The following is a 72,089-nucleotide window of genomic DNA, read 5'->3' on the forward strand; positions in this document are numbered from 1 at the left end:
GCATATAGCAAGGCTCGTAGATTTTTAAAAATATTTATAGGGCATACAGCAAGGCTCATGGATTTTTAAAAATATTTCTAGAGCATATAGCAAGGCTCGTGGATTTTTAAAAATATTTCTAGAGCATATAGCAAGGCTCGTGGATTTTTAAAAATATTTATAGGCCTCAAAGCAAGGCTCGTGGATTTTTAAAAATAATTCTAGGGCACATAGCAAGGCTCCTGGATTTTTAAAAATAATTCTAGGGCACATAGCAAGGCTCGTGGATTTTTAAAAATAATTCTAGGGCACATAGCAAGGCTCGTGGATTTTTAAAAATAATTCTAGGGCATATAGCAAGGCTCGTAGATTCTTAAAAATATTTATAGGCCTCAAAGGCTCGTGAATTTTTACAAATATTTATAGGCCTCAAAGGCTCGTGAATTTTTACAAATATTTATAGTCCTCAAAGCAAGGGTCGTGAATTTTTACAAATATTTATAGTCCTCAAAGCAAGGGTCGTGAATTTTTACAAATATTTATAGTCCTCAAAGCAAGGGTCGTGAATTTTTATAAATATTTCTAGGGCATATAGAAAGGCTCGTGGATTTTTAAAAATATTTCTAGGGCACATATCAAGGCTCGTGGATTTTTAAAAATATTTCTAGAGCATATAGCACGGCTCGTGGATTTTTAAAAATATTTATAGGCCTCAAAGCAAGGCTCGTGGATTTTTAAAAATAATTCTAGGGCACATAGCAAGGCTCCTGGATTTTTAAAAATAATTCTAGGGCACATAGCAAGGCTCGTGGATTTTTAAAAATAATTCTAGGGCACATAGCAAGGCTCGTGGATTTTTAAAAATAATTCTAGGGCATATAGCAAGGCTCGTAGATTCTTAAAAATATTTATAGGCCTCAAAGGCTCGTGAATTTTTACAAATATTTATAGGCCTCAAAGGCTCGTGAATTTTTACAAATATTTATAGTCCTCAAAGCAAGGGTCGTGAATTTTTACAAATATTTATAGTCCTCAAAGCAAGGGTCGTGAATTTTTACAAATATTTATAGTCCTCAAAGCAAGGGTCGTGAATTTTTATAAATATTTCTAGGGCATATAGAAAGGCTCGTGGATTTTTAAAAATATTTCTAGGGCACATAGTAAGGCTCGTGGACTTTTAAAAATATTTCTAGGGCACATATCAAGGCTCGTGGATTTTTAAAAATATTTCTAGAGCATATAGCACGGCTCGTGGATTTTTAAAAATATTTCTAGGGCACATAGCAAGGCTTGTGAATTTTTAAAAATAGTTCTAGGGCACATACTAAAGCTCGTGGATTTTTAAGAATATTTCTAGGGCACTTAGAAAGGCTCGTGGATTTTTAAAAATATTTCTAGGGAAAATAGCAAGTTTTGTGGATTTTTAAAAAAATATTTCTAGGGAAAATAGCAAGTTTTGTGGATTTTTAAAAAAATATTTCTAAATAAAAATATCGTGGATTTTTTAAAAATATTTCTAGGGCAAATAGCAAGTTTCGTGGATCAAATTATGGCTAGGAGTCAAATTATGGCTAGTTCGGTCACAAAATGTAGCTAAAATCCCCAAAATACCGAAAATCGGGATGTACCGTAATATGGGAGCTATATCAAAACGTGGGCCGATATACATAGCTCATCATCGAACATGACCTGCCTATGGAAAAAAGACAATTGGGTGCAAAAATATAGCGCTCTAGCTCAAATATTGTGGACGCTAGAGTGATTATAACAGACTGACATGGCTATAAGGACTCATAAGTTTATCCTGATCAAGAATATATATACTTTATAGGGTCGCAAATGTAAAATTCAATACGTTATAAACGAAAAAAAACTAAGTTAATATACCCTCCATTCTATGGTGGAGGTTTCAAGGTTTCTTGGAGCTTTTAGGCCAATATCTCAGGATATTGTACTGTCGTAGAGGAGCCGCAGGGAAAACTTACTTAAAAAAAGAATCAAAACGATGCGAGAGAAGCTCTTCAACTTCACTTTATCCGAATTTTGTGTGGGAGTTACCCGAAGGAGTGGACCGATATATTCCATATTCCAACCTGATACATGATTGGATGAAGTAATACGATGTGCAAAGTTGGCAACAATCAGGAAATCTCTGCGAGAATTTTTTTGCGGATTTGCCATTTTGGTTGGTGTCGTCAAGGTTTCTTGGAGCTTTTAGGCTAATATCTCAGGAAGTATGGCCTTGCGTATGAAACAAATCGTACCGCAGGGATAAGTTACTGAAAAAAAAATTCAAAACGATCAGAGGGGAGCTCTTAAACTTCACTTTATCCGAATTTTGTGTGGGAGGTACCCGAAGGAGTGGACCGATATAGTCCATATTCGAACCCGATCTATATCTGAAATCGATTGCTACCTTCGAGCGTTATCGTTCACACCATTTTGAACTTCTCTCAAATTTTGAACTTTTGTGGGGAGTTGACCGATATGGCCCATCTTTTAACATAAACTAAGTATGGACAAAATATTACGATACCCAAAATTTCGTTTGAATCGGTTGATCCGTTCGATAGTTATCGTGCGAACCAGCCCGCCAGACAGACGGACAGACAGACAGACAAACAGATAGATGGACGGACATGGCTAAATCGACTCCCCTAGAAAAAACAGCCTACTATGAAAAAACGAAAGAAAAGAAAAACAAACCCCTATAAAGTTGACGAACCCCGCAAACGTTTTAAGGACCATGATCTGCGAATATGCACCTGGAATGTTCGCACTCTTTATAGGAAAGGTGCAGTTTACGCATTGGCAGATGTACTTGAAAAGTACAAGGCCGACATTACTGCCATACAGGAAATACGATGGAATGGGAAAGGCGTCACAACAACACCTAAAGGTGACGCACTGTATTATAGCTGCCATGACATAAAGCATGAGTTTGGTTGCGGATTTGTAGGTGGTCGGAGGTTAAAACATCTCGTCTCCAGCTTCACCCCAGTGAATGAAAGACTCGCTGCAATTCGATTAAAAGCAAAATTCTTCAACATCAGCTTTGGCCCAACAGTCGGGAAATTCAGTCTCCACAGTGAAACATCTGACAATGGTATGAGGCTGATAGACTTTACAGCTGCAAGAAACATTGTAGTTAGCAGTAGCAGATTTAAGCATCTCGATATTCATAAGGGCACCTGGCTGTCGAAAGGCACCTGGCTGTCAAGCGTTTTGGATGTACGATCGTTCCGAGGTGCAAACATAGACTCGGACCACTACCTTGTTGCAGCAAAGGTGTGTACCAGATTAAACGTAGCAAACAAAGTGCGAACAGACACAACAAGAAAGTTAGACATCGGTAAGCTGCAATCACAACAGATAGCCACAGCATATTCCACTCAACTGGCCTAACTGCTTAATCAAAGCACTCCTCGTCCCGATAACATATAAGGACAATGGCAAAACATTGCCCCCTCCATGCAAACAGCCGCAAAATCAGTACTTGGATACCAGAGACCTCCACCAAGGAATCCATGGTATGACCAGGAATGTCGTGCTGCTACCGAAGAGAAAAATGCGGCATATAGAGCTACTTTACAATCAGTAGCAGCGCTTAGCGCACGAGAGTGGTATCGGGAGAAAAGGAGAGAGGATAAACGTCGTTTCCGAGAGAGACGATTGGAACCTGAGCAACCTGTGTCCCGTCCATAAGAAAGGAGATAAGACTTTATGCTCCAACTATAGGGGCATAAGACTTCTCCCTATCGCCTACAAGATAGTGTCAGGGATATTGTGCGAACGACTAAAGCCCATGGTCAACGAAAGAATGGGACCATAGCAATGCGGCTTTATACATGGCAAGTCCACCATTGACCAGATATTTACCCTGTGGCAAATCCTGGAGAAGACCCAAGAGATACAGATCGACACCTACCACCTCTTTGTCGATTATAAAGCAGCCTTCGACAGCCCGCTACGTTCAAAGTTATTCCCAGCCATGTCTGACTTTGGTATCCCCGCAAATGACTCTAATTGACACAAGATCTTCAGTTAAAATAGGAAAGAACCTCTCCGAAGAGTTTTGTACCAAAAGAGGTTTCAGGCAAGGAGACAGCCTTTCGTGTGATATTTTTAACATCCTGCTAGAAAAGGTTATACGAGACGCAAACGTGCTTATGCTGATGATATAGACATCGTGGGACGATCAGTAAAAGAAGTAACCGATACCTTTATGAAGGTCGAAGGAAAATCTGCTAAAGTGGGTCTGGCGGTAAACGGCGAGGAGACCAAGTTAATGGTGTCGACGAGCAATGCGTCCATTGAGATCGGACCAACTGTTGAAGTTGGTTCCTATAATTTTGAGGTAGTAAAAGACTTTGTCTACCTCGGCACCTCCGTAAACACAACAAACGACATCAGTTGTGAAATAAAAAGAAGAATTGTATTGGCCAACAGATGCTACTTTGGTTTAAGTAAGCAGTTTAAAAACAAAGCCACATTTCGTCAAACAAAAATAATGCTCTACAAAACACTGATACTACCCGTGCTGATGTATGGCTCCGAAGCCTGGGTACTTGCGCAAGCAGACATGGCAGTGCTTGGTGTGTTTGAGAGAAAAATTCTTCGAAAGATCTACGGACCAATCTGTGTTGACGGTGAATATCGACGTCGCATGAACCACGAGCTGTATCTGCTATACAACGACATCAATATAGTTAAACGTATCGAGATGCAGCGATTGCGTTGGCTAGGTCATATAATAAGAATGAGCGATGATGAACCCGCTAAAAAGGCATATAAATACGGACCGGTGGCGGTGCACGCAGAATTGGCAGGCCAAAGAATAGATAGCGCAAACAAGTTGATGAAGAGATGACAAGGTGCGGTACATAATTGGAGATCTTTTCTTAGTTCGGTCTATGGAACAAATGTTCTGTAATGGGCCAGCTAAGTAAGTCAGTATGTGAAAACGTGGACCTGTATTGACAAATTTCTGCGAGAAAGTTTCGGAGCCCCAAAGAAGACTAAATACCAAGTTTAAGCAATTTTGGTGAGAAAATGTTTGCTAAAGCATTCAAAATATTGAACATCACAAGGTACCGCTCTATGGGGGTGATATTAAAACGTGCACCTCTACCGCCAAATTTCTAGGAGAAAGTTTTATAGCCCCAAGGAAAACTAAATTCCAAATTTCAGCCATTTCGGTAAGATAATAAGTCTAAAACTTTGAATATACCGAACATCGGGAGGTACCGTTCTATGGGTGCTATATCATAACGCGGCCCGATATAGACCACTTTTAATACCTATCATCGTAGGAGTACTAGAAACTTCTGTACCAAATTTTGAAGGTCTATCTTACATATTGCGAGCTGTATCTTGATTTCAGCAGGCAGACGGACATGGTTCTATCGGCTTGAATTTTGATGCTGATCAAGACTCTATGTACATTTTATGGTCTCAGACAAATATTTCGATGTGTTATAAGGAATGACATATATTATTATACCCACTATATTATGGTGGAGGGTATAATTATGATGTTTCAGTTCCAAACATGACCTTCAAAGCAATTAATTGTTACGATTATTATTTCCGCCGTAAATTATTGTCATTTGCTTATCAAATAACCTTTAAGCCGTTAATTCTATCCTTATTTATTGACTGACAATCCACTACACCTCAACTAAATTGAAAATTCAACCGCACAAAAAAAGCCATTATGTCACTTCCGTTTAGCTAACAAAAATTCTGCAGATGCTATAAAACTCATTAACCAATCTTTGGCAATTTTCAGCACACAAACATTGAAGGGAATTTTCCATGGAAAATAATAACATGAAAACAAAAAGAAGCCACACCAAAAAAAAGTGCAACTAAACCCTGAACTTTACTTACCTGTAAAGGGTACCGGATATGGATTCACGGCGATTACGTCCAAATAGTGTGGGTGGTACAGCCGATATAGTTACAACAGAATGTCTTCGTCCGCCACCCGAGGGGCCAGCTTGTGATTGTGATAGTGTGGTTAAGAATTCCACATCGTGTGGACTAAGACCACCAGTTTCACCACCCACATCGGATAAACGCCTCACCTGACTGGCTGTTATTCCCTCGGTTATTTGCAATGATGGCAATGAATGTTTGCGTCTTTGTTGCATGTCTTGCAAAGGACACAGCAGATATGGATTTTTAGGTGATTCTGGATCCGAATCATCGCTGTTTGTCCTTCGTGCGGTTGCAGATGTGCAACAGTCATTGCCACCACCGACGGCACCCAGTAGCTCATCAGCACCATCATCATCTGTGGGATTGGTCTCCTCGACCACAATGAGTGGCTCCTGTGTGCAGATATTGAAAACCGGTGTAAATGATGAACGACGCATTTTTACTGTTGCAATATTATCTTTGTGCTGCTCCTGTGTGGCTATGTGTTAAACGTTAAAGCGTTGGTTGCGTGCGGGGAGACAGAAGATGCCTCAAGTTTCCTCTTTTTTTATTATTGCGTTGTGTTTTTGATGTTTGTTAGTGCGGTTTTTACCTGAAAGATATGAGAAGAGAAAAAGAAAAATTGTTATTCACTGTGAACGGGCAAAAACGAATGTTGTTTTTTCTATAGAGAGTTTTTTAACAAAAGCTTTCACAAAAGTTTGTAATTAAATATTTTCAAGTAACCTCTGCTATATCTTCTTTCTTGCTTTTGTATAAAGAAATGTTGAAGAATATATCACTGTGTGTAATTTTTGAGTCATGTTTTATTAACCATATTCTGATTCCACAGTGTGATAGAACACAAAAAAAGAGAAGACACGTGTCTCGTCATTTTTCCCTATCTCATCAACTTTCGCGGTTATAGGCCTCCAAAGGTTTGAAGCTTTGATGTAAAAAGGGGTCATTTACTCACGAATATATCTTCCAAACCGTTAGGATATTTGAATTTATTTCAGAGGCAAAGTTGTAGCTCATGTATAAAAGAACAAAAATTGTGAACACATATAATCCATCAATATTCATCTGCAAGGCCAAATTTCTTTTAAAATTTTTTTTTCGGGTTTTGGTCTACAGCTATTAAACCGATCAAAAGTGTTTTGCTATTTTTACCATTTAGAACCGTTCATAGACATTTCGTATGTTCCAGAAAGTTGTTTATTGAGGTCTGTGCTACATTATTGTAGTTGGTTGTTTTCTTGAATATTGAACGGTTTAGTATCTGTGGACCAGACCCAGAGAAAACGGGATAAAAATTCCATTTGCTTTGCTATTTAACCTGACCTTTAAGAATCGTCTATACATAGTCCGTATGTTCTAGAAAGATGTTTATTGAGATCTGAGGTACATTTTTGTTGCTTGTTTGCTTCAAATTTGATCGGTTTGATAGATGTAGACCAAAAACCGAGAACATTTTTAAGTGAAATTTGACCTTGGCCATGTTGACCTTGCAGATGAAGTTTGATGGATTATATGTGTTCACAATTTTTGTTCTTTAAGACAACAGTACAACTTTGCCTCTGAAATATATTCAAATTTCCTAACGGTTTGAAAGATATAGTCCGGACTAAATGACCCTTTTTACATCAAAGCCTCAAACCTTTGGAGGCCTATAACCGCGAAAGCTGATGAGATAGGGAAAATAAAACGGCGAGACACGTGTCTTCTCATTTTTGGTGTTCTATCACACCGTGGAGTCAGAATATGGCTAATAAAACATGACTCAAAAAAGTACACACAGTGTAACTCAAAAAATAAATTTGAAAAAAAAATTTATTTCTTAAATTTTCTTTTAAATTTGCTCAATATATTTTATGTTTTTGCTATAATATGCGAACCGCTAAACACATTTGTAAAGTTTTGGTTTCATTTGAATCTTCACGATGATTGGATTACGTACATATTTTTTAAATATTTTTGGGGTGCATATATAGCTTGAAGTTTATTAAAACAAGTTGCAAACTACCAATTTTTTTGATTCTTTCTTATTACTTTACACCTTTTTTCCTAAAGTTATGGCACCTCCGTAATGAGTAGCGTTTTTTAAAGATGTTTTTATTTTTATCAGAATTGAAACCGCCGTAACTTTTGCGCGCAATAACCGAAATTAGTATCTCGATCAGATTTGAGAATAGGAATTTTTTCTCAATCCATAAAGCAAAAATCTTTAACGTAGCTTAAATAAATTTTAATTTTTTTCGATGGAAAACAAAAAAATTTTGTTTTTTCCTTATATACACTTTGGGCACTGGGGGGCATCATGACTAAAACCTTAGGTCAAATTTATGTATATGATCGAATTGGCACTACAAAATACACTAAGAAAATATGCAGCTAACTAGAATTCCACAACACTCTAAAACACTATTTTTTAATGAAAATTAAGCTTTTACCTACTTCTTCAAAATCCACTATAATATTTTGCTATACGTATTAGTTTCGCGATATTTTGAATATATTTACTTGCACTGAAAATATAGGTTGTACTTTTGAAGCTATTCTTAAGAAGATTGCGTTCGAATGAAACAAAAATTAATATATTTTTAAAAAGATCCATGTCATAGCTGTCAGGGTTGCCAGATGTTGTTCCAAAATTTTGACATTCATTTTTTTATTTTTGGCCAATGGGTGGATCCACTGTGCGATTGGGTATCGTAATATTTTGACCAAACTTAGTTTAAATTCGAAGATCGGCCATATCGCTCCACTCCTTCGGTTACGTCTCCCACAAATGTTCAAAATTTGTCTGTAAAATGGTGTGAACGATAACTCTCAAAGGGAGCAAACGATTTGGTCAAAACTTTCACATCGTATTTTTCCTTCCAGATATAGATCAGATTCGAATATGGACTATATCGGTCCACTCCTTCGGGTGCCTCCCACACAAAATTCGGATAAAGTGAAGTTTAAGAGCTCCTCTCGGATCGTTTTGATATTTTTCCAGTAAGTTTTCTTTGCGGCTCCCTTTACGACCGTATAATTTATTTTTTTTTTTTGCAAGTCCATACTTCCTAGAGTATTGGCCTAAAAGCTCCAAGAAACACTGACGGCGCCAACCAAAATGGCAAATCCGCAAGATAATTCTCGCGGGAGTTTGTGATTGGTGCAGACTTTGCACATCGTATTATTTCATCTAGTCATGTATCAGGTTGGAATATAAGCTATATCGGTCTACTGCTTCCGGTACCTCCGGTTCCTCTCGCATCGTTTTGATTCCTTTTTCAGTAGGTTGTTCTAGCGGCCTCATTTACAACGGTGCAAATTTTTTTCGGAGTAAGTTACATACTAAAATGGCTATTGTGCAAAATAACTCTAAAACTTTTTCAAAAATTTCTTCCAAACTTAATTCAATGTAATTTAATATTTCGTGTCTTTTATGAAGTAGTTTGATTACTAAAATGTTTGGTATATTTCAATGATTATGATTCGGCCACATTTGTATATAACCACGAATAAATAAGAATGCCGTTATTTGTATAGTCAAATAAGATTACATTTACATAAAATATAAAATATTAAAAAAATGCCTGTACACAATTTTTCAAGGTCGTGGGAACGGTATTCTAGTATTTATAGTCGTTTCTATCAGTACTGATTTGTCAACACGTGTTAAAGTGCATTTTTTAAGATATTTGTTAGTTTATAAATAAACTAGCTGACCCGGTTCCGCATTGCTGGCCCGTCGTTTTGGATTTCAGTGTAAGGCTTAGTAATCTATCTACAATTTGTCTATCTAATATTGAAACCTCTAGATATTCGAACCGAATTGACGATAAATCGACGTTTTGGTATAACCCTATTGCACTGGTATCTTCAGATGTAAAATAGAAAATTACTTTATTTATAACCTCCCCCATAATATGAAGGGTATAATTAACTTTATGATTCATCGGAATATTCTTCGGAGAACCTATAAAGTATATATTCGTGATCAACATAAAAAATAAGTGAATTTAACGATATCCGTCTATCTGTTGAAATCAAGATACAGCTCGCGATATTGTACATAGGGCTTTTCAATTTGGTACAGAAGTTTCTATTTTTTCTCGTAGCATGTTTGGTATTGAAAATTGGTTATATCAGTCCACATTTTGATATAGCACCGACTGACCGCCCGATTTTCGGAATTTTCAAGGTTTTAGCCGCATTATCCTACCGAAATGACAATACTTTAGTATTTAGACTCCGCATTTTTGCAAAGGATTATCAGCATAGGTCCACGTTTTGATAAAGCTACCCTAAAACGGTACCACCCGAGTGTAGATATTTTTGAGGTTTTAGTCTCATTATCCAAACCGAAATGGCTGCAATTTGGTATTTAGTATTCAGTGTGGGTATAAAACATAGAATATTCGGTACAGGTCCAGGTTTCTAAATATTCTTCATTGAACGGTACCTCTCGATCTTCGGTATTTTCAAGTTTATAGCCACATTATTCATACGAAATGGCCATAAATGGTACTTAGTCTCCCTTGGGGGTACAAACCAATTCTGCAGAGAATTAGTGGCATATATGACGGTACCTCCCGAGTTTCGATAATTTGGAGGTTTTAGTCCATTATCCCACCGAAGTGGCTATGGCAGTTTGGTGTGTTGTCTTCATTGTGGGTATAAAACCTTCCCGCATAGAATATTCGGTAGAAGTTTTTTATGTAGCCTTCATTGAACGATACCTTCCGATTTTCAATATTTTCAAGGTTTTAGCGGCATTGCTCAACAGAAATGGCTATATTTGGTATTAAGTCTTCCTTGGAGGTATCAAATATTTTAGCAGAGAATTGTCGGTATAAACCCATGTTTTTATTCATAAAACGATAATACCGATTTTTTTGGGAATTTTGAATGTTTTAGCCACATTATTCAACCGGAATGGCTTAAACCTGATTTCAATATAATTTATCGTGGTGTGCATAAAAGTTGGGGCGGGTCGAACTTAACGTCGTTTTTACTTCTTGTTAACAGAGAGATGTTTCATTGAAGACGTTATTATTTTGCACTCCTAAACATGAAACCATCTATGATTCATAAAAAATGATTTCAAAATCCTATTGGGTTTATCTAGACTTTGCTGTATTAAAACAAAAAGTGGTCTTGATCGAGTTATTCCAAGCACTGAAGTCAATGTTCATGCCATGTTTGCTGTCTTACTTACTAAATTTGTAAATCTAATCAGTTAGAATAAAGCTTTCAAAAATTGGACGCAATCGCGGTATTCTGCTTCCAAACGCCCATTAATCGCAGAGGCCACAATTGCAATTGTATTAAGTACCAATACGTCTAATAATCTCTGATATTTAGCGATTTGTTAAAACCCAGTGTTGGGGAGGTCCCCCACACCCTCCATTTTCGGTATTCTACCATCTTAAGAACCTACACTCAATTTCATCCAATTCTGTCCAGCCGATTCGGAAGTTTAATTTAGAAAATCATGTCAGTCTTAAAGAACCTTATGTACATTAAGATAGGTTATAGATGCACCGAATTGCTGGCCCATCGCTTTAGTGACCAATGTACATTTTTAAGACGTTCTAGTTATTTAACCATCTTTGAAATTATGTTTTGCTTATTTCTCAATCGATTTTTTGGAATTTCGGTCAAGGGACATTTAACGTTATTTGGGTTGTACTGTATTCCAAAATGTGGGGTTGATCGCGCTTTTACAATTATTGAAGCCGGTGTTTATAGCGTTTTTGTAGTCACGCTTACTTAAATTAAGGATATTACCTATAATTATACATTTTTAAAAAATTGGTCTGACCGCGATATTCCACTTCCGAGATGACCATTCAGGATCAAGACAGTTATTACCATAGTATTGCATTTAATTTTTAAACAATACGTTCAAAATTATCTTTGATTTCACGTTTTCTTAAAAAAATTGTGTGGGAGGTACCCTGGTCACTCCACTGACCAGTATAAAAAATGGCTAAAAACCTATTCTCAGACCTAAAAACTCCACATACAAAAATTCATCGAATTCGGTACAGCCGTTTCGGAGGAGTTTAATTTCGAACATCATGGCAGTCTCGAAGAATTATATATATACTAGCTGACCCGGTCCGCGTTGCTGGCCCGTTTTTAGTTTTCCGTGTAAACATTTATAACCCATCTACATATTTATATATCGACACCTTTTCAGATTCAATTCGAATCATTTTAGTTGTAATTCGAGAATTCCATTTTTAATTCGTAACATTTTATTTGTAATTCGATAATTGCATTTGTAATTCGAAACATTTCAATTATAATTCGAATTATTCCATTTGTAATTCGAATTTATCTATTTGTAATTTGAACTATTATATTTGTAATTCGAATTATTCCATTTGTAATCGACTTATTTTACTTGTAATTCGAACTATTTTATTTGTAATCCGAATTATTCCATTTATTCCTTTTTGTCCATTTGCTTTTTATAAACGGAATAATTCGAATTACAAATGGAACAATTTGAATTACAAATATAATAGTCGAATTACAAATGGAATAATTTGAATTACAAATAGAATAATCGAATTACGAATGAAATGTTGCGATTTTCGAACCGAATTGACGTAACTTTGCATTCCACTTGAAACTTCATAAAATAAAATTTTTAGCGAAACTCTCATGTAATTGTATCTCCAGATTTAAAATAGAAAATTCTTTTAGTTATACCCTCCACCATAAGATGAAGGGTATAACTAACTTTTTGTTTCCCTTTCTAACACTTCGATTTTTTTTTGATCGGAATAAAAATAAGCTGATACAGCCCGCAATATTTAACATTGAACTTTGTAATAAATTTCTCCTAGGATGTTTGGTATTTGAAATGGGTTATACCGGTCCACTTTTGATATAAACCCCATGGAACTGTACCACCCGATTTTCGGTATTCGCCATTAAATGGGATTTAGTCTTCCTTGGGGTATATTCCCATTCTGTATCCAGTTTTTGATAAAGCACCCCATGTTGGGTATTTGCAAGATTTATGCCAAATTATTAAACTGAAATGGCTATAATTTGGTTTGTTGGGGGTGGTAAATACTTCTGCAGGGTATTGTCGCTACAGGTCCTCTTTTTGATAAGGCTCCCATAGAACGATACCTCATGAATTTCTATAGTAAAGAGGTTTTGCCTAATTTTCCCACCGAAATGGTTGTTGTTGGTCTCCGTCGGGGGTCGTAAACATACCTGCAGAGACTTGTCGGTATAAGTCAACGTTCTGATATAGGTACCATAGAACAGTTTGGAGGTTTCCCACCGTCATGGCTACAATTTGGTATTTAGTCCCCACTTTCTGCATTACCAGTAAGATAAATAATAATGGGTTACTTCTTAAAATTTTTAAAAGGAAAAAATACATTGTGATTAGGGGTTCGACTTTAGTCCTTGGCAATATTTGGTTTTCTCCGTCATAATTGTTCGTAAAGAAGACCTGCTCACCTTGGGACCTAGCTGAACCGGGTCCGCGTTGCTGGCCCGTCGCTTTGGATTTCCATGTAAGCATTAGTAGTCTATCAACAATTTATCTATCTAATATTGATACCTCTAGATTCTCGAACCGAATTGACGATATGTCGATGTTTTGTTATAACCCTCATACAATGGTATATCCAGATGTAGAATAGAAAGTTACTTAAATTATAGCTTCCACCATACGATGTTTAAGGGGATAATTAACTTTGTGATTCTGTTTGCAACACATCGGAATATTCGTCGGAGAACCTATAAAGTATGTATAAATTTGTGATCAACATAAAAAATAAGTCGATATAATGTCTATCTGTTGAAATCATGATACAGCTCGCGATATTTAACATAGAACTCTTCAAATTGGTACAGAAGTTTCTATTTATTACTCGTAGCATGTTTGGTATTGAAAAGTTATTATATCAGTCCACATTTTGATATAGCCGCCACACCACTGACCGCCCAATTTGCAGTATTTTCAAGGTTTTAACAGCATTATCTTACCGAAATGACAATAATTTTGTATTTAGTCTCCCTTGGAGGCATAAAATATTTCTGTAATAAATTATCGACATAGCTCCACGTTTTGATAGAGACTCTAAAACGGTACCTCCCGAGTCTCGATATTTTGAAGGTTTTAGTCTCGTAATCCCACAGAAATGGCTACAATTTGGTAATAAGTGTACAGTGTGGGTATAAAATATAGAATATTCAGTACAGGTCCAGGTTTTGTAAATAGTCATCGCTAGATTTCTAACATCGGTATTTGTATGTGTATAGCCACATTATTCATACGAAATGGCTATAATTGGTACTTAGTCTCTCTAGGTGGCATAAAACATTTCGGCAGAGAATTATTGGCATAGGTCCACGTTCTAATACATCTACCATAGGACTGTACCTCCGAGTTTCAATATTTTGGAGTTTTTAGAGTCATTATTCCACCGAAAAGACTACAATTTGGTGTTTAGTCTCCATTATGGGTATAAAACATTACCGGTAGAAGTTGTTATGTGGCCTACATTGAACGGCACCTTCCGGTTATCGGTATTTTCAAGGTTTTAGCGGCATTATTCAACATTATTTGGTACGTAGTCTCCTTTAGAGGTATCAAATATTTTAGCAGAGAATTTTCGGTAAAATCCACGTTTCCATATAGCCCCCATAAAACGATACCTACCGATTTTTGGGGATTTTTTTTTTCAACCGAAATGTCTGAAACCTGATTTCAATATAATTTATGCTGGTGGGTAACGTCGTTTTTACTTGTTGTTAGTGCTGTTTCATTGAGCACGTTATTATTTTACACTTTTAAACATGAAACATCGGTGATTCATAAAAAATGACTTCAAAATGCTAGTTGAATTTATGTAGACTCTGCTGTATTTCAAGCCCTAAAGTTAATGTTCACGGCGAGTTTGCTTAGTTTATTAAATTAGTGAATCTGATCAGAAAGAATAAAGTTTTAAAAAATTGGACGCAATTGCGATATTCTGATTCAAAAAAACCTATTATTGACAGAGGCCACAATTACAATTGTTTTTACTAATACGTCTAATAATCACTGAGTTTCGCGATTTGTTAAAACTTGTTATGGGAGAGGTCTCCCATCCGCTCCATTTTTGAATTTGCACACACGGAAGTCTAATTTAGAACATCATGTCAGTCTTAAAGAATTTATATACATTTAGATAGATCATAGCATAGTTTACCCATCGTTTTAGTGACCATTTCACATTTTTAGACGTTCCAGTTATTTAACCATCTTTGAAATTACGTTTTGCCTGATTTCTCAATCAATTTTTTGGAATTTCGATCACGCAGCATTATACATTATCGAGGTTGTACTGTATTCCAAAATGTTGGGTTGATCGCGCTTTCCCACTTATTGAAGCCAGTGTTTATAGGGTTTGTGTAGTCACGCTTACTAAAATTAAGGATATTATCTATAATAATACATTTTTGAAAAATTGGGCTGACCGCGATATTCCACTTCCGAGAAGACCATTCAGGATCGAGTCAGTATTTAACATAGTTTTGCAAGTAATTTTTAAACAATACGTTCAAAAATATCCTTAATTTCACGTTTTCTTAAAACATTTTGTGGGGGAGGTACCCTGGTCACTCCACTGACCCGTATGAAAAATAGCTAAAAACCTATTCTCAGACCTAAAAACTCCACATACAAAATTTCATCGAATTCGGTCCAGCCGTTTCGGAGGAGTTTAATTTCGAACATCATGGCAGACTCGAAGAATTTTATATATATATATAGATACTAGCTGACCCGGTCCGCGTTGCTGGCCCGTTTTTAGTTTCCGTGTAAATATTTATAACCCATCTACATATTTATATATATACACCTTTCCAAATTCAATTCGAATCATTTTAGTTGTAATTAGAGAATTCCATTTTTAATTCGTAAAATTTTCTTTGTAATTGAAGAATTACATTTGTAATTCGAAACATTTCAATTGTAATTCGAATTTTTCCATTTGTAATTCGAATTATTCCATTTGTAATTCGAATTTTTCTGTTTATAATTTGAATTATTATATTTGTAATTCGAATTATTCCATTTGTAATTCGACTTATTTTACTTGTAATTCGAACTATTTTATTTGTAATCCGAATTATTCAATTTGTTCCTTTCCTTTTTATAAATGGAATAATTTTATAAATGGTACAATTCGAATTACAAATGGAATAATTTGAATTGCAAATAGAATAGTCGAATTACAAACGGAATAATTTGAATTACAAATAGAATAATCAAATTACGAATGAAATGTTGCGATTTTCGAACCGAATTGACTATGCATACTTCTTTTCTTGAAACTTCATAAAATAATTTTTTTAGCAAAACTCTCATGTAATTGTATCTCCAGATTTAAAATAGAAAATTCTTTTAATTATACCCTCCACCATTAGATGAAGAGTATAACTAACTTTTTGTTTCCGTTTGTAACACTTCGATTTTTTTTGATCAGAATAAAAATGAGTTAATGTAGCGATGTTCTTCAGTTGCAATTAAGATACAGCCCGCAATATTTAACATTGAACTTAGTAATGAATTTCTCCTAGGATGTTTGATATTGGAAATGGGCTATACCGGTCCACGTTTTGATATAATCCCATGGAACTGTACCACCCGATTTCCGGTATTCGCCATTAAATAGGATTTAGTCTTCCTTGGGGTATAAGCATTCCCATTCAGTGTCCTGTTTTTGATAAAGCACCGATGTTGGGTATTTTCAAGATTTGAGCCAAATTATTAAACTAAAATGGCTATAACTTGGTTTGTTGGTGTCCGTTGGGGGTCGTAGATACTCCTGCAGAGAATTTTCGCTACAGGTCCACTTTTTGATAAAGCTCCCAAAAACGGTACCTCATGATTTTCTATAGCAAAGAGGTTTTGCCTAATTTTCGCACCGAAATGGTTGTTGTTGGTCTCCGTCGGGGGTCATTAACATACATACCTGCAGAGTCTTGTCGGTATAAGACCACGTTCTGATATAGCTACCATAGAACAGTTTGGAGGTTTCCACCATGGCTACAATTTGGTATTTACTCTTCGTTGTGGGTAGAAGACATTCCCAAATAAAATATTCGGTACATGTTTAAGTTTTTATATAGACTACATAGAAAGGTACCTCCCGATTTTCAGTACATGCAAGGTTTTAGCCGCATTATTCAACCGATATGGCTATATTTGGTATTTAGTCGCCCTTGGAGGTTTGAGCCACATTATCCAACCGAAATGGCTAAAATCTGGATCCAATATAAATTGTGGTGAATGGTAAAAAAGTTCGGCGCGGTAGAACTTAACGCCGTTTTTACTTCTTGTTAACAAAGTGCTGATTCACTGAATACGTTATTATTTTAAGTTTCTTAACATGAAAAAGTGATTCATGAAAAATGAATTTAAAATGCTGGTTGAATTTATCTAGACTTTGCTGTATAAAAAACGCGATCTTGATCGAATTATTCTAAGCACTGAAGTCAACCTTCATGGCATGTTTTCAGTAAGAATAAAGTTTTCAAAAATTGGACGTAATCGCGGCATTATGCTTCCAAAACACCCATTAATGGTAGGGGCCACCATTGCTGATGTATTGAATACTAATATGTCTAATAATCCCTGAGATTTCGCGATTTGTTAAAACGTTCCCCTATTCACTCCATTTTCGGTATTCTCCCACCTTATGAACCTACACACAACATTTCATCAAATTCGGTCCAGCCGATTCGGAAGTTAAATTCAGAACATCATGTCAGTCTTAAAGAACTTCACATACATTTAGATAGATTGTAGATACACCGCATTGTTGGCCCGTCGTTTTAATGACCAATGCTAATTTTTTAGAAGTTCTAGTTATTTAACCATCTTTAAAATTAGGTTTTGCCTGATTTCTCAATGGATTTTTGGAACTTCGGTCAAGCGACATTTAACATTATCAGGGTTGTACTGTATATCAAAATGTGGGGTTGATCGCGCATTCCCACTTATTGAAGCCAGCGTTTATTAGTCACGCCTACTAAAATTAAGTATATTCTGTATAATTATACAATTTTGAAAAATTGGCCTGACCGCGGTATTCACTTCCGAGATGACCATTTAAGATCAAGACAATTATTACCATAGTATTGCAAGCAATTTTTATCCAGTACGTTCAAAAATATCTTTGATTTCACGTTTTCTTAAAAAAAATTGTGGGGAAGGTACCCTGGTCACTCAACTGACCAATATAAAAAATAGCTAAAAACCTATTCTCAGACCTAAAAACTCCACATACAAAATTTTGTGGAATTTGGTCCAGCCGTTTCGGAGGAGTTTAATTTCGAACATCATGGCAGACTCGAAGAATTTTATATATATGGCGAATAACAAAAATGTTTTGCAATCGATGAATCCGAGTTTCACCCTATCAGAATTCGCGAACTGTTAATATATTCTATAAAGTATGACTACAATTCTTTAAAATGAAGTGTTTTAGGAGGGATCCCATAATGTGGACCATTAAAATTAATTTTCGTGGAAGCTGTGTTGGCATCAATGTAGAAAAATGAGTAAAAATGGGTTGAAGCCAACAAGTTTTTTTATGTTCCCATACGATTTTTGGTTTAACCTTACATTTTATAGACATATCCCCAAAGAAAGAATCACAGAATACTCCATGGGCAACAAGATTGTAGTGTATGATTTTTCGATATATCCACTGCATCCACCTAAAATTGATGCTGACATTTTGAAGCCGGAATTTCGGGGTTTTTTGAATTTTTTTAATAATCCGGACGCGCAAGAAGATAATATTCCAAACTCTTAACACGATTATAGAACTCGTGATTTTACGTCGTTTGATGCATATCTCATGAGTGTGCTCCTTACAGCATCCTAGTAATTGGAGTCGAAAGGCCAAAATTTGATGCGTGAATTTTCTTACAAAACCTATTTTTTGCGTGTAAAATTTACAACTGTCATTCCATTTCCTTTGAAACCCGCGTGAATTTAGTTTTTTTACGCGACGGTTCTAATGAAGCCTTCCGCTATAGAGTCCATCTACTAAAACCGCGGATATAGATACATTGAAAATTGGAAAATCAGCAAAAATATATTTTGACAAATCCGCGTACTAAACCGCGATTTTCTTTAAATTTTTTTACATAAATGGAATCCTTTACTTGCGATTATAATATATGCGAAAACGCGTGTCATAAAAGAAAAGAGATACGCGAGCAATATGGGTCTTTCACAAAAAATTGAATATGGAGGCACATCCGCGGTTCTTGAAGAATCTAATTAAAATTGTTATATTTTGACGTATTTTTGATAGGCGCTGATGAAACCGGATGCGCATCAAAATCGTATGCACATTGCGCGACTTTTACCAACTTTAAGGTTTTTTGCAGTGTATGATGCAACTGGCGGCACACAATGGCCCCTGAGTGAAACATCGAAATATGCATAAATTTTGAAAGAGATTGATTCGCTGTATCCAAAAACGGATGCGCATCAACCGACTTTAACTAATTCGCGAATAACGGGCTTTTTAATTTTAATATTAATTGAATGATTGTAATTTCAATATTACTCTTAATTTCCTACACATATAAGTTATCACAGTAATCAGTTAAACTCTCGCGATTGTAAACCATATTTATTGATGAAGTTTTAACAGTATACATTCATTATTCTATGGGATTTTAGCAAAATAGTTGGAGAACTCCCAAATATTTTTTTCGAATTTTTAGAATCAAACCAAAAAAATATTTGCAACAATATTTTCCAACAATAAGTTTTTCTCTTTTGTTGTTGCTATAATACGGAATATATGTACCCAATCTCCATAAATTTGGTATCATATTTTTCTACGCATTGTCTAGATTCCGCATATATTTTTTAATTTATTTTTTGAGGGATTGTACGGATTCTGGGAAAGGATAATTTGGATTTACTTCAAAATTTTTTTATTATTTGTTGATTTTCCGCGAAAATAATAATAAATTTAATAACTTTTTAAACATCCACGAATAGATATGGAATGCTGTTAACGATTTTTTTCCTTTACCTCTATACCAAAAATCGTAGATGTGCTCGCAAAAAAAATTTTTAATTTTTTTCAAATGGAATTGTAAAGGAATTTTGTTATTCGCCATATATAGATATAGATATATAGATGTAAAAGAAGTAAAAAATCGTATTAATTCATATTTTATTTTGAAATGAGTGAATGTTATATTAGATATTATTAAAACTAATAAGGCAGAAGTGATAAATGTTTATAAAAAGTGCGAATTCGTCCTTTTTAAGGTATGTCGACAATAGGAACAAAAAATGACTGTTGTCCCAATAGTCGGCATAGGTATACCGACTATTACAACATGCAGTTTTTTATATGGTTCCTAACGTCGGCCACCAATAAATTTTAATTGATATGTATTTTTTGTCTCGTAGTTGTGCAACTGTGTACAACAAAAGACAACGTTTGTTTGGTCCTGGATAGCAACAATGGGTGTTGAACTTTTTGTTTTTGTGAAAGCAAACATAATCATGACATTTCAAAGAAAAGTTAAAAAAATTTATTATATGTCCTGATTTTTCTTCTATCAGAGCAACGAAGTTAAGGACTAGTCCATTGTTGGGCAAGCCTGGCTATAACAAACCTACTGAAAACTAATATTCTACCATTCTACCATACAAAACATACATTCATAAAAGGCCAGCAATTTGATAATTATTAATCGATAAGTGCTGCATCATTTTAAATGCTCAATTTGAAAATTCACATTTTTGTTTTCCGTTAAAATGTTAGTATAACGGCATTGTAAATGGAATATTTCGTCTGCTCCGTCGGAAAAGGTCGTAAGTCCACTTTTTTTGGAAATCGCGTTTTTGTTACAGGATGATAGTACAAGTCAAAACACGTCGTATGATACAAAGAAAATGGTAGTATGTCGCGTTTTTCTATACGTTTTGCCCTTGTCGGAAAAGGTCGTAAGTCCACAAAACGTACAAATTTGAGTACGAAAAGGTCGTAAGTCCACAGGAAAATGTATACTTTAAAAGAATACTACAGATAATGTAGTTCAGATATAATGTTTAGCGTCATCCATGGTTGGGGTACAACGTAAAGAACTAGCCTACACCTTTGGATGATAATCGGATGATATTAGGCGGAGCCTGTGGACCAAACTTTTGAACAAAAATGTGATAATTTCTATATTGCAATGAAAATTTACATTTTAAATCTATTTTCTCCTATAAGCGAAGTGATTATGAAAGATGGACTTCTGGCCTTTTCATTGATACAAATTGGGATGCTGTATGTGTTCAAATACCTCATATATTGAAAAATTTTTAAAAAAAAAAAATAAAAAAATGTTACTGTTTTTACTGTCGTATATCTTACTTAACTTTATCAACTGGTAATTTGTGGTTTCTCTAGGGACATTTATTCACATAACGAGATTAGTTTGTATTCTGAATTCAATGAAGTAATATCTTCTAACGGACGGGTAAGTGCAATGTTTATATTATTAAATGATTCTAAAATAATTGATTGAAATGTTATTAAACTAAGAAGACATCATGATTTTTGCTAACAAAGAGCAGTATGAATTTGTTATGGAATTAAACGATGGTGTCATGGGTCTAGTTCTCAATGCTTTTCACGGTGATTCTGAAAGCTCTGATGATAAACTTCCTAAACGCAGGAAGACATTAAATGCTGAAGATTCTACATGGTTTGCAGAAAAAACAAAAGATGCAGGGAGTTGGGGCAGAAATACTTGGGAAGACAAAAAAGAACACTATTTGGGATTACAATGTAGCTAAGAAACCACGTACATTAACGGAATTAATCATGAAATTTAATTGAAGGAAAAGGTCATAAGGCCAAAATACAAGGTCGTAAGTACAACATGTCATGTTTTATATTAAATATTAGCCGAATCGGTCCACGTTGCTGGTCCTTGAAACTGTCTAATTATTAGTTGGGATATTCAAGTGACTGTCAATAACAAGTAAGAACGTCGTTAAATTCGGCCAAGCCGAACTTGTTATACCCTCCATCATGAGTTCTATTAAATTTTACTTCAATTAGTTTCCTTTCGTTTATGAAGTAGACTAAATACCAAATTTCAGCAATTTCGGTAAAACAACGTGGCTAACCTTCAAAATACCGAAATTCAGGAGGCACCGTTCTATGGGGCTATATGAAGGCGTGGACCTATATAGACAAATTTATGTGAGAAAGTTTTATACCTCAAACGAAGAATAAATACCAAATTTCAGCCATTTCGGTCGACTATTGTGGCCACAAACTCCAAAATACCGAAAATCGGGAGGTACCGTTCTATGGGGCTATACGAAGGCGTGGGCCTATACCAAAAAATTTCTGGGGGAAAGTTGCATACACCCAACGAAGACAAACTACCAAATTTCAGCCATTTCGGAGGAATATTGAGACCACACCTTCAAAATACCGGAAATCGGGAGGTACCGTTCTATGGGGGCTATATGAAGGCGTCAATACCAAACATCCTAGAAGTAATAGAAACTTCTATACTAAATCACGAAGATCTATCTTAAAAATTGCGAGCTGTATCTTAATTTCAAAAGACGGATAGACGGTCATTGTTATACCGACTTAGAATTTTACTCTGATCAAGAATATTTATAATTTATAGGGTCTCCACCGAATATATCGATATGTTACAAACTGAATGACATATTTAATTATACCCTCCATATTATGGTGGAGGGTATAAAAATCTTCACAAATGTTGGTGTCGCTATGCAATTTTAACATACCGCCAAATAACTGATGACTTGAGACATGCCGACTGTGTCCACCTTCTTATAATGTATCTTATATACCTGATGAAACTGTAGCAATCGATATGTTGCCTTCTAATCTAAAAACTTGCTTTCCAAAAAGACCAAAGCATCGTTATGCATACCATCTGGTATTTCCATTGATTTGTAGCTTATTTAAGAAAGTGGGAGTGGTCGGGTCTTATTGCTAAAATATATACCCAGGATTGGGGAAACGGAATAGTTTGTAAGTGTTATATATAGCACATTTAAAAATAGGGCACAGGTGTAACCCGCCCCCTCCGAAATTCAAAAAAATATAAAGCCTATTTTCACCTCGGTTGTTCCTTGTACATTCTCTGAAATTTTCAAAAAATCGGCTCAGCCGTTTTTTAGTCTTTGCGGAACATACAAACATTCACACAAAAGTTTTGGTCCATTAAACCCGCTAATAATTATCTCATCACCATATTAAATTGCAAGCTTATTCTTTGTCTTAAACACAAGTCATTCATAAAATGTCGCTCCGGTCGGAATATTACTGCGATTTACAGGACAGCTACAAAGTCGCGAAAAAATTGTGGATTTGGTCCATTTCAAACCTTTCGATCATAACCAAAATCTAATGGGGTTACTTCTGGTCGGAACCCGACCTCTCCACAAAATTTCGTGAAGATCGGACCAAAATTGAGGCCTGGATTTTTATTACAATTGTTAATGGATGGATGGACGCACATAGCTAGATCGCTTTATCTCGTTAATATATGAAAAAATGGCAAGGGGAGGGGGTCTACGACGAATACTTCGCGATGTCACACGAATATTGGACAAAACAAACTTATAATACCCTTTCCACATTGTTTTGTAAAGTATAAATATTTTATTTTAAAAACGTCCGTAAATTGTAGGAAAAGGTCGTAAGTCCCTACAAAAATACAAAACTGTACAAGGAAAAGGTCGTAAGTCCAAAGACATCCAATTATCTCCCAAACGCGACGGAATTTTATCAAACAAAGTACAGGTATTGAAGCGGAATAAATAAATGAAGAATTCTGCCTTTACCACCATAATAAAATCTTTAATACAGAAAGCGCTGGAATGTTTTTTCTTCCTCCTGAAAAATTTATTGAGAGGGACTTACGACCTTTTGTATGTCAGCTTAAAGACATCATTTCACCCTACAAAATTGATTTTTGAATTATTAAAAAATTTCAACTCTTTTCGAAGTTATCAATGTTTACATTTTTGTTAAGGGTGCATCATTTTCAGTGACACCCGCTGTATGTAGTTCTTGCAAACGAGAGTTGGATATCGATGCCGAAGATGATACACTGAAGAATGTATAATGTGACTCTTGTCCAAATCGTTTTCATCTCTCATTTACTCAAAGACTGGCATAACTCAAAAAACGTGTTTTCTGAGTAAGCAATTTCTATTTTTTCTACGACCTCTACCTTATATTGTGTCAAATTTTCAGACTGATATCTGTAAAACTTAACGAGTTATAGCTCATTTAATATGAGTATGGCATAAATCACCAACAATGATTGATCTTGCACAGAAATTTAGCACTGATATCTGGCTAGCTCCTAGAAAAATATGAACTAAGTAGTTATTTTATGTTTTCTGTAATAACCTTTTTAAGTTGGGAAGTCAAATTTCCATCTATAACTTAAAACGTGTTTTTCTCGAAACATGATTTTTTGAGATTTGTCACTCTTTGAGTAAATGAGCGATATGGGAAATAAATGAGTGATATGGGGAAATAAAAATTCAATAAATATAAATTTTAAAATTATTAAATGAACGATATGGAGAAATAAATATAAATGTTAAAATGATTAATTTTTTGCTATATATGTAAGGTGTATTAATGTAAATGAATTTGTCAGATTTAAGTTTTATAAATATAAATATATGTATGTAAAGGATTTTAGTTGAAATAAATTCTTATTTTTTAAGTTTCTTCTTTTTTCTGCAACGGTAAATTATTAATAAAAACAAGTTTATAAAATCTGAAACATAACCCTTTAGTGAAGTGTAGAATGACACCAGTTTTAAAATGAAAAACAAGTTAAAGGGCCGACTATTGGTGCACTTACCCTATAGCCCCACATTATGGTACATACAGATTTTAAAGCAAACTCGTGTTTTGTTTGGTTTTTCAGTTTCTGTGGGTATATCTCCGTCAGTACATCTGACTGAAACTTTCTTACTTGTTTGGTATTGTTTTTAGTCGGAGGATAGAAAGAACAACGCTCTTTTAAATAGTGTTGCAATTTTTTTTCTGAAGTGGATGTAACTTGGTATTTTATTATCTCCACACAGAAATCTATCAGTATAAAGTGATTATCATCAGTTAAGATATTCCCAGCAAAAACACTCATTACAAAACCTTAGTAGGTTAGTAGTCGCCACTTTTAGTAACTACTTATTTAAGTGGCCAAAAAATAACTACTCATTTCGAGCGACATGTCCTTGTTAACATAATGGGTTATACTCCTCCAAGGAATTATACTTAACATAGAGAAATAGCTTAGGGATTGTTTACGCTATCTATCAATGTCATATGTAATGAAATTTTGCATCGTTATACAGTCGCTAATGTGTGCAATATTGAGGATTTTTCTTACGCCATTTACTTTTTGCGTCCACACAAGCAAAAATGCAGCGAAATTATGTCTCCACATTGCCTGCTTGGGTAGATATGAAATGTTTTTATTTCGGGTCATATGACATTGATAGCTAGTGTAAACAACCTCTTAGTTATGTTATGTTATAGTTGTAAAAACTCAATTTTTTTATTTTACATCAACAATTTCTAAATGTTATATCATAACACTATTCTGGAATTCATTTGCAGACATGTTATAAAGCAACACGAGCGAGACATGTTTAATGGTGCGCTATCATGTGCAACAAGAATTTATGTGTTGATTGATATCGAAACATGCCACAAATTAGCCACAAACAGTAAATAAATAAAAGGTTAAAGCTTCCGTGTAAATTACAAGCAGTTTATAGTTTAGCGAGTGCGACACAAACGATTGTTACAGAAGTGTGTTAATAATGGTTGTGGATTTTAACAAATTATCACTATGGCAACTAGTGTTGCATGTCGTCTGTTCGGTAGTAGTCCTTATAAATGCCATGATGCCTGCATTCGATAAAGTGATAAACTAAAACATTTCCTTAAAGGTGTTTGAAAATGTTAATGTGAAATCCTCTTTCTTTTTTTTTTTCAAACAGAAAACATGGAATTATGAAATCAAATCAATGGAGACTTATTCAGCCAATGAAAGTTTATTAAAATTTGATTTAACTATTGAACGAGTTTCGCGTGGTGTATATGCCTTTACTGGCGACTTGATTATGACTATTGATGTTAATGAGGAAGATGACTCTTATGTAATGCCATCAACACTGTAATTTTCGCATGATACACAAACTAATTGGTGAAATCAACAAATTTTATTTCAGATAGAGGCTTGTGCGGCTCGCAGCCATAATGGTGTCAGCGATTACCGGATGTTGCCGTTTAAAATGCCTCGTCAACACCTATTTACTGCAATGAATACATTCTACAAGGAGATACTAATGGAGACACTAAGTGAGTGTTCAAATTTGCCTGTGTTTGAGGATAAATTTGAGCCACCTTTGCGAAAGGGAGTCTATACAATTACCAAATGCCAATTTAGTCAAGATGGTTTTCCAAATCATGTGGCTGAGGGTTTTTATAAAATAATGATATTCGGTAATGGCACTGTGGATTGGTCTATTTCGGTTATTGCGCAAGTTGAAACTGCGCATTAAGTTAAGTTGTTTTCCCTATAGATATGTTAATGGGTTTTCAAATATTAAACGATAATTTTTTGTATACCACACCACAGAGGTATGCCTATATTTCATGGGTCTTCAGGCATTACAGGTATTCTATATATTTAAGACCTTTTTTTGGGATTTTATAGGCTGTAGCCCATTGAGAAATAATATTCCATTATATCAAAATGAAATGACGTTCGTACCTGAATCAAAAACTCGACCAATTTCCAACCGACTTGTTTCGCGTTTGTCTTAAAATGTTTATATTTATCTAAGGAAGGTTTTGACATATTTTATTTTTTAGACATCGCGAAAAATACGCGAATTTTCAAAAATATATTTTGAAGAATGTTAATTGTTTCCTCACATTTCGTTGTCGACTTATTTATTTCCGCCTTTTTCAATCTTTTTAGCGAAAAGCGTATATGCACAAACTGTATGTGACATTTTATGTTTTAGTTTTTCCAAGTTCTAAAAAAAATAATTTTATTTACGACAGTCAAATATTTAAAAGAAATTAAAAAAAAGTCAAATTGTCTACGATTATTAGTGGTTTCGAGTTATGCAATTATTTTGGGGTTATTATTTGGGAAAGGGAGTACATTCCGGTGTTAATTTTGTTACCGTAAGTAATGACCCTTTATGTGGTTGTGTTATACATATCGCTCATTTACTCAAAGAGTGACACGTCTCAAAAAATCGAGTTTCGAGAAAAACGCGTTTTAAGTTGGCGATTGAAATTTTACTTCTTTACTTGAAAAGATTATTACACAAAAACTAAAATAACAATTTGGACCATATTTTGCAAACAGCTAGCCAGATATCAGTGCTAAATTTCTGTGCAAGATCAAGCACAATTTGAAGTGTTTTAGTGCTTCATAAACTCCAAAAACGTTTGTGTTGAATTATACGAAACACGTAGTAAATGAGCTGTAACTCGTTGAGTTTTAGAGATATCAGCATGAAAATTTGACACAAGATAAAGTAGAAGACCTAGAAGAAAGCGCGTTTTTTGAGTTATGCCACTCTTTGAGTAAATGAGCGATATATTCTATCTTATTCCAGTACCGCGAGTCAAAAGATTCGAAATTACGCCACTCAATGGTATATGTATAGGTGATAGACAGCGGAATTTTATGCAACCCCCATTTTTGGTCCGATGTGTGTCAAATTTTGGGACTGGGCATATTTTTGGCTTCTGATTAAATTGCAATCAAAACATATGACATATGCAAAATTATGCAAAATGCATAAATTTTTGCATATGCAAAATTGATGCATTTTACATATTTTCTTATGCAACAAATATCTCAATTCAATTTTTCAATTTTTCTGTTTAAAGTTCTTTTCAGACAAGTTAATAAAATAGAGAAATGTGTAACCACAGCCTCAACCTTCACAATGGCCTGAACCTAAACCGAAAATTTTTAGGTGGAAAGTTTTTAACCCCCAAGGAAGACTTAATACCGAATTTCAGCCATTTCGAAGGGATATTGAGGGCACAACTTTCAAAATACCAGAAATCCGGAGGTACCGTTCTATGAGGGCTATATGAAGACGTGGACCTATAGCGATAAGTTTCAGGTGGAAAGTTTTATACCACCAACGAAGACTTAATACCAAATTTCAGCCATTTCGGACGGATATTGAGGGCACAACCTTCAAAATACCAGAAATCCGGAGGTACCGTTCTATGGGGACTATATGAAGACAGGGACCTATACCGACAAATTTCAGGAAAGTTTTATACCCACAACGAAGACAAAATGCCAAATTTCAGTCATTTCGGTGGGATATTGAGGCCACAACCTTCAAAATACCGAAAATCGGGAGGTACCATTCTATGTGGACTATATGAAGACGTGGACCTATAGCGATAAGTTTCAGGTGGAAAGTTTTATACCACCAACGAATCTTAATACCAAATTTCAGCCATTTCGGACGGATATTGAGGGCACAACCTTCAACATACCAGTATAGGAATTCTGTTACTTTTATCGATTCAAAAGTTGTTAAAATTTCTTTTGTTTTTGTAACAACTACAAAACAAACAAATGAAATTGTTGTAAAATAAACAATGAGTAAAGTTGTTAAAAAGTTACAGAATAGGGGGGCAGAAATCCGGAGGTAGCGTTCTATGGGGACTATATGAAGACATGGACCTATACCGATAAATTTCAGGTGGAAAGTTTTATACCCGCAACGAAGACAAAATGCGAAATTTCAGCCATTTCGGAGGGGTATTGAGGCCACAACCTTCAAAATACCAGAAATCGGGCGGATACTGTTCTATGGGGGCTATATGAAGACGTGAACCTTTACCGAGAAATTTCAGGTGGAAAGTTTGATATCCCCACTGAAGACTAAATACCAAATTTTAGTCATTTCGGTGGGATATTGAGGCTACAACTGTCAAAATACCGAAAATCGGGAGTTACCGTTCTATAGGGGCTACATGAAGACGTGGACCTATACTGACAAATTTCAGGTGGAAAGTTTTATACTCCCAACGAAGACTTTATACAAAATGTCAGCCATTTAAGTGTGATGTTGAGGCCACAAACTTAAAAATATTGGAAATCGGGAGGTATCGCTCTATGGAGGCTATATGAAGACGAAGACTTATAGCTCATTTAGACTAGCCATAAATCCTCGACTGGATTTAATAAATCCAGCACAAATCTCATTACATTTAGATATACATTTTGGACGATTTAAATGGCAGTCAGCTGATTTTTGTTCATAGCACAATTACCAAGGTAAATGCATCAGCCCATCTGATCGAATTTGAAACGTCAAAAGAAATTTTTGTAAATTGAATTCGTTTCGAAAAACATATGTGCGTCAAATTAAAAATTTATTGTTCAATAATGAAAATGTTAGCACATTATCCTACTAATGCTAACTAAAGAGCAAATAAAGAATTATTTTATCGCATATTGCCATCTAAAATAAATAAACGAATTATTTTATCGTTTAGACATCATAAAAATTAGTCTTGGTTGATTAAAATTAACTTTGTACATGAAAACAAATTTAATTTTTCCGCCTTGTTTAAAAATTTTTTACATTTTAAATTATTTTTAATGTAGCGATTCACCGATGCATCTACCTTGTTTCTTGTGCCAGCTTGCAACTTTTTGTATTTTCTAGTAGCATGTTGCAAAAAACAGAGTTGTATACGAGGATTTATGCCAGATTTAAAACAAATCCACTCAATAGGAGGATTTATTTTTGTATGGGAAATCTGGTAGATTTTGGCTAGATTTAGCAAATAAAACCTGATAATGGGCTAAATCCGGCTAATGAAGTCATATCTAAATGGGCTATTAGTACCACATTTCAGCCATTTCGGTGGCTGATCCTTGTATACATTTTTGCATATGGTTTTGCACATGCTCATGTTATGCAAATATGTAAAAATATGTCAAAATATGCACGATATTCAAAATATGTAAAAATTTATGGGCTTAATTCGTTTTATTTTATGATAAAACGAGTTTCTGGCTGATCAGATTTTCTCTACGATCATCCTAACCATATATGCATTTGCGTAGGATTCCGCTACCTACTTATAAGGATAGGAAATTAAGAGCAATATTGAAATTACAATCATTAAAAAATATGAAAATTAAAAAGCTATATTTCGATGATTCACACTGAGGCTATTGTGTGCTGTTAGCAGCGTACGTAAAAATATTTTAATTAACATTTCCAATCGTTTAGTTTCGTATTTTTTATAGGAACAATACAAAACGAAACATAACCCACACCGACGAAGTTCGCTGTTTAGTTTCGTTTTGTTTACATTCGTGAGTGCGAACAAAACGAAAAGCGAAAAGTACTCAACTCCACAAGAGCAGATAGAAAACTAAATAGTACTAAACACATGTGAATAAATCAAAAGCGTTTGGTCCCAGCAAACCAAATGTCTGATGTCCGACACGTCTGAACAATTTCGGAAGCAAAGTCTTTCAGATTTCGTTCCGATTTCTAAACGATTTTTCGGAGAGGAAATAGTTTAGATTTTGTACCGATTTCGTTCGGATTTCGGAACGAAATTTCCTTTCCGAATTTCCCAAGGATTTTCTTCAGATTTCGTTACGAAATCGATCCGATGTCGCTCCGACATTTCGTTCCGAAATTATGTCAACCACGTCATACAACTTTCGTGAAGATATCGTTACGATTTCGGATCAGATATCGGACGATTGGTTTCCTGGGGTGGTTGATAAAATATTCACTGTGGTATGTCGATGTTAGTTTATACTATAAATGTGTTCTTCTTTGGCACCGGCGGTGCCGAAGTTTTTCGGCAATTTACACACATACGACCCGAATGCATAGAAAGAGCGTACGAAAGAGATATAATGTTTCGATTTGTTTTTTTTTTTTTTTTAACACACAATCACAAGTTGCCAATAGTTTGAATACATTCACATTCCCTGCAAGCAAACACTATCGCGGTAGTGACTTAGGCGTGTCGCCCAGGGCGATGAAAACAGTCGCGGCGATAGTCGCAGAAGTCACCCTGAAGTGACCTCCGTTGTGAAGAAATGAACCACGTCGGAGTGTCGTCTTGGAATTCACTCCAGCGACACTTCTAGAAGATAATTTCCGCGATAGTTCTAGAAATTAAAAAATATGTTTGTTACTATTTATTTTTACTTAAATCTTTTTATTTTTGTTTTTTATTTTTTTATTTATTTATTTTTTTAATTTTTTTATTTTTATTAATTTAGTTTGTTTTTTGCAATTTCCGCCTACATTAATTTTGTCATTTTAAAAATGTGATGTTTTGTTGCCTGACTTGGGAAGCGAACCCGGACCTTCAGAGTGCAAAGCGAGTATGCTTACCACTGCACCACCGTCTCATATAATCATCAGATAGAAAAATGTCCCATATTAGTTCAAATGTGATGAATCATTAAATAAATGTAAACAATCGCTTTGGAAGTCACTCCGAAGTGTCGGCATACGCGATAAAATGTAATCACAATAAGGCTATAGAAATTGTTTGTGTAATTCACCAACGATCTTCCTTGGCGTGTCTCCGGAGTAACCTCTTAGGCGAGGGAGTGCGAAACTCACTTCCAATTGCAGGGTTTTGGTCTGTTCTCTTCTTGGTCACCCATGGGTTGAGTGTGTCATTGACCATAATGCGCGGCAAACGTTTCCCAAAAATTCTTTTTGTTTCGGTGGTGAATGAAACAACACGGCAAATAACAGCCGAAGTTACATTTCAGCAATCGTACGGTTTCCATATTTTTATATTGAAAAGTTTGTGGTTTTGTTTTGGTTATGAGAATGAAACGATTCAGAGAAGCTGAAAAGTTTGTGGCTTTGTGTGATTGGTACGGGAATCGTTTTGTTTGTTTTCGTTCATTGGCTGTTAGTTGCTTCTCACAATGCCAAAAAGCTTTCATTAGCGCCGATCAAAACTACGCCAATATACACCTATTTCAAACAGATTCTTCAGGAACCGCGGATAAGCCTCCACATTCTATTCTGCGTAAAAGACCCATATTACTCGCGTATCTCTATAATTTATGACACGCGTTTTCGCAAATATTATAATCACGTATAAAGGATTCAATTTATGTAAAATCGCGGTTTAGTCCGCGGATTTGTCAAAATATATTTTTGCTGAATTTCCGATTTCCAGTGTATCTATATCCGCGGTTTTTGTGGATGGATTCCATCGCATAAGGGCTCATTAGATCCGTCGCGTAAAAAAAACTAAATGCACGCGGGGTTCAAAGGAAATTGAATGGCACTTGTAAATTTTAAGCGCAAAAATAGTTTTTTTTTATTAAAAATCACGCATCAAATTTTGGCTTTTAGATTTAAATTACTAGGATACTGTAAGGAACACACTCATGAGATATACATTAAACGACGTAAACGAAACCACGGATTAGTATCATGTTGCCCATGGCGTATTCTGTCATTCTTTCTTTGGGCATAAGTCTATAAAATGTATGGTTAAGCCAGAAATCGGAAGGGAACATAAAAAACTTCTGTTGGCTTCAACCCATTTTAAACCATTTTGGCATCGAACATTTTGCTGGGTATTCATCCCAAAACTAGTACTGTTAAATGTGACTACATGTGGGAGACAAACTAGTACAGTTAAATGTAACTACATGTGGGAGACAATTGCAGCTGTGTGGAAATAAAGTCCGCCCTGCAAAAAAATCGTAAATGAATAAGATTGTTAGAGTTGGCAATGTCATCTGCCTTAAAAATCCGTTGAATTGAATTCCTAATTGCAATTTCGCAATAAATTCACTATATATAGAACGACAAATTTTGGTTAGAGACATAGTCAGATTGCCGCACAAGATACACCTGATGAGCACTTCTCACCAAAGTACGAAACATGTAGTGTAGTGGTTTATGATGACAATTTCTCTGACATTCTTTTTCATTTACAAAAAACCTTCTGATGAATCAGCTCGTCTCAAAAGAGAAAAATAACAAAATAATTTTTTTTTCGGTGGCAAGTCCTTACTTCCTGAGAAATTGGCGCAAAAACTCAAAAACCCCCTATAGACGTCAGAGGTATTGTTGTTACTTATTTTTTTTTGGTCCGAGGCTGCGGTTATGTCTATGTCGGCGCAGTTGACTGATACTTTCTTACTTGTTTTTTTGGCAGTAAGTTAAAACGACAATTCGGAACTACCATATCCGAAGACTTTTTGTTTATAGTCACTTGTAGATCCTAGCTATACAAGCAAACTATTATTGATTTAAAACAATGTAACATAAAACTATTTCAAGAGCCACCAGCAGTGCTGACCGGTACGGCTAGTAAAATATTGTTACGGAATTAGGGTTGAACTTAATCCGGTGTAGACGTTGTTTTATTCCCCGATACGATTTGTACCAAATAAAACAGGGTTCGTTTTTGATTACGATTTTAAAGGGTGATCCATTTAGAGATTCCTACTTTCTTTAAAGAGAAAAAACACAGAAAAAGCAAATTGAATGGGGAATGTTTATTATCATTTGAAAGAACATTCGATGGCATTTATTTTTTGCAGATTATGTCCAACAAATATTGGCCGAGGCTACGTCTCAGACGGTCCATCCGTTGAGTCCAATTTTCAATGACTCGTTCAAGCTTTTCGACTGGTAACTGGCGAATGACACTTCTGATGTTTTCCCCCAAGACCGGAATCGAAGCGGCTTTATCCGCATACAATTTTGACTTTACATATTCTTACAGGAAAAAAAGTCTAAGGGAGTGATATGAGACGATCTTGGTGCCCAATCGACTGGTCCAAAAGGTGCTTACCGAAGTGTTCTTTCAATAAATCCATTGATTGATGCGATGTGTGGGAAGTGGCGCCGTTTTGTAGAAATCAATCAATCAATCGAAAGAGAATTAATTAAGAAATCAAATGTCGCCGAGATTACAAGCTTTAATTTCAGACATCAAATAGTTGGTTATCACGGCGAAAAAAACGGTCGCCCTTGACGATGAAGTCCTAACCGGCATAATTTTGAAGAAATAAGGTCCGACGATTCCACCGTTCCTAACCGTTATTTTTAGATGAAGTGGTAGCTCTTGAATCTCTTTAAGTTGCTCTTCTAAAGTTGCCCAAATGTAGTAATTTTGTTTTTTACACACCTATAAAGCCAGAAATGTGCACACACACACACACTCCCCACATAACGCGAATTGTCGTAACAAAGTCGAACAATTTGTAACTTTGTAGAGGCGTAAGCTATTCCATAATAAAATGTCAAACAGTACTTAACAAAAAACCATGAACACGTGACACGACTCACGCGTGATCTATCAGAAAAAGGCTGTTGAAAAAAGTACCTCTTGTAGGATCACCCGTTACAATGCTTTATTGGTGTTGTTCACATCCGTTATTCACGCAAGACTTCATTTCTCTACAGCAGTAGAGTACTTAAGAAATTAACATGAACACTTGACAAGACTCTCGCGTGATCTGTCAAAAAAAGGCTGTTGAAGAAAGTATCTCTTGTTGGATTAACCGTTACAATGCTTTATTGGTGTTATTCACTTCAGTTATTCACGCAAGACTTTATTTCTCTACTCTAGCACACAGCTAACTCTAGTAACTAATAAGCACACAGCTTAACTCTATTCAGGTTACTTCTTTACTAGCAGAGGATTACATGATTACAAACTCCCAGCCTCTCCTTTCCCGTATTTATATGTGCCCGCTACTACATAGACTGTTCTGGTCCCCTTGATCTGGGTGGTGCTACAATATTCAGACGAAATGCTAACCAATTGGCAAATACACATGTACGCACATACAAAAAGACCGGTGAGTGTTTACAAGCAATGGGGCTGTTGTAGTAAATAAGGGAGAGGAGAAGGGGTTACAATGCCGAAACATAATCGAATAGTCAAAAAAAAAAAAAAAAAAAAAAAAAAAAAAATAGAAAGAAATAGTACAACAACAATAGCTAAGTAAACAGTGTAAATTAGGTATAGTTTAACGATTTGTAAACGTTGTAGAGACGTAAGCTTTCCCGTAATAAAATGTCAAACAGAACTAAACAAAAATAACATGAACACGTGACACTACTCACGCGTGATCTGTCAAAAAAGTCTGTTGAAAAAAGTACCTCTTGTTGGATCACCCGTTACAATGCTTTATTGATGTTATTCACGCAAGACTTTATTTCTCTACTCTAGCACACAGTTAACTCTAGTAACTAATAAGCACACAGCTTAACTCTATTCAGGTTACTTCTTTACTAGTCGAGGATTACAAGTCCCAATAAAATTCATAACTAAATTCCCAGCCTCTCCTTTCCCATATTTATATGTGCCCGCTGCTACATATAAAGTTTTTAGTCTCCTTGATCTGGGAGGTTCTACAATGTTCAGTCGAAATTCTAACCGATTGGCAAATATACATGTACGCACATACAAACAGACCGATGAGTGTTTACAACTAATGGGGCTGTTGTAGTAAATAAGGGAGAGGAGAAGTCAAAATAAATAGAAACAAAGAGTACAACAACAATAGCTAAGTAAACAGTCTAAATTAAGTCTAGTTAAACGATTTGCAAACGTTGTAGAGGCGTAAGCATTTCCATAATAAAATGGCAAACAGTACTAAACAAAAATAACAAGAACACGTGACACGACTCACGTGTGATCTGTGGAAACAGGCAGCTGAAAAAAGTACCTCTTGTTGGATCACGCGTTACAATGCTTTATTGGTGTTATTTACTTCAGTTATTTACATAAGACTTTATTTCTCTACTAGCACACAGCTAACTCTAGTAACTAATAAGCACACAGCTTAACTCTATTCAGTTTACTTCTTTACTAGTCGAGGATTACAACATTACAAACTCACAGCTTCTCCTTTCCCCTATTTATATGTGCCCGCTGCTACATAGACCCCTTGATCTTGGAGGTTTTACAATGTTCAGACGAAATGTTAACCAATTGGCAAATACACATGTACGCACATACAAACAGACCGGTGAGTGTTTACAACTAATGGGACTGTTGTAGTAAATAAGGGAGAGGAGAAGGGGTAACAATGCCAAAGCATTATCGAATAGTCAAAATAAATAGAAAGAAAGAGAACAACAACAATAGCTAAGTAAACAGTGTAAATTAAGTCTAGTTAAACGATTTGCAAACGTTGTAGAGGCGTAAGCATTTCCATAATGAAATGTCAAACAGTACTAAACAAAAATAGCATGAACACGTGACACTACTCACGCGTGATCTGTCAAAAAAAGTACCTCTTGTTGGATCACCCGTTACAATGCTTTATTGGTGTTATTCACTTCAGTTATTCACGCAAGACTTTATTTCTCTACTAGCAAACAGCTAACTCTAGTAACTAATAAGCACACAGCTTAACTCAGGTTACTTCTTTACTAGTCGAGGATTACAAAATTACAAACTTCCAGCCTCTCCTTTCCCGTATTTATACGTGCCCGCTGCTACATAGACTGTTCTAGTCCCCTTGATCTGGGAGGTTCTACAATGTTCAGACGAAATGCTAACTAATTGGCAAATACACATGTACGCACATACAAACAGACCGGTGAGTGTTTACAAGTAATGGGGCTGTTGTAGTAAATAAGGGAGAGGAGAAAGGGTTACAACAACAATAGCTTAGTAAAAAGTGTAAATTAAGTCTAAGTGTTAATTTCATAAGTGAAATGAACTTCATACAGTTGTGGTTGCAAAAGTAAATAAGAGATAGAACTGAAAGCGTATAACAATAACACGTTCAAAGCAAACAGAAAAGTAGTGATTGGAATTCTTATGGAGTAATTGTTGTTGTAAATTTGATTTAAATCGGTGGTGCTCAAAATATTTTGTACATTAGTCTCTCTGAGTGAGTCTTTCCTTTACTGAACCACGACAGATGCGTATAAAGAGAACACATGTTGTTGCTGCATTCACGTTAACGTATATGGATGATATTGTCTGATTTAAATGAACTAAATGCTTAATAAAAATTTACATTACAATTCAAATTCATAGATTAATAGAAATTCGTCTAAATTAACTTAAATTAATCACTTACATTCGTAACAGTATATAATGTTAGTCTAACATGTGAAACAAGTTAACAAACAAGCCTGTTGCATGCCATCTCCTGTCTGAAGATTGATATCGAAACATGACACGAGTCATAGCCATAAACAAATAAAAGGTTTAACTTCCGTGTGTTTTGAAAACAGTTTAAAGTTTAGCCATAGTGATAGAAACAGTTGTTACAAAATTCGAGTGGGTTTACAATGGGGTTTGATTTACCCAAATTAGGAGGACATTGGCATTTGGTCCTTCATCTACTCTGCTCGGGAGTCCTGATGGATGCCATGTTACCTGGGGCCAATCACGTGATTATCTAAAAATGTCCTTTATGGGGGTTCATAATGTTGATGTTAAATCCTCTTTCCTTCGAACAGAAAACCTGGACTTATGAAATAAAATCAGTGGAGTCTTCAACATCCGATGCCAGTTTAATAAATGTTGATTTAAGCGTTGAGCGAGTTGCACGTGGTGTGTATGCCGTATCTGGAGCATTAACTTTTAATTTCGATGTTAATGAGGGTGATGCATTTGATGTAATGTCGTAAAAAAATTACCATTTTCAGGATACCCACATTTATGTGATTAAATTATAACTTTTTATTGCAGGTTGAGGCTGGTTCTTTTCGCAGCGATAATGGTGTCAACGATTACAAGGTATTACCGTTTAAAATGCCTCGTCAACACCTATTTTCGACACTAAATAGCTTCTACAAGGACATGCTAATGGAGACACTTAGTGAGTGTTCTAATATGCCAGTGTTTGAGGATAAATTTGAGCCACCTTTTTCAAAGGGTGTCTATACATTTGAAAAATGTCAATTCAGTCAAGATGGTTTCCCTAATCACTTGGCCGATGGTTTTTATAAAATTATAATATCCGGCCATGGTATTGTGGAATGGTCACTTACGGCTATTGCGCAAGTTGAATCTGCAACATAATTATGTTGTTTTACATAGATATGTGTGTAAATGGTTTTTAAATATTAAACAATGATAATTTGTATGCCACACCATTGACATGTCTTTAAAATATCGTCAGTTATATTTTATGGATCTTTGGTCTTTCTCAATGTAAGCTATGGATTTGAGATCGTTTGAGTTTTTTTTTTCTTTCCTGTTGAAATATTCGTCTCATGGGAAAAAATAAATTGTAGATATTCCTTATTTAGATAAAGACATAATCGGACATTTTTTCAAAAAGTATGGACTTACGCATGAAAAAAAAAATGTACCATCGTAAAGGGAGCCGCGAGGACAATCTACTGACAAAAAATTCAAAACTATCCGAGAGGAGCTCTCAAACTTCACTTTTATCCGAATTTTGTGTGGGAGGTACCCGAAGAAGTGGACCGATATAGTCCGTATTCCAACCTGATACATGACTGGATGAAATAATACACTGTGCAAAGTCTGCACCAATCAGAAACTCCTGCGAGAATTATCATACGGATTTGCCATTTTGGTTGATGCCGTCAGGGTTTCATGAAGCTTTTAGGCCAATATCTCAGGAAGTATGGACTTGGGCAAGAAAAAAACGTATCGTTGTAACGGGAGCCGCAAGGACAACCTGCTGACAAAAATTCAAGATGATCCGAGAGGAGCTCTTAAACTTCACTTTATCCGAATTTTTTGTGGGAGGTGCCCGAAGTGGTGGATCGATATAGTCCATATTCGAACCCTATTTATATCTGGAAGGATAATAATTCAAAAAGTATGGACTTGCGCAAGAAAAAAATTTTACCGTCGTAAAGAGAGCCGCAAGGACAACCTACAGGAAAAAAATCAAAACGATCCGAGAGGAGCTCTCAAACTTCGCTTTTATCCGAATTTTGTGTGGGAGGTACCCGACGAAGTGGACCGATATATTCCATATTCCAACCTGATAAATTACTGGATGAAAGTCTGCACGAATCAGAAACTCCCTGCGAGAATTATCTTACGGATTTGCCATTTTGGTTGGTGCCGTCGGGGTTTCATGGAGCTTTTAAGACAATATCTCAGGAAGTATGGACTTGGGCAAGATAAAAATGAAATGTAAATTTCACTTTTTGTGTGGTAGGTACCCGACGGAGTGGGCCGATATAGCCCATATTCCACCTTGATAAATTACTGGATGAAATAATACACTGTGCAAAGTCTGCACCAATCACAAACTCCTGTTAGAATTATCTTGCGGATTTGCCATTTTGGTTGGTGCTGTCAGAGTTTCTTGCAACATTAAGGCCAATATCTCAGGAAGTGTGGACTTGCGCATGAAAAAAATGTTACCGTTATAAAGGGAGTCGCAAGGACAACCTGCTGAAAAAATTCAAGATGATCCGAGAGGAGCTCTTAAACTTCACTTTTATCCGAATTTTGTGTGTTAAATACCCGAAGAAGTGGACCGAAATGGTCCATATTCCAACCTGATAAATTACTGGATGGAATAATACACAGTGCAAATTCTACACCAATCAGAAATTACCTGCGAGAATTATCTTCTGGAATTGCCATTTTGGTTGGTGCCGTCAGGGTTTCATGGAGCTTTTAGGCCAATATCTCAGGAAGTATGGACTTGGGCAAGAAAAAAATGTACCGTTGTAAAGGGAGCCGCAAGGACAAGTTACTGACAAAGATTTCAAAACGATCCGAGAGGAGCTCTTAAACTTCACTTTATCCGAATTTTGTGTGGGAGGTACCCGAAGGAGTGGATCGATATAGTCCATATTCGAACCCTATTTATATCTGCAAGGATAATAATTCAAAAGTATGGACTTGCGCAAGAAAAAAAATTACCGTCGTAAAGAGAGCCGCAAGGACAACCTACGGGAAAAAAAATCAAAACGATCCGAGAGGAGCTCTCAAACTTCGCTTTTATCCCAATTTTGTGTGGGAGGTACCCGACGAAGTTGACCGATATAGTCCATATTCCAACCTGATAAATTACTGGATGAAATAATACACTGTGCAAAGTCTGCATCAATCAGAAACTCCCTGCGAGAATTATCTTGCGGATTTGCCATTTTGGTTGGTGCCGTCAGGGTTTCATGAAGCTTGTAGGCCAATATCTCAGGAAGTATGGACTTGGGCAAGAAACAAATGTACCGTTGTAAAGGGAGCCGCAAGGACAAGTTACTCTCAAAAATTTCAAAACGATCCGAGAGGAGCTCTTAAACTGCACTTTATCCGAATTTTGTGTACCCGAAGGAGTGGATCGATATAGTCTATATTCGAACCCTATTTAAATCTAACCAAATCGATTTGAACTTTTTTGGACAAAATATTACGATACGCAAAATTTGGTTCGAATCGGTTGATCCGTTCGAGAGTTATCGTGCGCACCAGCCAACCAGACGGACGGACATGGCTAAATCGACATCAAATTGTCTGAAACGAATTTCGTCCAAACATACTTGGGGTATAAAACCGTTATTTCAATGAGGCTCATTGTTGTCGTATCAAAGTCTATATACACTCTCTAGCCTAATGGCTGAGGGTATAATGATGTCTTTATTTTTCGCAATTATATCAGTTATATATATTCTAAGCCCCGAAGATCCAAGATATGTACATATGTACCTACAGATATTTCATAGACATGACTTTGGTGTGGTATACAAATGATCATAATTTAATATTCAAAAGATATTTACATATCGATGAACAACAACTACAATATAATTATGTTGCAGGTTCAACTTGAGCAACAATTGTAAGTGACCACTGTACACTGCCATAACCGGATATTAATATTTTATAAAAACCCTCAGACAAGTGATTAGGGAAACCATCTTGACTAAACTGGCATTTGTCAAGTGTATAGACTCGCTTTTCCAATGGTGGCTCAAATTTTTCCTCAAACACAGGCAAATCGGAACACTCACTAAATGTCTCCATTAGCATGTCCTTGTAGAAGCTATTTAGTGCCGAAAATAGGTGTTGACGAGGCATTTTAAACGGCAATACCTTGTAATCGTTGACACCATTATCGCTGCGAAAAGCACCAGCCTCAATCTGAAATAAATTCGGATTCAATCACACACACACAGACGCAAGTAAATTACATCTTCAGCAACATTACATCGCATCCGTCATCCTCCTCAATATCCAAATTGATATTAATAGTGCCGGATATGGCATAAACCCCACGTGAAACTCGTTCAACACTCAAATCCAAATTTAATAAATTGTCATCGGATGATGAAGACTCCATTGATTTTATTTCATAAGTCCATGTTTTCTGTTAGAATGAAAGAGGATTGAACATCAACATTATGAACTGCCATGAAGGATATTTGTAGATAATCACATGATCGGCCCCAGGTATCATGGCATCTATCAGGACCACCGTGTAGAGTAGATGAAGGATTAATTGCCATTGTCCTAATTTGTTAAAATCAAAAACCATTATCACTACACTTGATTTCGGCAGCAGTTGTTACTGTCACTCTGCCCAAAGTTTAAACTGCTTTCAATACACACGGAAATTGAACCTTTTATTTATTTTTTTTAGTTACGGTTCTGAGTTGTGCCGTGTTTCGATATCAATCTACATATTAGAGATGACATGCTGCATTCTTGTTTGTTAACTTGTTTCACATGTTAGCCTAGCATTAAATATTTTTTATTCAACATGTTTATCTCGTGTTAAGTTGAAACAGTAAAATTTTGCAACACTGTCGTTCGTTTTGAAAAACATTACTCTCTGTAATAGAGGGTAATAAATGAAGTTGAGCCAATGGGGGAATACTCCACTCAAACAATCGAAAATGAGATTGAACTTCAACAATAAACAAAACAAACAAAAAAAAAGTTGAAACATATTTACAATAGAATATCGTAAATTTAATATGTTACAATACCTAAAAATGTTATTGCAAAACAAAGTAAGAGAAGACTATAGTCGGACGGGCTGACAATGTGATACCCTACACCACTTCCTCTGGGCACTGTTTTCCACGGAATTTATTTTATATGATTGCGATCAATAACATAAAGTTTATTGATATAATTACCTGATATTTTTGCATAATTTATTATTGGTATAATTTGCATCAAGGAGAGGCCAAAAGTTGGTTTTCAAGTTTCGTGTCTGTAATTTGTCGTAAGTTAAATTGAAATATTGTTCTAAGTCTTACTGTCTGATAATTTTTTAAAATTGTTGGCATTTGCCTTGACCAAAAATTTGTCAGTATTAAAAATAAATCTGCGATCTCTACCGTGATTATGGTTACACTGCACAGAACTAAAACTGAGGAATCCCTGTATATAATAGGATGTAACTCTATTACACTATACAACATTTTTAAGGTAATTTTGTGCAAACAATTTGAGCTGAAAGCCCCAGCCTGGAGTTTGATTGCAAGTCATGGTGCTCTTCAACCAACTTTAAATGAAAGGAGCTTACATCTGGGAAGTTTCTGCGGATTCTGAAACTACATTGTTCATAGATAAGAAATTAAAAAAAAAGCCGTAAGCTTTTTAAATGGATGACTATCGGAAGAGTGATGTGAAACACGAATAATATATTTGTTCACATAGCCAATCCTCTACAAACGTCAACCTCACCCACTGTCCACTTGAGACTTGGTGTCCTCTGTTCACGCAAACGGGGCTCTGGCGACCGATCATGAGCGGTATAACCCAAACCCGATGCATGGAAGAAATAACTGCAACACTACCAACATATCTGTTAGAGCCAACTCAAAGAACTTGAGGAATAGGGTCTACAGATATCTGCGTTGTTATGGCGGACAATGCAGTAGGGATGTCAGCGGATGAGCCCATATAGGTCAACGGTGGCGCCCACAGGCTTCCAAGAAGATTACGCTCGTGCTTAGACGATGTTGAGTGCCAGGTTCTCTAAGCTCTTCCTTGTGCTCACAAGCAAAGAAGAAATCCTGATAAAGTTAGTCACCAAAATCATGAAAGAAATAACGAAAAGAAATTTTAATCTCCCAGGAGGTCACAGGCACATGCCAAATCCTCCCACAACTGCGGCAAGCTCCACGTGTCTGGGAGGGAGCACTTCATGTTCAGACAGTGTTTCAGAAACCTCTAGAGGCCCTATGCTCCTCAAGGGGTTAAACGGAAAAGAAGAAGAAGAAGCTTTTTAAATAAATTGCTTTTTGTTTTTTTACGTTTTCGTGATGTTGCTTGGAAACCGCAAATCCTATCGAAATGGGGCTAAAGCAAGTAAGAAAGTATCAGTCAGCTGTGCTGACGGAAACATAAACTTAGCCAATTACAAAAAAAAAAAAACCAAACACAATAATTATCCCGTATATAAAATATTGTTACGGAATTAGATTTAACTAATCTCCGTGTAGACGTTGTTTTATTCCCCAGTACGATTTGTACCAAATAAAACAGGGTTCGTTTTAGACTACGTTTCCACAATGCTTTATTTACTTTATTACACTTATTCGGAACCGACTTTAATTACTAAGCACACCGCTTGTCTCTAGTTAGCACGCAGCACTTCTTTAACCGATCTGTTCTGTTCAACGCTTAAAACACAACTAACTCGTCATTGCTAGTTCCCCTGTATTTATACCCTAAAATCTCCCTGTTCGAGAGTCCTCTAGAACACGTCTGGCAACACCTCGAATCTATACAACGAACACACAGACGCACATGCACTAAGCGAACAACCAGACTCACATACATGGGGGAAGATCAATACAAGTGGACAAATACACTAATGACGTAATTACAACAACAAACAAATGCAAGAAATAAAGAAGTAGCAAACTAAACGATAATTACATGATTATGGCAAAACAAAAGCACATCAAATGAAAGGTAAAGTAAGAACTAGAATGATGAAGAGAATTCTACATGGTAGTTCTTGTTGCTTAAATAAAGTTACTGCGTAATAAAACTTTACGTTACAATTCAAATTTTTAAGTTAACGAAAATTAAACTAAATTAACCTAAACCTATCAGTTACATTCGTAACATTGCCTCCCGCTTAAGCCTGTTCGTCCCGAATAGGCACAGTTCCCTCTCGGTGGTATGGGCATTGGTAACACTGCCTACCGCTTATGCCTGTTCATCTTGACTAGACACAGTTCTCGTTCCGTAGTGGTGGCAACCGATTTAGATGTACCCTCTACGGCGTCAGCTTTGGACTTTTGCTCTTCTGGACGACGTTGCTTTCTCTCCAGGAATCGCGACGTTATACCTTCTTTCTTCGTGGTCACCCTCCTAATTGCCACCTGTTCGTCATCGGACTTGTCCTTCCTTGTTGTACGGCCGCTTTTCGATGGACCTTTCCTCGACGTACATCTTCGCTTTTTCCTCCTCGTTGCGTGATTTTTCCGTTTTCCTACGGGCCAATTGTCAGCGGCTTCCACCTTCAGCGTACGGACATCGACAGTGATCTCGCCGGATTCTGCCTTTGGGAGATGCATGCTTTTCTACTCGTTGTAGCCCACTTTTATCGGTATTTCCACCATGGACCAAGTCATCACACGGTGCTTTATGTCCAGGTTGATATCGAAGGCAATCATTAAGTTTACGCCTAGTATAACTTCGTCCACAATATCGGCCACTATAAAATCGAAATTTACCGATTTTCTACCCATGCTCAGCCTTTGGTAGGCCTTTCCAGTTACTGTTGCAGTCTCGCCTGTGGTCGTCCGCAACATGACTCCATTTAATGGCAATACCTTCCCTTTTACCAAATCCGGTCTAATAATGGACTTTGTTGCACCGGTATCCAATGTCAAGGTACGCAAAACACCATTGATGAAGCCTTTAACCGTTTGATTGTGATTTTCTTGCTGGACTATGGCTATAGAAATTGTTGGACCATCGTTTTCATCCTCTGCCAGCGGCGCCTCGTGATTGACGGAATTCATTTTATTTGATTCACCTGATGTCTCTCTTTCCAGATTCTTGGCCACCGGTTGGTCGTCGCTTTTTGAAGGCGGTGAGGTGGATCTGGGCCTTCGCCGTTGCAATCTGCATTCCCGTGCAATGTGTCCAGCTTTACGACAGTTGTAGCAAGTCTTTCTCGTTTTGCCAGCCCCTCGTTTCACACGCATTAGTGCATTCTTCAGCGGATCGACAACGGTCTGGGAATTGTTGTCCTCAACTTCCAGCCTCCTCACGTTGTAAGCTTTAGGTTTCACCAGTATCCTCGCGGTTTCTTGGGCCAGTGTAAATGACACGGTTTCTGCAAATGTTCCCTTCGGTGCCGCATATGTCGCAAATTTTGTTTCTGGATCACGAACACCACTAGCAAATGTCTCAATCTTTATGCGGTCCACCAATGGATGTGTCTCTCCTGGATATGCCAACTGCGCCAACCGCTCTATATCAGCCGCAAAGTGTTGTAAGGTCTCATTTGGCTTCTGGACTCTTCCCCTCAGTTCCATTCGGTAGATCTCTTGCTTGTGGTCACTACCGTACTTACGTTCAAGAGCAGCCATTATATCTCCATAGTTGTTCCTACTCTGTAATACGTCAGCAGCATCACCCTTCAATGTCATAAGGAGTGATACCGCCTTGTCGTTGTCGTTCCAAGGCTCTGTAGCAGCCACTGTCTCGAACTGTAATTTGAACACATTGAAAGGGGTAGAGCCGTCGAATACAGTAGGCTTGATTTTTAACGTGTTATGAATAGCTCTCACTGGACCGCCTTTAATTTCCAGTTCCGACATTTTCTTTTCTATGACCGGAATCTTCTCATCAACAGACAGAATCTTTTTATCCAAATCTTTAACTTGTACCTCCACGTTTTCTACTCTCTTTTCAATCACTATCGTGACGTTCTCGAGTTCCTCGTTAATTTTTCTAGACTTCTCTTCCAACTCCTCTTTTAAGTTTCTTGAATTTTCTTCAAACATCCTAGATTTCTCTGCCATTAAGTTTTCGGTGATTTTTCTAGAGTTCTTTTCCAACTCTTCCTCTAAGTTGTCGTCGAATATTCTGGAATATTCTTCGCTGTTTCTGGAATTGTCTTCCATTTTAGCATCTAATTTCTCCATCATTTTACTGGAATTTTCTTCATTCTTTCTAGACATCTCTTCTAACATCTTACAGTTGTAAGATTTCATTTCCAGCATCATCATAGCCAGCATTGATTTCAAATCGTCACCCCTGGCAGCTACCGACGAAACTTCTTCAACGCTGGATTCGCCCTTTGCTGATAACTCGACTTCCTCTTTACTGTCGAACTCATATGCGTCGATGTTCATTCCACGGCGCTCGAACTCTTCCAACAAGCGTTTTTGTAGTTCGGACTTGTTGCCAGTAGAATACAACTCCAACTTACTTAGCTCCTTCTTCTAGTCTTTCACTCGTAGATCCTTAAACTTCATTGTAGGATGATCGTAATCTCACTTTCTGACACCAGTTGTTACGGAATTAGATTTAACTAATCTCCGTGTAGACGTTGTTTTATTCCCCAGTACGATTTGTACCAAATAAAACAGGGTTCGTTTTAGACTACGTTTCTACAATGCTTTATTTACTTTATTACACTTATTCGGAACCGACTTAAATTACTAAACACACAGCTTGTCTCTAGTTAGCACGCAGCACTTCTTTAACCGATCTGTTCAGTTCATCGCTTAAACCACAACTAACTCGTCATTGCTAGTTCCCCTGTATTTATACCCCAAAATCTCCCTGTTCTAGAGTCCTCTAGAACACGTCTGGCAACACCTCGAATCTGTACAACGAACACACAGACGCACATGACTAAGCGAACAACCAGACTCACATACATTGGGGAAGATCAATACAAGTGGACAAACACACTAATAGCGTAATTACAACAACAAACAAATGCAAGAAATAAAGAAGTAGCAAACTAAACGATAATTACATGATTATGGCAAAACAAAAGCACATCAAATGAAAGGTAAAGTAAGAACTAGAATGATGAAGAGAATTCTACATGGCAGTTCTTGTTGCTTAAATAAAGTTACTGCGTAATAAAACTTTACGTTACAATTCAAATTTTTAAATTAACGGAAATTAAACTAAATTAACCTAAGTCTATCAGTTACATTCGTAACAATATATTGATTTTGTACCACGAGTTTGCTTTAAAATCTGTATGTACCGTAATGTGGGGCTATACCAAATCATTGACAATTACCAAACTTTTTTAGTAACCAAACTTCTTCATAAAGGACTCGAAATATTAAATTACATTAAACTATGTTTAAAAGAAATTTTTGAAAAAGTTTTAGAGTTATTTTGCACAATAGTCATTTTAGTATGTGCCGGGTGGGTTTTAGTGCTTGGACAATTATCTTAGGAAGTATTGACTCCGGAAAAAGATTGTACCGTTGAAAATGAGGCCGCTAGAACAACCTACTAAAAAAAGATTCAAAACGATTCGAGAGGAGTTTTTAAACTTCACTTTTTTTCGAATTTTGTGGGGAAGATACCCGAAGTGGGCCGATATAGTCCATGTTCCAACCTGTTACATGACTGGATAAAATAATATGATGTGCAAAGACTGCACCAATCAAAAGTTCCTGGCAGAATTATCTTGCGGATTTGCCATTTTGGTTGGTGCTGTCAGGGTTTTTTGGAACATTAAGGCCAATGTCTCAGGAAGTATGGACTTGCGCAAGAAAAAAATTTTACCGTCAAGATGATCCGAGAGGAGCACTTAAACTTCACTTTATCCGCATTTTGTGTCGGAGGTACCCGAAGAAGTGGACCGATATAGACCATATTCCAACCTGATACATGACTGGATGAAATAATACGATGTGCGAAGCCTACACCAATCAGAAATTCCCTGCGAGGATTATCTTGCGGCTTTGACATTTTAGTTGGAGTCGTCAGGGTTTCTTGGAACTTTTAAGCCAATATCCCAGGAATAAGGACTTGCGCAAGAAAAAAATATTTACCGTCGTAAACGGAGCCGCAAGGACAACTTACTAAAACAAATTTCAAAACGATCCGAGAGGAGCTCTTAAACTTCACGTTAACCGAATATTGTGTGGGAGGTACCCGAAAGAGTGAATCAATATACTCCATATTCGAATTCGATCTATATCTAGAAGGAATAATACGATGTGCAAAGTTTGGACCAAATCGATTGCTTCCTTCGAGAGTTACATTTTACAGACAAATGTTAAACTTTTGTGGGGAAGGTAGCCGAAGGAGTGGACCGATATGGTCCATCTTCGAACTTAAAATAAGTTTGGACAAAATATTACGATACCTAAAATTTGGTTAGAATCGTTGATTTGTTCGAGAGTTATCGTGCTCACCAGCCAGCCAGACAGACAGACGGACGGACGGACATGGCTAAATCGACTCCAAATTGTCTGAAACGAAACATACTTGGGGTCTAAAACCATTATTTCCATGAGGAACATTGGAACATTTTGTAAAAAAATTTTGTAGCTGTGAAAATTCTCTACAAGATTGACCTTTATGATATTTTGGTAGGTTTTTTCCATTTTGCCGATCGCCATCAACTTTAAAGTTAAATTTTTGTAGGATTTATTTTTAAGCCACAACAATGAACTGGTAAATTTTTTCATCGATTGGAAAATAATTTTGGCCTTTAGAGCGATTTCCTTAAAATTCGTCTTTGGCTTTGTGAAAATGTAACTTGGGCCCATACATGAACGGGTGGCACGGTTTAACGTTAACCGATATTCATAAAATTTTATATATAAAGTTTTTGGGTCAAATGGAAAAAAATAGAGAATTTTTAGAGTTACAACAGCCATATACGTTAACGTGACTGCAACAACAATATACGTACTCTTTATTCTCATCTGTCGTGGTTTTGCAACAGAAAGACACTCTCAGAGAGACTAATGCGCAAAATATTTTGAGCATCAATGAGTTACAACCTTTTTTAATTTCACTTCCATAGGACTTGGGGTTGGGTGACGTAGGGGATGAATGATACCAAGGAACGGTCTTGACCGGCTTTAACATGGCAAAGCCCAGGACTTATCTTGGTCCCTCATTCATCTCAAGTGGACACTGACCTCCCGTGGTGTCACCTGGGGAGCTGCCTTTAACGCCCGTTAAAGGTAGTGAGCTAACATGTGCCGCGCGTTCACCCATAAGAGCGATAAAAACTTGGGTTGGGCGTTAGGCTAGTAACTCACGCCGTCAAAACAGATTACTATGAAAAAACAAAGAAAAAGAAGAAAAACAAACCCCTCTAAAGTTGACGACCCCCTCAAACGTATTAAGGACCATGATCTGCCAATCTGTGCCTGGAATGTCAGGACTCTTTACAGAGTAAGTGCAGTTTACGCATTGGCGGATGTACTTGACAAGTACAATGCTGATATTATCGCCTTACAGGAAGTGCGATGGAATCGGGCAGACGTAAAGATCACAAACGGTTACGCAATGTATTATAGCTGCCATGAAACGAAGCATGAGCTAGGTGTTGGATTTATGGTAAACCGGAGGCTTAAAAATCTTTTATCCAGTTTTACTCCGGTGATTAGAGAATTGCCACAATCCGTATAAAAGCAAAGTTTTTTAACATCAGTCTCATCTGCGCCCATGCTCCGACCGAAGAGAAAGACGAACAGACCAAGGATATATTCTACGAGGCCTAGAGAGAATATATGACAGCTGCCCTGGCCAAGACATTAAGATTGTTGTAGGAGATTTTAATGCTAAAATTGGAAGGGAAAATATATTCGGTCCCACGGTCGGCAAATTCAGCTTTCATGAGGTAACGTCCGACAACCGAATGAGGCCGATTGATTTTGCAGCGGCAAAGAACATGGTAGTGAGCAACACCAGATTCCCACACCTCGACATACACAAGGCTACGTGGATATCCCCGGATGGGAAAACAAAAAATCAGATTGATCATGTTGTGATAGATGGAAGAAACTCGTCCAGTGTGTTAGATGTCCGATCGATTCTAGGTGCGAACATCGATTCGGACCATTTCCTTGTAGCAGCCAAGGTACGCACTCGTCAATGTTGCGGCAACAGTGCGATCTAACACAGGACGGAAGCTGGATGTTGAGAAGCTGCAAACACAACAGACAGTACAAGCCTACTCCGCTCAACTGACTCGCATGCTGGAAAACAGCACTCCTGGTCCCGATAATGTAGAAGCACGTTGGCAAAGAATAGCCCACTCCCTTCAGACTGCCGCAAAACATATTCTTGGGTACCAAAAACCTTCACCCAAAAATTTATGGTACGATCAGGAGTGTCGTAAAGCTACTGAAGAAAAGAACGCGGCATATAGAGCAACACTGCATTCAGTAGCAACACAAAGAACGAAACAAACTTATCGGGAGAAGAGGAGACAGGAAAAGCGTATTTTCAGGAAAAAAAGAAGGAGGAGAAGGAGAAAAACGTGAGCGTCAGAAACTCGAGATGTTCAGGAGTCAGAATGAAGTCCGAAAATTTTACCAGAGTGTAAAACACCAGACTGAAGGATATGGTGCAGGCACATTCTCCTGCAAAGATGACCAAGGGAATCTGGTAACTGATACAGATAGCGTACTGATGAAAGAAGGAACACTTTATAAGGCTTTTGGTATCGAATATGGATGGCGATGAAGATACCCCAGAACCAATCGTAAATGACAATGTTGAATGTCTACCACCTAGCCAAAGCGAGGTTACGACAGCCATTAATCGGCTGAAAAACAATAAGGCAGCAGGAGCTGATGGACTTCCCGCCGAATTGTTCAAGACCGCTGGCGAAATGTTGGTAAGAAGTATGCATCAGCTAATTTGCAAAATTTAGCAGGAAGAAAGCATACCCAACGATTGTAACCTCAGCCAACTATGTCCCGTACATAAGAAAGGAGACAAAACGGTTTGTGCAAATTACCGAGGTATAAGTCTCCTTCCCATCGCATATAAAGTGTTGTCGAGCACACTGTGTGAACGGTTAAAACCCATGGTCAATGAAATAATAGGGTCACACCAATGCGGTTTTAGACCTGGTAAGTCGACAATTGACCAAATCTTCACACTGCGCCAAATATTGGAGAAGACCCACGAAAGACAGATCGACACATACCACCTATTCGTCGACTATAAGGCCGCGTTCGACAGCCCAATTAGAGCAAAGGTGTTTCAATCCATGTCTGAGTTTGGCATCCCTGCAAAACTAATTCGACTATGCAGGATGACATTGGCTGACACAAGATCAGCGGTTAAAATAGGAAAGAACCTCTCCGAGCCTTTCAACACAAAACGAGGTTTCAGACAGTCTATCGTGTGACCTATTTAATATCCTACGGGAAAAGGTCATACGAGATGCGAATATGTATACGGCAGAGACAAAAACAGCACGATATACAATAAAGATGTAATGTTGCTTGCATACGCAGATGACATAGACATAATAGGTAGATCAGCGCGAGCCATAACATCCACCTTTGCAAAAATTGAAAAAGAGTCTGCCAAAGTGGGTCCGGCAGTCAATGGCGATAAGACGAAGTTTATGCTATCAACACGCAAGTCGTCCAGTAGACTCGGACCAACTGTGGATGTTGATAATTATAAATTTGAGATAGTAAATGACTTTATCTACCTCGGCACCGCCATAAATAAAACCAACAATATAAGCCTTGAAATAAAGAGAAGAATAATATTGGCCAACATATGCTACTTTGGTCTAAATAAACAGTTTAAAAGCAAAACCACCTTTCGTCAAACAAAATTACACTTTACCGGACACTGATACTACCCGTTCTTATGTATGGATCTGAAGCATGGCTACTTGCGAAAGCAGATGAGATAGAACTTGGTGTGTTTGAGAGAAAAGATTTATGGACCAATATGCGTTGAAGGTGAATACCGACGTCGTATGAACCACGAGCTATACCAACCGACCGACATCGATATTGTAACGTATCGAACTACAACGATTGCGTTGGCTTGGCCATGTCAGCAGGATGGATAAAGATGCCCCCGCCAAAAAGGCATTTGAATACGAGCCACTCGACGGCATACGCCCCAAGGGAAGGCCAAAACTCCGATGGAAAGACCAAGTTGAAGAAGATATCACAAAACATGGCGTCCAAAATTGGTGAAGTAAGGCAAAAGATCGGTGCGTTTGGAAATCTATTCTTAGTTCGGCTTATGGAACAAGACGTTCTGTTTGATATAAAAGCCATCTAAGTAAGTAAGTAAGGACTTGGGGTTTCCAAGCAAAGTCCTGTAAACCCTAAATATGTGAAGTTTGACCTCGATTTATTTAACAATTCTTTTTTGGCGATTTTTGGTTATTTTGATTTTTCTTATCTTTGACCATTGTAGTTTCAGAATCCGCAAAGACCGTGCCTCTGTGCATGACATTGTTTTATAAGTAGGCGATACAGTGAGTGAGAGCATTGTCCCAATTTGAACTTCAATATCTCAAAAATATTAAAACCTATGAAAAAGTCATAACGTTTTGGAATTTTCACAGCTACAACATTTTCTCTTAACCTATTTCGATAGGACTTGCGGTTTCCAAGTAAAATTCTGAAAACTAACAAAATTCCTAAAAATGTGAATTGTTTTTTGATCTTTCTCATCTATGAACATTGTAGTTTCAGAATCAGCAAAAACTTCACAGGTACAAAATTTGTATTCAAATTTTATTAAAGAGGATTTACATTGTTGTCCAAGTCGAAAAATAATCATAGAATGGAATGTTTTTACTTCAATGTTTCAACTTGAGCAATAAAGGTTATAGTATAATTCACTGTTCCCCAACCTAAAATAACCCCTTTATAAAATCCGTCACTCATATACTGGGGAAATTCATCCTGATCCAACTGACATTTTGTCAGTGTGTAAACTTTCTTTTCAAGCGGTGGCTGGAATTTATCCTCAAAAACAGGCATATCCGAACAACGGCTTAGAGCGGGCATTAACATCTCCTTATACTCTTTATTAAGTCCGGAAAACATATGGTGACGTTCTGTTTGAAAGGCAAGAGGTTTATATGGATTAACACCATTATCGCTACGATATGATCGACCCTCAACCTTAAAAAAAAGAATTTTAATGTAAAACATAAAACTAATTTGAAAAAAGAAAACTTACTTCATTAGCATCACCCTCAACAATGTCGTAGTTCAAGTCCATTGTACCAGAGATGGCATAAACACCACGCGATACCCGTTCTATAGAAAAATTTAACTTGAGTAAATCCTCATTCGATGATGAGGTACTGATAGATTTAAATTCATATGTCCATGGTTTCTATTCGAAGGATAATTTTAGTAAACACTTTACAATTTATAGTTTTTTTTTCTGTTTCATAATTACCGTGGTTGGGATATTTCCCACAGATATCGATTCTACCACAATTAGAAGAATAAACCCAAGTCCCAGGTAATTTAATTTGAATAACTTGTACATTTAGGCTTTAATTTTTAGACTTTGTGAAAGTTATTTGCAAATTTGATTAGCTTTTATGTGTTAATGTGAAGACTAATTTTGGCGAAGGTTAATTATTGTCATGTTAAGATTGTAATCTCGTAGTCAACACGCAAAATTATTGCTGTAAAAATATCAACCTAATCGATAAGTACCTTCCGCTTACCGCAACATGATCAAATTGGTTTCTCGTAACAACGTGATCTGTTAACTAACAGCTAAGGTACATTATTTGTACCGAAATGTTTTTGATTTGATGTTGTTAATTAACATGCTCTGTAATGCAGTTTGGAACCTTTGCTGTGGAGAGAAAAATGTTATGAAAAACGCTGTCATTTCCAATCCATCTATTGCCAAGATGTCACCAGTCTGTTAGACATTGGAAACGAAATATGAATGTTAGACCCCGGCCAACCACAAACCCACCGACAAATTCATATATAATTCCATAGGATTTATGGTAGAGAGATGTCCTTGTGACGTATGTATTTTCCAATCCATCAAACTTCCTGTATGATGGTAATATAAGCCTTATATGGGTACATTCCAAATACAGTACTTATGCGTTGAGAAAACTGCAAGCCTTCAGGTACAGATTCGCAGATCATGGATGCTAGGACGTTTTTGTTACATCCTGGAAAACACATAATTATACCCTCAGCATTTACGCTAACAAGGATATATAGACTTTCATACGGGCAAAATTAGCCTCAACAAAATCATGGTTTTAGACCCTAAGTATATTTGGACGAAATGTGTTTCAGACAATTTGGAGTCGATTTAGCTAGTCCGTCCGTCTGTCTGTCTAGCTGGTTCGCACGATAACTCTCGAACGGATGAACCGAATTGGTCCAAAATTTGGCTTTAGTAATATTTTATCCAAACTTTACTTAAGTTTCAAAGATGAGTCATATCGGCACACTCCTTCAGATACCTCCCCCACAAAAGTTCGGAAAATTGTGCGCACGATAACTCTTAAAGCGCGTAACAGATTTTGTCCATACTACCATATATACCATTCCATGAAATATCTACCAAAAATGGACTCTATCGATCCACTCTTCTCGAATCGCTTTGATTTTGGTTGTATAAACTGGTATTCGCTGCCCCCATTACGACGGTACAAGCTTTATCAGTGGCAAGTCCATACTTCCTGAGAAAATAGTCCAAAAGTTTTAAAAAACACCTATGGCACCAAGTGTAGTGGTTGGAGCGCACGATAACTCTCGAACGGATCAGCCAATTCGGTCAACATTTGGCGTTCATAATATTTTGTCCAAACTAAGTTTAAGTTCGACCCGAGGGTAGGAGAACTGACTCCTACCGGGCGCGTCCCCACCGGCGGATAGGGGAGGTGGATGATCGTAATCACTCTACCCCAAACTATGAAAACACTAGTGACTGTACTGTCTGAGGTAGAGTGGTACGATCACCTACCTCTGGAAACTTCTAGTTTCCCGCGGACAAAAAACTGACTACGGGGGTGTTTCCCCTAAAACAAAAAAACAAATATGGATGTTGAAAATGAGATAAAAGTTATGGTGCAGGGCCTAAATAACCCAGTACCGGCGGGGACCAGTGATCTGCCTGCGAGTCACACGTCGTCGTCATCAAGCGATCGTGGGCAAACATCTCCCACAGATGTGGGTGCCTTGGCATCTGTGGTCGAAGGTACGGCTACAAGCACACAACCTAAAGGTAAAATGGAGGAGGAGACAGGGAAGCCTAGGGATAGATTAAACTTGACCCAACCATCAGAGTATGGGAGCGAACCTTGACTCCGAATCCGTCAGCAACAGCAAAAACAATACTACCGTCGTGGAAAACCCAAATAAAGAGGAGGTCCAAAAGATGGTAGAAGAAATAAGCGATAACATCGCTAAACTTACAACAAATAAAGTGCGGTGCACTGGGGCTCAAAGACGAAGGTATAAGAGAACCAGGCGCGGCTTAACAAAAAACAACGGGATGCTCCAAAAGAGACCAATGATACTCCCTCCACTTCCTCGGAAGCGGCGAAGAGGACAAGGTCTTCCGAGGAACAAAACACCGCTAAGCCGAGTAAGAAGAAAAAGAGCTTCCCACTCTCGAATGCCCCGAGCAAACCAATTCAAACCCCACACGAAGGAGACTGTCCAAAGAACCCTTCGAAGGAGGGCGAAGAGTGAGCTCAGACATGAAGGGTGTTAGGGCGACTGCAGAATCTTCTGGAAGACCCGGTGACTCAATTAAGAAGTCCAAGACCTTCCAGAAGAGGAAGATGGTCGCAGAAAACGGAGCGGAGCCGCCAACTTCTTACTCCAAGGTAGCCAGGAAGTACTACAGGGACGAACAGTGCTATGCAGTGATCGACGCCAGTAGAGGGTCCGGCAGATTGCCAAAAGAACACCAGGAGGCCATCGAAAAAACGATCGGCGACAAAATATTGGATCACATTCTGAGAAGTGGCCCAATAAACAAAATTAGCAGCGAGCTCAAGGGGGACTTCCCTGTGGTTCTACTTGGGCCCAAAATCAAAACCGACCGCTCTCGAGGAGGTTATAAGTGGAGTAACCACCCCTTGGGAAGGCGGTAAATTGAAGCTGGTGAGGAAGGAGAACGTACCTCACCTGACTAAAGCGGCAGTCTTCGTAAAAGGTTACGGCTGCAAGTTGGAGACAGAGCGCATGCTCGAAGTCTTTGGAAAACAAAATGAGACTTTGGAAGTGAAGAGGTGGGAAGTCTTCCACAGGGAGGAGAAAGAAGATGGCACTCTCCTTGTGGTGGGAATTGACGACCTCTCACTAGCCAGTCTCTCAAAGACGAAGGGCAGGGCGTTCTATATCTGCAAACGCAGTCACCTTCAAGACTGGGAGGGCAAGAGTCGGAGAGGAGGAAGATGCCCAACCACCTAGCCGGGAGAAAACCTACCGAGCTAAGACACAGAGGGAGACGAACCCATCAGCGCCTCCCAAGAAAACCGTCTACTGGACGACCAATAATTGAGGTCATCCAGATCAACCTTCATCGGAGCGAAACGGCAACTCATGCGCTGATGGAGAAAATGAACAAAGGTAATATACATATAGGTCTAATCCAGGAACCTTGGACAGTGAAGAACAAGGTCTCTGGATTGAACCATATAAATTATCAACTTTTCTACGCCAGTACATGTACCCGCCCGAGGACCTGTATTATAGTCCATAAAAATTTATGCTTTCTTTTCTCTCCAGAGTTGTCATCGTCGGACGCCACGGTATTGAAGCAAGGGAATGGTAATATATACCTAGCGTCTATATACCTACCGTTCGACTCCCCGACATTACCACCTACGTCGGAATTGCAGCAGCTGGTGAGGAAAATCAAGCAAACAGGTAACGAAGTACTAGCAGGGAGCGATGTTAACTCACACCACATTTCGTGGGGTAGTACTAACACTAACAAAAGGGGTCAAGCCCTTCTAGATTATTTGAATACTAACGACCTAATAACTCTTAACGTAGGAAATAAACCTACTTTTGTTAACAGAATTTGGCAGGAAGTACTAGATATAACAATATGTTCAGAAAACCTAATAAACGAGGTACATGACTGGAGGGTCTCAGATGACCACTCCTTCTCCTGACCACAGGTATATTAGGTTCAAAATATCAAGGCCACCGCCAGATCCGATAACATTCCGTAAAAAATCCAAAACAAACTGGACCAAGTTCGGAATTAAATTAAGGTACAGACTAGGGCAAGGAGAAGATGAGGAATGCCTAAGTAAAGAGGACATTGACAGTAAAAATCAACAAATTAGCCGAAGCCCTGGTAAAGTCTTTCGAGGATAGTTGTCCCCTACGAGAAAGGAAGTCTGCCTACGAAAAACCCTGGATGACAGGGGAAATTCGTAACAAAGGCAAAGAGGTCCGTAGACTTTACAATAGGGCAAAAAAAAAAAAAAATTAGCTGTATTCTGGGACAACTACAAATCAAAACTAAAAGAATACAACAAACTGACAAGGAACGCCAAACGCAACTCCTGGAAACTTTTCTGCGAACAGGTAGATAGCGTAACCGACGTATCAAAAATTAAAAGTTTCTATCCAAAACCCATACACAAGCCGAGCTAATGGTTGATGAAATGGGAAGGAGATGGAAACAAGCGAAGAAACCTTAGGCCTTCTGATGAGAACACACTTTCCTTCAAGCACTGCGACCCAAACAGTGCTTTTGACGGAAAATGTCCACACATCAGAAGAAGTACCAAAAATAGACAGCTCTATGGTTAAGCAAGCCATAATGAGCTTCTCACCAAACAAAGCAGAAGGACCTTATCAGATCTTCCCGGACTTACTTCAAAGGGAAGTGGACTACATTTTCGTCCAAGCTGGTCAAAATTTTCAACGCGTGCTTAAAATTTGCGTATACTCCCATAGCCTGGCAGGAGGCACGGATGGTTTTTATACCCAAACAAGTAAGGCAAGTTACGCAGTACCAAAATCTTATCGCCCGATAAGTTTAACATCTTTTTTACTCAAGACAATGGAACGGACAGTCGATACCACGATCAAGAGCAAAATACCCAACGACATGTTGAAATATAAACAACATGCATACGTGAAAGGTAGATCAGTGGAAACCTCATTACATGAGGTAGTACACCACATAGATCGACATAGAAGGTGCATTCAACAACGTCAGCACGGAAAACGCTGATCCACTCCTTAGACGAATTTCGTGTAGACAGAACGCTGAGTAACTGGATAGACGTCATGCTAAGGAACAGATGGATAAGCTGCGCGCTACATGACGTAACAAGAAGAGACAAAGTAGGGCAGGGAACGCCACAGGGGGATTTTATCGCCGCTTCTGTGGGTCACTACCATAAACAGTCTACTAAGGTCTTTAACCAAGGAAGGATTTGAACCAGTCTGTTATGCAGACGACGTATAATACCGAAGAGACTCTAAATATAGCTTACAACTGGGCTAGACCAAGAGGTCTTAATGTTAACCGGAAAAAACCAGAGTTATGTATGTCTTTTCACTAGGAAAACGAAATTGGGCTCCGTCGAGGAACCAGTTTTCCTGAATAAGACATTAACTATATCTCCAACAGTTAAAAATCTGGAAGTAATCCTAGATGGAAAACTCAAATGGAAAGACCATATTCAGGAAAGGGCTGCCAAAGCACACAGATGTTGGTCAACTTGTAGAAGGGCTATAGGCTCAAAATGGGGTTTTAATCCTAGAATGATACACTGGCTATACAGAAGCGTAATAAGACCGATTCTTACTTACGCATCTTTTGTATGGTGGACAGCTATGGACAAAATGTACAATGTGGAAACATTGCAAAAAGTCCAACGAATGTGTTGCCTAGGCATTAGCGGGGCGATGAGGACTACACCAACTAGGGCTTTAGAGACAATTCTATTTGTCTACCCGATAGAAATACAGGTAAGGTATGAAACAGCCATCGCGGCTATAAGACTGAAAGCGATGAGCGAGTGGATCGAAAGAGACCACCAAACATACCACCAATGCATACTACGGTTCACAACGGGTGAATCTATAAATCAAATAGTATCGGACCGGATACCAGAATCAAGTGAAGTAGCTCTGTGTGAAGTTCTAATGGTTTACGGACGGGGCTGTGTTAGGGGGGAGAACGGGGACTGGGTCTTTATATCGTAGACACGGAAACGAGGATCTCCCTTCGTCTGCCGGATCATAACACACGCTCCTCCAGGCCGAAATCCGAGCGATCACAGAATGTCTGAACTGGTTTAAAACAAATACAAGGCCACTCACAGTTAACATCCTTACGGATAGTAAAGCCGCAATTAGAGTTATAACAAGTAAGGCAACAATATCGAAAACTGTCTTAGAGTGTAAAAATTCAATTAACGACTATTCCATTATGGCTCGGTAAACATTATATGGGTACCAGGACACATAGGGATTACGGGAAACGAAGTAGCAAACTCCTTAGCAAAACAAGCCAGGGAGCTACCTACAGTAAGTCTAGACAATGCCAAACCTTTAAAGCGGCGCGTATAGACTAAAAGCTTGGGCAAAGAATGCTCATGTATCCCTATGGAATAACCAGGCAAAGGGAAAAACTACAAAATCCTATGGGGAAACCCAGACCAGGACAAAACAAGTGACCTCCTGGTGATGAGTAAAAAGGATATCAGAAGACTAATCGGTATCCTCACAGGGCATCTAGGACTACAAGCGCATCTGCACAGGATAGGCTGTGCAGAGAATAGTGAATGCAGGGCATGTGGCGAGGACAACGAAACGTTGGAACACTATCTCTGCTACTGCCGACTTTCACAAACTTGAGAACTCAACTAATGGGAAACGACATAATTACAGGACTCGACCATATCAAGGACATCGGGTTCAAAAACTTGAGGGACTACGTCAATGGGACGGAACTCCTAAACTAACAACAACTTTCAGTACACATAAAATTAGAGCGCACAACAGGCCTATTCTGGCTTAAGTGTATGCCCTTTCTTTTTAAGGACATGTGGTGATCTTGAATCACCCCTCTTCTCAACCTAACCTAACCTAACCTAACCTAAGTTTAAGTTCGAAGATAGACCATATCGCTCCACTCCTTCAGGTACCCCCGCCCAAAAGTTTGAAAATGTTCGGAAAAATTGTGCGCACGATAATTCATGAAGGGAGTAATCGATTCAGTTTAATGCCTGATCTAAAATCGTTTTGCTTCTGTTTGTAACAACTTGTATTCGCTGCCCTCCATGACGACAGTACATTTTTTTCCGAGGAAATTTGGACTTCGAATTCCTTTGGTTTTTGTTGTAAGAACTTGTATTCGCTTTCCCTGTTACGACGGAACAGTTTTTTTCAGGGGCAAGACCTTACTTGTTTAGATAATGGCCCAAAAACTCAAAAAAAAAACCTGGGGGGATTAACGGAACTGGGTAGTACGTAAGATAACCCTCGAAGGGTGAAACCGATTTGGTCCAAACGTTGTACATCGCATTATTTAGACGTCAGAAGAATTGTGTGTTTCTTCTTTTCTTTAGGTCCGAGGCTGAAGGTATATCTCTGTCGGCCAAGCCGACTGATACTTTCTTAATTGTCTTACCCCCATTATTACAAGTCTTCTTTTATTATAGTTTGGATTTACCGAACAGATTTTATAGCGTTCCGGTTAACTTAAAGTTAAAAGTGATGATTGAATTTCAAGGAGGAGCTTCAAGTCATTAACTTTTAATGTGAAAAATATATTTTTAATGCCTTCAAATTAGTTTATTTTGCATTTTCAAATCCACCAGATAGTAAAAGAACACATGTAATAATGGCCCTTAATTAACAATTTCAACAAATTTGTGTCGAAAATGCTAATTTATACCCAAAATAGGACCTAAAAATGAATGGATTTAGACCTAACCTTTTTTTAAACCTCAAACGGTCATTAAAGTGCTATTTTGGTCAGATCAAAATATTCAACAAATTTTGTACGCCATCAATTTTTACTATGCACCAAAACTCTACATCTTACCAAACTCCAAGAATATGCTTGAGGTATTTTAGGAGATTTTGACTCAGTATGGAATAAATTTTAATTAAGAGTCTAAAAGTTTAACAAATAATTTTTACCTATAATATCTAATTTTGTAACGTCATTATCATTACAAAGTATTTTACCCAGATATCTAGTTTGTTCTAGGACTTACAATGAAATTTTGTGTAGAATATTCCATCTTTTAACACCTTTCGTCTAGAAATAAATTTCATGTTACTTTCATGCATCAATTCGAAAAAGGAAAAAGAAAACAAATTTATTCAAAAAATATTTGGTTGTTTTGTTGGCAAATTTGGTGTATATATTTTCTTGATATATATTGCAAATACCTATTTCATTTATTCGGCGCTTATATTGAAAATTAATGGAGATCATTTTGTCTTTGACGTCTCCTATCTAGAGTGAAGTTTTGTGGGACAAAACTTAATAAATTCAGATAAAGTATAACATTAACCCTAAAACGTGATATAACTTTTGGCAGATTTCTGGCGTTTAGGTACGATTTAGAGTTTTGGTGTATTCGGAGACCTATAGTAAAATTTAATGACAAATAAAGTTTGTAGAATATTTTGAACTGAACGATCACATTTTAAAGGAGTTTTTAAACGTTTTTGAAAAAAGTGAACGAAAAGACCCCTTTAGTGAATCGCATGAGGGTTAATTTTTTTCATAAAAAGATACCCCGCATTGTTCTCAGTAATATTGCTAAAGACATCTTATACCTAAAATGCAATGATTCCAAGGAATCTGATGTCGAATATGTCAAAACCAGTAGAAATGGGCGGAGCTTGCCACGCCTATTTAGGTTACTTCCCGACGTAAACTTTCAAAACGTCGATACACGTGTCTTCAATTTTTTCGGTGCTCATTCATAATCTGTGCGGTGTTTCTTGTAATTTAAAAAAAAAATCGATGTTTTTGTACAGTGTTATTAAAAACGCGCACTTTATTGGCTACACTGAACATTTAAATTCGTTTCACAGAGCTTTCATTACAGTTACAAAAATAAAATATTTAAAACCCGTTGTTAATTTTTTATATTATTATATTTTAATAAACACTTATATATTGAGAAAAAAAGAAAAAAAATCAAATAGGGTCACTTTGACCTGCTTTTATACCCACTTACTAAACATGAAACGTATGTATATATCAGGAAAAATGTCTAAAATTGTCTTTTCCATTTCAAAAATATCAAATAAAATTTTTGATACTACATCAATGATTTTTGGTACATAGATTAAGAAAAAAAATCAGCATTCCAAATCTGTTTTCGTTACTACCTTTGATCGTTGCGCGCAAAAGATATGTATGATAATTAGAAAAAAATTCTAAAAAAATCGCGGCTTAATATAGTTTAGCTGTTGTATCCTATTATCTTTAACTGAATTCGTACCTTTCGATTCGCGAAAAATCAAATTTGTTAAATAATTTCACGTATTTACAAACATATTTTTGAATCAATAGCGCTCATACTTACGAAAAATATATAAAAAACAAGTGAGCAACGGCTATAGTCGGGATGGGGCCGACCATGTGATACCCTACACCACTACCCCTGTGCATAAGCTTTCCACTGGTAAACATTTCTTTTAGGGAATATAATCCGACTACCACCGAAAATAATATGCCTCTTTCTCTCTGGGACCCCCATAAGCAACCAAAATTTCGTGACCATCCGATCAAAATTACGACCTGTAGCTTGATTGCAAAAAATGGAAGAATTGGATGCATTACCGACTATTGTGGTATCTCCCTTGTTTGACCACATTCGCCAACCTGCTTTACACCAATTTAACGGTAATATTTTCTTCTTCCATTGACAGGCTTTGCCGTTGGAATACCCCTACTAGAAGCCGATATATTCACAAAGAATAAAACTTTGAATTTGTCTCCAAATGAGTTTTCCCCATTCCGACCCTAAATATTATCCGACTATCACCAAAATCAATAGGCTTCCGGTCAAAATTCCAACTTGTAGCGTGATTACAAAAAATGGAAAAATTGGGTATATTACTGAATTTTGCAATATCTCGGTTTGCTCACCTACGCCAATATACTTTCCATCAATATAAACGAGATCTTTTCTTCTTCCATTGACGGGTATTCCTTTTGGAATACTCCAACCAGAAGCGGAGATATTCGCATAAGAAAAAACGTTGACTTTTCTCCACATAAGCTTTTCGCTTATTCCGACTCCTGAATATTATCCGACCATCACCAAACTAAATAGGCTTCCTCCTCTGTGGGACCCGCATCAACTCCCAAAAAATTCGTGATGATCCGATCAAAATTGCGACCTGTAGCGTGATTACAAACAAATCGGAAAATGGGATGCATTACCGACTATTGCGATATCTCTGTTGTTTGAGCAGCTACAACAACCTACTTTACATCGCTGTAAAGGTGATATTTTCTACTTTCCTTGCCAGGTTTTGCTTTTGATATACCCCTTAAGGAAACAGACATTTTGGCTTTGAAATAAACGTAGGCCTTTTCTCCCAAATAAGTTTTTGCCCATTCCGACCCCTGAATATTATCCGACCATCATTAGAATCAGTAGGTTTCTTCCTCTGTGGGTCCCCCATTAACCCCTAAAATTTCGTGACGTTCCGATTAAAATTGCGACCAGTAGCGTGATTACAAAAAAATCGGAAATGGGTTGCATTATCGACTATTGTCATATCTCTGCTATTTGACCACCTACGACAACTTACTTTACATCGTTCTAAAAGTGATATTTTCTACTTTCCTTGTCAGGTTTTGCTTTAGATATACCTCTTAAAGAAACAGCGATATTGGCTTTGAAATAAAACGTTGACCGTTCTCCAAATAAGTGTTTGCCCATTCCGACCCCTGAATATTAATTGACCATCATCAAAATCAATAGGCTTCTTTCTCTTTGAGACCCCCATTAACCCCCAAAATTTCGTGACGATCCGATCAAATTGCGACCAGTAGTGTGATTACAAAAAAATCGGAAAATGGGATGCATTATCGACTATTGCCATATCTCTGCTATTTGACCACCTACGACAACCTACTTTACATCGCTGTAAAGATGATATTTTCTACTTTCCTTGCCAGGTTTTGCTTTTGATATACCTCTTAAAGAAACAGAGATATTGGCTTTGAAATAAAATGTTGACTTTTCTCCAAATAAGTGTTTGCCCATTCCGACCCCTAAAATATTATCCGACCATCACCAAAATCAATAGGCTTCTTAATCTGTGAGACCCCCATTAACCCTCAAATTTTCGTCACGTTCCGATCAAAATTGCGACCTGTAGCATGATTTCCAAAAAATAGAAAAATGGGATGTATTACCGACTATTGCGATATCTCCGTTATTTGGTTACCTACGCAGACCTAGTTTGCATCATTGTAAAGATGGGATCTTCTACTTTCATAGTCAGGCTCTGCTTTTGGAAATTTTTCAACCAAAGCTGTGATATTCGCCAATATAATGAAAATCGCAAAAATGAAAATTTGGGTTTTATTTGCTACTATTGTGATATTATCGTTGTTTGATCACCTACGAGCACCTACTTTACATCATTAGAAAGGTGACATTTTCTACTTTCATTGTCAGCTTTTGCTTTTGGTATACCCAATAAAGAAGCTGACATATTCGCTTTGGACTCAGCTCGTCGAGATATTCATTTTGGTATATATAAGTATGGTCTACGACCATTATTTCGATGCGTTACAAACTTTTTGCCCAAAACCAACTTATAATACCCTCTCCACATAGTGGTGTAGGGTTATAATTATAACAGCATCCAGACATTTTGAGGAATAAAATAAAACGTAAGTTGTAAAGGTTGGAGCTATAGTATTAATGTTATTTGCAAAAAATACGAAAAAATTAAAATCATATTATTCTAATTTTTATACCCTATACCACAATGTGGAAAAGGGTATAATAAGTTTGTTTTCCCAAAAAATTCATGTAACGCCGCGAAATATTCGTCGTAGACCCCTCATGTGGTATACCAAACTTCATATCTCGACGAGATAAAGCGATTTAGCGATGTGTGTCCGTCCGTCCGTCCCGTCCGTCCGTCTGTCCGTCCATTAAAAATTGTAATCAAGCTAGAGGCCGCAATTATGGACCGATTGTCACGAAATTTAGTATGGAGGTCGGGTTTGGACCAGAATAGAACTGATTAGTTTTTGGCGATGATCGTGAAATGTTAAAGGGATGAAATGGACCAAAAACAAAATTTTTGCTCGATTTTGTAGCCGCTCTGTAGGTCGCAATAATAGTCCGATCGGCGCGAAATTTTAAACGTAGTTTTGGTTTGAGATGAAGAAGTAGCGTGCAAGTCAACGGTATGATCGGATAATATTTAGCGGGTTAAATTGATCAAAACTTTTGTGTGAAAATTGGTAAAATTTCTAATGCACATCTTATAACTTTATCCCAAGAAGACGCGTTTCGCCCAAATATGTTTCATATGTTATCTTAATAAAATTGATTATAACATAGTTTAATGTTACATTTTCACATGAGAACAAAATTCTTGCACTTATAGTATTGCATTAGTTACTGTTTTACATTTATTGCTTTAGAACAAATATATGTATGTAGATTATTATTTCAACATGTTATTGTTTTCTTTATTACTTAATAAATGTATACATTTAAATAAAAGTTATCATTTATCAAAAGCTAGCCCGGAAAGCTAGTGCACAGGGATAGTGGTATAGGGTATCACATGGTCGGCCCCGTCCGACTATAGTCTGTTCTTACTTGTTTTTTATGGTTTTATAGGAAAAAGTTGGAGAAAAATGTTTGAGTTCTTCGGCATTTTCGTCAAAATTTCACGCAATAATGATGATATTCCGTTTTAACAAATTTTTCGTTTATAGTTTTCCTATTGGATAATATTATTAGAACCTTATATTAAATCACAAGGAATTCCAACTGTGGCATAACGTTAAAATAATGTTATATTGAATATTACAACATTTGAGACGCATATAAACCGCATAATTATGAAAATGACATGATGCGCATCCGATTTTCCAACACAGCGAATCAATCCCTCTTATTTGATGTACAGTTTGCTAAATTCTATTTGGCGGCCACGCTGTAGCATCTGCTCCATATTAGGGTGCAAAATACAGTGAAATGGTCATAATTTCCGCGAAGTTCATTTACATTTTATGCGCATCCGATTTCAATAATCACCATTAAAAAAAAACATCATTCTATGCCGTTTCAATGCGATCCATCAAGAACCGTGGATGTAGCATCGCACTCAATTTTTAGAAAAACATTTATAGCATTTCCAAATTAAATGAAACCTTTTCCAAATTGAATGAAACTTTTTCCAAATTGAATGAAACCTTTCCAAATTAAATGAAACCTTTTCCAAATTAAATGAATCCTTTTCCAAACCAAATGAAACCTTTTCCAAATCAAATGAACCTTTTCCAACTCAAATGAAACGTTTTCCAAATTGAATGAAACCTAATTTTTATTCAAAGAAAAAATCCAGAATATTTTGAAAAGGGAAAGAAATAAAAAATTATATGGGTTTTCAACGATTTTTTACTTAAATTCTAATCTTAAGTAATGACATAAAAGCGCTGCATGTTTTGCCTCCTTGAACATAAAAATTTCATAATTTTTGGGCATCAATTAAGGTTAATGCGAAATAGTCCTAAAGACAGAATTTAGGTTTAAAAAATTCCTAATAACACTGTGACACAAAATGGAGGTGAAATCTGGGGCAGAAATAATTCCTTTTGGGGATGAAAGCCCTTGGTGAGAATATAGCATTTCCAAAATTAAATGAAACCTTTCCCAAATTGAATGAAACTTTTTCCAAATTGAATGAAACCTTTTCCAAATTGAATGAAACCTTTTCCAAATTAAATGAAACCTTTTCCAAATCAAATGAAACCTTTTCCAAATCAAATGAAACCTTTTCCAAATCAAATGAAACCTTTTCCAAATTGAATGAAACCTTTATTTTTATTGAAAGAACAAAGTCAGAATATTTTGAAAGAGAAAGAAATAAAAAATTATATGGGTTTTCAACGATTTTTTACTTAAATTCTAATCTTAAGTATGATATAAAAGTGTAACTCCCTGCATGTTTTGCTTCCTTGAACTTAAACATTTCATAATTTTTGTGCATTAATTAAGGTAATAGCGAAATAATCCTATAGATAGAATTTATGTTTATAAAATTCCTAATAACACTGTGACACAAATTGGAGGTGAAAATCTGGGGCAGAGATAATTCCTTTTGGGTATGAAAGCCATTGGTGAATATATTAAGAATCCCGAAGGACAGGATCCCCCGTGAGTCGAAGTTCCGAGTTATGGCCTGATTAAATTTCTGCTGAAGACCATGTAAGGCATCTGAAATTAACGTTATATCTTTGTTAACTGTTGTTTTAGCTTATTTATGAGATTACTTGTCTTCACTCAAATCGAATGAGGATTATTTTTTTAGAACATTTCAACATTCTTACTCGATTCCTTCAATGTCCTTTTCGTGCCTTATTTTAAGAACCGCTATAAAAGTATCACATGATGACGTTTTTTAGCTTCGAAAAGTTCTTCAAAAATGTCGCTCAGAACATTTTAGGTACGACCCTCATTGAAAACTAATCGATTTTGTCGCGTCTTCACCAAAAACTTAATCAGGCCATAACTCGGAAGTTCGACTCACGGCGGATCTGTCCTTCGGGATTCTTAATATTCTCACCAAAGGCTTTCATCCCCAAAAAGGAATTATCTCTGCCCCAAAATTTCGGTTCACAGTGTAATAACAGAGGCTATTTGTGGTAATTTGAAATTTTGAATGCCATATTCGGCAATGTTGAACACAATAGTAAAGGTATTTTCAAAAATAGAATTGTGTACCAGAGTGGTCAGACAATAGATCGTAATATCGTCGACGTGATTGAGCATAGTAACCAACAGCTCAATAAACAGGACTGCTCCAATTATATAACGAGTGTGTCCATTGAAAATTCCACCAGCAGCAAATCGTGAACCACTTCATTAGGTAATACAATTAGCCCCTGTTATTATTAGCAATTTTTTAACCCTTAATTCTGTCTTTAGCATTATTTTGCTATAACTTTAATTGATGCCCAAAAATTATAAAATGTTTAAGTTCAAGGAAGTAAAATATGCAGCGAGTTACACTTTTATGTCCTTACTTAAGATTAGAATTTAAGTAAAAAAATTGTTGAAAACCTATATAATTTTTTATTTCTTTATCTTTTCAAAATATTCTGACTTTTTTCTTTAATAAAAATAAAGGTTTCATTCAATTTGGAAAAGGTTTCATTTGATTTGGAAAAGGTTTCATTTGATTTGGAAAAGGTTTCATTTAATTTGGAAAAGGTTTCATTTAATTTGGAAAAGGTTTCATTTAATTTGGAAAAGGTTTCATTCAATTTGGAAAAGGTTTCATTTAATTTGGAAAAGGTTTTCATTTAATTTGGAAATGCTATATTAAGAATCCCGAAGGACAGATCCGCCGTGAGTCGAAGTTCCGAGTTATGACGTGATTAAATTTCTACTGAAGACCATATAAGGCATCTGAAATTAACGTTATATCTTTGCTAACAGTTGTTTTAGCTTATTTATGAAATGACTTGTCTTCAGTCAAATTGAATGAGGATTATTTTCGTAGAGCATTTCGGCCTTCTAACTTGCTTTCTTCAATGTCCTTTTCGTCCCTTATTTCAAGTACCGCTATAAAAGCACCACATGCACCACATGATGAAGTTTTTCATCTTCGAAATGTTCTTCAAAAATGTCGCTCAGAAAATGTTAGGTACGACCCTGATTGACAACTAATCGATTTTGTCGCGTTTTCATAGTCTGTTGATTGAGCTGTTCGATACAATGCTCAATCACGTCAACGGTATTACGATCTATTGTCCGATCGCGTAGTACGACTCTGGCACACAATTTTATTTTTGAAAGTTTGTTTTTCGCGATAATTTTTATGCAATAACTTAATAGGTAAACGAATACACATAATGATAGAATTAAACCGGTGTAATTTTAAAATTTCAATGCCATATTCAGCAATGTTGAACCCAATAGAAAGGGCATTTTCAAAAATAAAATTGTGTACCAGAGTGGTACTACGCGATCAGACAATAGATCGTAATATCGTTGATGTGATTGAGCATAGCAACCAACAGCTCTATAAACAGGACTGCTCCAATTATGTAATGAGTATATCCATTGAAAATTCCACAAGCAGCAAATCGTGAAACACTTCATTTGGTAAAACAATTAGCCTCTCTTATTATTAGCAATTTTTTAAACCTTAATTCTCTCTCTAGCATTATTTCGCTATAACCTTAATTGATGCCCAAAAATTATAAAATGTTTAAGTTCAAGGAAGCAAAACATGCAGCGAGTTGCACTTGTATGTCATTACTTAAGATTAGAATTTAAGTAAACCCCATATACTTTTTTATTTCTTTCTCTTTTTAAAATATTCTGGATTTTTTCTTTCGCTAAAAATAAAGGTTTCATTCAATTTGGAAAAGGTTTCATTTGATTTGGAAAAGGTTTCATTTGATTTGGAAAAGGTTTCATTTGGTTTGGAAAAGGTTTCATTTAATTTGGAAAAGGTTTCATTTAATTTGGAAAAAGTTTCATTCAATTTGGAAAAGGTTTCATTCAATTTGGAAAAAGTTTCATTCAATTTGGAAAAGGTTTCATTTAATTTGGAAATGCTATATTATATCTCTGGATTTACGAGAGTTTTTAAATATCTGTTTTCGCGAAGTTTAAACACGCGTATCGATCTATTTATTTAAGTAGAACTGACACATCCAAAACGCGTTTAAATACACGATATTTTCAAAATAATACTTTGAAAATTTTCGAAATTTGAGGGGTATCATATCCGCCGATCTAGTGGGTGGATTTTTACGCGTCGTGGCTTGTTAGATTCAGAACGTAAAAAAACTAAATTTACGCGGGTTTCCACGGAAATCGAATGACGTTTGTAAATTTTAAACCAAAAAAATAGGGTTTTGAGAAAAATTTACGCACAAAAATTTCATGTTTGGGCCCAGATTACTGTGATCCTGTGAGGGCTACACCCTCATGTTATACATTAAAAAATTCGAAATCGCGAGTACTACAATCAAATAATAAGTATTTAGGGAAATCCGGCTGCGCGTCCCGATTAGAGCAAAAATTCAAAAAACCCCAATTTTCAGGTTTCAAACTGTCAGCATCCGTTTGAGGTAGATACAGTGGATATATTAAAAAATCATACATTAGAAACTTCAACTCTGAAGTGTACTCTTTAACTTCTCTTTTGAGCATTAAGCTCTACATTGTGTTGTAAAACCACTAATTGGAAAATAACATAATGAAACTCGTTTATTTCAACGATTTTTTCCGATTTTTTTACATTAGTACGACCACAGCTTCCGCTCAAATTATTATTATTTTAAGAAACCCCTCGGTGAATCGGGCTAAAACAGTTTATTTTACCGAAATGCGGTCAAAAATTATGGTATAGTAAAACTGATCGCTAGTTACAATACCCCATACCTAAGTTTCAACATAAGTTAATTTTCTACAAAAAGTTTGATATGCATTTTTTCATAACTACATGCAGTGGTATTTTTTCATAATATTTGACACTATTTAGTGTAAATTGATACAATTGTTTTTCTATTTTTGAAGTTTGGCCATTGTGCTCTGGTAAAAATTAAAAATTGTATTGAAAAATTAAAAAAAATTAAGAAACAAGAAATAGTAATTCTATGGATCCCACTACCAAATAGGACTTAAAATTTTTGTAATTAATCGTAGTTTAATACATAAAAATTTCAAGAAAATCGAAAAGTACACTCATTGTCACAAATTGACTTTAAATATTAAATCGCGAAAATTCAACCAAGCTTACAAAACAAAAACAAACAAAAAATACAAAAAAAGAATTTTGCTATTTAAACCATTATTAAAGAAGTTATGAGTATTTCTTTGCCTGTAGTTTTTACAGAATTCAACTTTTCAAGGCGAGATATCTCTGGAACCGTTAGTCAAAAAAAATTCTGAAAATATTCTGAAATCTTTTACTGATGAGCAGCATCAACACGGTAAAAACTAACGGCAATCAAAAGCCACATTTTGAAAAAGTGCCCGATTTCGCTCTGAAATTCCCATATGTATTTTATAATGTTCTTACTTATTGATATACAGTGAGTCCTCGATTATCGGTAATGGTCGGGACGGGAGGCATTACGGATAATCCATTTTGCCGGATAATGGAGTAACACAGTTTCTCATATATTTTAATAAAAAATATGTTTTTTCTCACGTTGCTCTTGAATCAAATTTAAATGGAAGGTGCTTACACCTGAGAAGTTTTTGCGGATTCTGAAACTAAAATGTTCATAGATGAAAAAATCTAAAAAAAAATCGCCTTAGCGTTTTCTCAATAAATCGCGATTCAAGTTGACATTTTTAGAGGTTGTTTAGGTTTTCACGATTTTGCTTAGAAACTGCAAGTCCTATAAAAATGAGACTGAAGAAAATGTTGTAGCTATCAAAATTCTCTACAAGATTGATCTTAATGATATTTTCGTAGGTTTTACAACTTTTGAGATATAGAAGTTGAAATTGGGACAATTCAAATTAAATTCAATTCTGTACCGTCTCCTTATAAAACAATGTCATGACTGCAATTTCCCAACTTAAACTTATATATCTAAAAAATGGTACAACCTTGGAAAAATTACATAAGCCAGTCTTATAGAGAATTTTCACAGCTATAAGATTTTCTCATGTCCCATGCCGATAAGACTTGCCGTATTCATGCAAAATCGCGAAACCCTAACAAAAAAACCTAAAAATGTAAACTGAGCTTCTTTATCTCAAAAATGGTACAGCCTGAGAACAAATCATAACAGTCAATCCTGTAGAGAATTTTCACAGCTACAACATTTTCTTTAGCTCCATTTCGATTGGACTTGCGGTTTCCAAGCAAAATCGTGAAAACCTAAAAACTCCTAAAAATGTGAATTTTGACCGCGATTGTTTAAAAATCCCTACAGGGAATTTTTTTTGTTTTTGTATTTTTCTCATCTATG

The 72,089-nt window shown here is 36.6% G+C and overlaps 5 protein-coding genes across 6 annotated transcripts in view; 2 read left to right on the plus strand and 3 right to left on the minus strand.

The window, feature by feature from the left end:
- LOC141396569 (uncharacterized) overlaps positions 1–6,499 on the minus strand; it is an 18,633-nt gene extending 12,134 nt beyond the window's left edge. Inside the window, exon 1 of the mRNA XM_073972137.1 lies at positions 5,872–6,499. Coding sequence (XP_073828238.1) covers positions 5,872–6,359 — 488 coding nt within the window. The 5' untranslated portion in view covers positions 6,360–6,499. The remainder of the gene's footprint in view (positions 1–5,871) is intronic.
- A 19,242-nt stretch (positions 6,500–25,741) lies between these two features.
- LOC141396546 (uncharacterized) lies at positions 25,742–26,685 on the plus strand. 2 transcript variants are annotated; one of them, XM_073972107.1, is made up of 3 exons: positions 25,742–25,858; positions 25,979–26,137; positions 26,210–26,685. In XM_073972107.1, exons 1-3 carry the CDS (start codon positions 25,799–25,801, stop codon positions 26,540–26,542), a joined length of 552 nt encoding a protein of 183 aa, XP_073828208.1. In that variant the 5' UTR covers positions 25,742–25,798; the 3' UTR covers positions 26,543–26,685. The 2 variants fall into 2 exon arrangements, with proteins under 2 accessions (XP_073828208.1, XP_073828207.1); XM_073972106.1 differs by having other exon boundaries at positions 25,742–25,900; positions 26,210–26,682.
- Positions 26,686–37,244: 10,559 nt separating this feature from the next.
- On the plus strand, positions 37,245–38,127 carry LOC141396547 (uncharacterized). The gene is made up of 3 exons (XM_073972108.1): positions 37,245–37,420; positions 37,490–37,648; positions 37,722–38,127. The coding sequence occupies exons 1-3, from the start codon at positions 37,319–37,321 to the stop codon at positions 38,052–38,054; spliced, it is 594 nt and encodes a 197-aa protein (XP_073828209.1). The 5' UTR covers positions 37,245–37,318; the 3' UTR covers positions 38,055–38,127.
- Positions 38,128–40,697: 2,570 nt separating this feature from the next.
- Positions 40,698–41,577, minus strand: LOC141396549 (uncharacterized). Its single transcript, XM_073972109.1, has 3 exons — positions 41,404–41,577; positions 41,176–41,334; positions 40,698–41,108 (listed from the first exon to the last, which is right to left on the minus strand). Exons 1-3 carry the CDS (start codon positions 41,500–41,502, stop codon positions 40,776–40,778), a joined length of 591 nt encoding a protein of 196 aa, XP_073828210.1. The 5' UTR covers positions 41,503–41,577; the 3' UTR covers positions 40,698–40,775.
- Positions 41,578–52,645: 11,068 nt separating this feature from the next.
- LOC141396550 (uncharacterized) lies at positions 52,646–53,478 on the minus strand. The gene is made up of 3 exons (XM_073972110.1): positions 53,343–53,478; positions 53,118–53,276; positions 52,646–53,059 (listed from the first exon to the last, which is right to left on the minus strand). Exons 1-3 carry the CDS (start codon positions 53,433–53,435, stop codon positions 52,727–52,729), a joined length of 585 nt encoding a protein of 194 aa, XP_073828211.1. The 5' UTR covers positions 53,436–53,478; the 3' UTR covers positions 52,646–52,726.
- Between the last annotated feature and the right edge of the window lie 18,611 nt (positions 53,479–72,089).

This window comes from Musca autumnalis, unplaced genomic scaffold (genome assembly GCF_047663935.1).
Source record: "Musca autumnalis isolate F117 unplaced genomic scaffold, ASM4766393v1 scaffold_3, whole genome shotgun sequence".
Classification (NCBI taxonomy): domain Eukaryota; kingdom Metazoa; phylum Arthropoda; class Insecta; order Diptera; family Muscidae; genus Musca; species Musca autumnalis.

What these genes read in the sequence shown, in the direction of transcription:
- LOC141396547 (XM_073972108.1), top strand. Translation starts at nt 37,319, where the DNA reads ATGGGGTTTGATTTACCCAAATTAGGAGGACATTGGCATTTGGTCCTT. An exon ending in TGTTACCTGGGGCCAATCAC is followed by an intron (nt 37,421 to 37,489) that starts GTGATTATCTAA and finishes TCCTTCGAACAG; the next exon opens with AAAACCTGGACTTATGAAAT. An exon ending in ATGAGGGTGATGCATTTGAT is followed by an intron (nt 37,649 to 37,721) that starts GTAATGTCGTAA and finishes TTTTTATTGCAG; the next exon opens with GTTGAGGCTGGTTCTTTTCG.
- LOC141396546 (XM_073972106.1), top strand. Translation starts at nt 25,799, where the DNA reads ATGGTTGTGGATTTTAACAAATTATCACTATGGCAACTAGTGTTGCAT. An exon ending in TGATGCCTGCATTCGATAAA is followed by an intron (nt 25,901 to 25,978) that starts GTGATAAACTAA and finishes TTTTTCAAACAG; the next exon opens with AAAACATGGAATTATGAAAT. An exon ending in ATGAGGAAGATGACTCTTAT is followed by an intron (nt 26,138 to 26,209) that starts GTAATGCCATCA and finishes ATTTTATTTCAG; the next exon opens with ATAGAGGCTTGTGCGGCTCG.
- LOC141396549 (XM_073972109.1), bottom strand. Translation starts at nt 41,502, where the DNA reads ATGGTTTTTGATTTTAACAAATTAGGACAATGGCAATTAATCCTTCAT. An exon ending in TGATACCTGGGGCCGATCAT is followed by an intron (nt 41,335 to 41,403) that starts GTGATTATCTAC and finishes TCATTCTAACAG; the next exon opens with AAAACATGGACTTATGAAAT. An exon ending in AGGAGGATGACGGATGCGAT is followed by an intron (nt 41,109 to 41,175) that starts GTAATGTTGCTG and finishes AATTTATTTCAG; the next exon opens with ATTGAGGCTGGTGCTTTTCG.
- LOC141396550 (XM_073972110.1), bottom strand. Translation starts at nt 53,435, where the DNA reads ATGTACAAGTTATTCAAATTAAATTACCTGGGACTTGGGTTTATTCTT. An exon ending in TGGGAAATATCCCAACCACG is followed by an intron (nt 53,277 to 53,342) that starts GTAATTATGAAA and finishes TCCTTCGAATAG; the next exon opens with AAACCATGGACATATGAATT. An exon ending in TTGAGGGTGATGCTAATGAA is followed by an intron (nt 53,060 to 53,117) that starts GTAAGTTTTCTT and finishes CTTTTTTTTAAG; the next exon opens with GTTGAGGGTCGATCATATCG.